General features: G+C 45.2%; 3 protein-coding genes and 1 non-coding gene across 13 annotated transcripts; 2 read left to right on the plus strand and 2 right to left on the minus strand.

The window, feature by feature from the left end:
- Positions 1–3,224: 3,224 nt before the first annotated feature.
- On the minus strand, positions 3,225–35,871 carry LOC103010705 (HLA class II histocompatibility antigen, DM beta chain). Of its 2 annotated transcripts, XM_007186924.2 has the most exons (8): positions 35,665–35,871; positions 11,694–11,785; positions 8,539–8,663; positions 7,414–7,695; positions 5,876–6,160; positions 4,331–4,447; positions 3,947–3,982; positions 3,225–3,590 (listed from the first exon to the last, which is right to left on the minus strand). In XM_007186924.2, exons 1-8 carry the CDS (start codon positions 35,824–35,826, stop codon positions 3,574–3,576), a joined length of 1,116 nt encoding a protein of 371 aa, XP_007186986.2. In that variant the 5' UTR covers positions 35,827–35,871; the 3' UTR covers positions 3,225–3,573. The 2 variants fall into 2 exon arrangements, with proteins under 2 accessions (XP_007186986.2, XP_007186987.1); XM_007186925.2 differs by lacking the exons at positions 3,947–3,982; positions 35,665–35,871 and having other exon boundaries at positions 11,694–11,713.
- On the plus strand, positions 4,105–4,177 carry TRNAG-CCC (transfer RNA glycine (anticodon CCC)). Its single transcript has one exon. It is a non-coding gene; the product is annotated as a tRNA-Gly (tRNA).
- LOC103009822 (HLA class II histocompatibility antigen, DM alpha chain) lies at positions 18,590–23,245 on the minus strand. Of its 2 annotated transcripts, none has more exons than XM_007186921.2 (5): positions 23,090–23,245; positions 21,269–21,553; positions 19,558–19,836; positions 19,207–19,332; positions 18,590–18,860 (listed from the first exon to the last, which is right to left on the minus strand). In XM_007186921.2, the coding sequence occupies exons 1-5, from the start codon at positions 23,175–23,177 to the stop codon at positions 18,856–18,858; spliced, it is 783 nt and encodes a 260-aa protein (XP_007186983.1). In that variant the 5' UTR covers positions 23,178–23,245; the 3' UTR covers positions 18,590–18,855. The 2 variants fall into 2 exon arrangements, with proteins under 2 accessions (XP_007186983.1, XP_007186982.1); XM_007186920.2 differs by having other exon boundaries at positions 19,204–19,332.
- Positions 35,872–36,058: 187 nt separating the features above from the next.
- BRD2 (bromodomain containing 2) lies at positions 36,059–47,971 on the plus strand. 8 transcript variants are annotated; one of them, XM_028167524.2, is made up of 14 exons: positions 36,060–36,465; positions 39,062–40,380; positions 41,762–41,923; positions 42,007–42,310; positions 42,914–43,051; positions 43,560–43,698; positions 43,787–44,001; positions 44,099–44,473; positions 44,993–45,121; positions 45,307–45,558; positions 45,694–45,959; positions 46,460–46,764; positions 46,999–47,121; positions 47,228–47,971. In XM_028167524.2, exons 4-14 carry the CDS (start codon positions 42,119–42,121, stop codon positions 47,362–47,364), a joined length of 2,271 nt encoding a protein of 756 aa, XP_028023325.1. In that variant the 5' UTR covers positions 36,060–36,465; positions 39,062–40,380; positions 41,762–41,923; positions 42,007–42,118; the 3' UTR covers positions 47,365–47,971. The 8 variants fall into 8 exon arrangements, with proteins under 8 accessions (XP_007186978.1, XP_028023325.1, XP_007186977.1 ...); XM_007186916.3 differs by lacking the exon at positions 41,762–41,923 and having other exon boundaries at positions 36,059–36,465; positions 43,850–44,001; XM_007186915.3 differs by lacking the exon at positions 41,762–41,923.
- Positions 47,972–69,671: the final 21,700 nt, after the last annotated feature.

A 69,671-nucleotide genomic window follows, 5' to 3' on the forward strand; every position in this document is an offset into this window, starting at 1 on the left:
AACACATTTGGCTACAGAATTGGCATCTGCCCCAAGGGTTGAAGTGCCTGCCCTCATGGACACAAACGTGTGTCCTATATGGGTGGAGAGTTGGCCTAGATGATGTATTAAGTCAATTCCAACTTCAAGTTCAGTTTTTAAAACAAGACATTGAAGGGAGAGAACCAATCGTTGTGCCACTTTGATTAGATATAACGCGGAAGCCCAACTCTCTATCTCTCTCTCTCTCACACACACACACACACACACACACACACACACATGCACACCTTTTTGGCACTTTGCTATGGGTAACATTTTACTCTCCTCAGTCAGGAGGTGGCGCATCGTTATCCCTCTTCTGCCTTCCTTCCAGGCACCACTCACTCGCCTGTGTAACACACACATCTTCCCTTTTCTCCCTCCTGTAATCTGGCTTCTTGGATTCCAGGAGATCTATGTGGCACTTTTTTCCTACTCCCCATCTGGAAGGGGACAGCCTTCCCTATATAAACCAAACACCTACATGATTAGGGCAGAGAAAAGTTTGCACGGGGTCTCCAGAGAGGGACTGGAAGCTCTCTAATTAGCTGACTCTCTCCCTCCTTCCCCTGGGGTCCTGCCACTTTGATTTTCACTGCTGAGACCACATCCAGACCCTTCGGATGTACAGCGTCTCCTTCACAAATGGCCAGGCATAGACAAGACCCAAAGCCCCACCCAGACTAGACTAGAATATCGGAAGGAATTGGCTTTGTCAAACAAACAAAAACAAGACCAGCGAATGGAAAAATGAAAATGAAACAGTATGGCAAGACTTCAAACAGCAAGTTCTTAAAGAAAGCAGGTAGTGGGGTAGAGGTGAAAGATTATTTACATGATATACAAGCTAATTAATTAAATGTTATATAAAAACTTTTTTTCAATGAAACATAAAACTGATAAAATTTGTAGAGATTAGTTTCTGAGCTTCTATATACGGATCACAGCGCATGGCACTCCACTGCTTCCTACATTATATGACCCAGCTCAGAGAATAGCTATTTTGAACTCATGAGCACTTTCCCCTACCATTGACTTCTTCATGAAACTCCTTCCAGAAGAGATGCCCTGATCACAAGGATCCATCTGGGGAAACTATGGATATGATGGAAATCAATTCACTGATTGGACAAACCCTGAGCACCTACTTTGTTTTTTTGTTGTTGTTGAAGTATAGTTGATTTACAATGTTGTATTAATTTCTGCTGTGCAGCAAAGTGATTCGGTTATACAAATATATACACATTGTTTTTCGTATTCTTTTCCATTATGGTTTATCACAGAATACTGAATATAATTCCCTGTGCTCTACAGTAGGACCTTATTCTTTATCCATTCTATATATAATAGCTTGCATCTGCTAATCCGAAACTCCCAGTCCATCCCTCCCCCTTGGCAACCACAAATCTGTTCTCTGTGTCCATGGGTCTGGTTCTGTTTCGTAGATAAGTTCATTTGTGTCATATTTTATTTTATTTTATTTTTAATAATTTTATTTTTGGCTGCATTGGGTTTTCGTTGCTGTGCGCAGGCTTCCTCTAGTTGCGGCGAGCGGGGGCTACTCTTCGTTGCGGTGCGTGGGCTTCTCATTGCGGTGGCTTCTCTTGTTGCGGAGCACAGGCTCTAGGCGCGCAGGCTTCAGTAGTTGCAGGACGCGGGCTCTAGAGCGCAGTCTCAGTAGTTGTGGCGCACGGGCTTAGTTGATCCGCGGCATGTGGGATCTTCCCGGACCAGGGCTTGACCCATGTCCCCTGCATTGGCAGGCAGATTCTTAACCACTGCACCACCAGGGAAGTCCCTGTGTCATATTTTAGATTCCATATATAAGCTATATCATATGGTATTTGTCTTTCTCTTCCTAACTTCCTTCACTTAGTATGATAATCTCTAGGTCCATCCATGTTGCTGCAAATGGCATTATTTTGCTCTTTTTTTATACCTGAGCACCAGCTTGGATATCAAGTCTGTATGAACAATGCTATCCCCACACTTCTCCAGGCCCCCATCAGCACAGAAACTGTGCAAGGAGGAAGGGTCTCAGCCCCCGTGACCACCCTCCCAACCACCCACACAAACAACCATGGAGACAACAATGCAGGAAGATTCCACACACCGTCTGTCTTCTGACCCCTTCCCCCAGCTCATCAGATTCTGCTCTTATGTGTTCCTACATAGACACCCACACACATGCATCCCTAACCCCTTGTTCTCCCTCCACAATTCTCTGTTAGGCTAAACTCCTCCAGTACTTACCTTCATTTCTGGTTCCTTTCGGTTGCCTAGCCTAGTATCTAACTCTCATTCCAAAGACAATGCCACTTGTGTCCAGCAGGTGTCGCCCTTCACTGGGAACGAAGAGCACCTCTCTTCCGCTGTGTGAAATCCAGCCCCCAACGGTGGATCCCCCTTGGGCTTGGGGTGGAAGGGAATGTAAGGGGGGCTCTGAAGAGTGGTGTGCTTGACAGCATGAGGGTCCTCAGAATACAGCAGCCTAGTTACTTCCAACTCAGGTAGACAGACATCCTATAGAGAATTTGCTGTTCAACCTTGGACAAGTTATTTAACCTCTCTGAACCTCACTTTCATCTGTGACTCAGAGGGAGACCATCCTTCCTTACCGGGTGATTGTGGTGAATGAATGAGATACAACATAAAGCACTTAGCCCAGTGCCTAGGTCGTGATAAGCACTCGAGTTACGGTCCCTTTCCCACGTAGGTTATGGAAGAAATAACTGCCCAGAACTCAGATCAGAAATTGAGTTCTGCCCCTTGAATACTGACTATCTGAGTGTCTGTGTCAGAGTTGTGATGAGGATCAGATGAAACAATGCATGTAAAGCACCTAGTAGAGTGCCTGGCCCAGAAAGTTGTGACTGATATGTCACGAGTGTGGGCTGGCTGTGTGCCAGGTAATGTTCTCAGCCATTTACAAGTATGAACTCATTTAATCCTCATTAAGATCCCTTATGAGGTCAGAAAACTGTTAACCCCCTCCTATCCCTGACTCTGTGACTCCATCCCACCACAGTTTATTACCTTCTTATGAATTATCCATCAGGAAACTGTCCCCAGTTCTGTCATGTCTAGATGGGAAAATAGGAGGAAACACTGACTCCTGGACTCCAGTAGGAGAGGGAATCAAGCCCAGCCCCTAACTGCCTACAGTCCTTCCTCAGGGCCTCAAGAAAAAGCATGGAAAAAACTGTATTACCACCAGAGTTTATTCCTCAGAGACGATCACCAGCGACTCATGCCTCTGTGGCACAGAGGGCCCCCAAGAGGGCCTTTGACCTTCCTCCCCAGATTATATTCACCCCAGATACGTAGCCTTGGGCTCTACCTATGGACAACACCTTGGTTACAGAATATTCCCAGAAGTGAGTTCCCCAAGTTGTAAGGTTTACATAGCGGGGACTGGGAAATTCAAAGAATCAAATAGAGAAACCATAGGATCCAAGAAAATGTGGAAGCTTGGAGGGGTTGGAGGAGCACAGCAGCATTCTTAAGAGTTTGAATCTCCTCACGTGGAGAGGAAGTTGTAGGATTCTGCCTCTAGGAAATGTGCTGACCTGAAGAAGAAATGAAAACAAGATAATAAAGCTCCAAACCAACTTGACCCCATCGTTTGTCCCTATAACCATCCATGCCAGAGCCTTTAATACAGGGATATGGAAAATTCTAGATCACCAAACACTAAGGAGCCACCTTCAGACACTCCGTTGGGTAGAAGAGAAGGGGGTAGGTGCTCCTCCCTCCTGCTCCTGATCCCAACAACGGCAGCTTCAATCACATCATCAGCCCGAGCCTGGTGGAAGCTCACCCCCGCTCCAAATGTCAACACCATTAGCTGAACCCAACGGTGACTCCCTCTAACTTTCACCCCCTCCAAAGGACCAGCAGGCAGACAGACCAACAGAGACGTTACCTTCTGGGTAATTGGACCCTGGGAGGAAAACATAGCCTAGGAGAAGAAAATATTTGAGTGGAGGACAGTCTTGGTGGATAAAAGTCTCTGGTATTATTCACAGCCAATGGGGTAGCCATGGGAGAACCAGTCACAAACAGAAAGTGAACAGAGGGACTTCCCTGGTGGTCCAGTGGTTAAGACTCTGTGCTCCCAATGCAGGGGGCCCAGGTTCGATCCCTGGCCAGGGAACTAGAGACTGCATGCTGCGACTAAGAGTCCACATGCCGCAACTAAAGATCCCCCATGCCGGAACTAAGACCCAACAAAGCCAAATAAAATTTTTTTTTTTAATTTTTTAAAGTGAGCAGAGGTTAGGATTGAGAGTTCAGGAGGGTCACTCACCGGAGGAGGCAGCTCTCCGCCAGCTGAGCAAACCAAGAGAGAAGACGATGAGGCCCAGGCCCAGAGTCACAGCACACGCGGAAACCTTCAGTGTCTGCACTGGAGATAGCCCAGGAGCTGCGGAAATAGAAACTTACTAGAACCAATTTCTCTTGCTCATTCCCAGAGCAACTTCATTTACTGCAACCTCCACCTCAGGTTCAAAGGTGCTTTATCCGGACCCCAAGGGTCTAGCTCACACCAATCCAGGCCCAAGGAAGTGGCCTTTCCTCAAAACCCCCATCCTGTGCGTCTCTACCCCTGTGGTTCCCTGGGGAGCCGCTCTCCCTGAGTTAGTACCCCCGCTTCCAGATCCTCTCTAAGATGGTGGGGCCTCTCAAGGCATCTTGTATTCTTCCTTCACCCCAACGGCACCCTCGCTGAGGAATACAGCGTTCCCCATCCCTCTCTCCATTTGCCTGTGGTGACAATACTTGCTCCCTTGACCACTCTATCTGAGCATTTTCCTGTGAAATTGTCTTTCCGCCTTTCCTAACTTTCCAAGGTTTCATTCCATGAGTTATCCAAGTACTTATGTGTCTCCTACCTGCCCACCTCCAGATTTGGGTCCTTCCAGAACCTGTCTCCACCCCCCTCCACAGCCCTCACTTCCTGGAGCTGGCTCTAGGCTGAATCCTGTCCCCCACCCGGATTCCTTTCCTTTAACTACTTCCAATCCCAGGGTTCAAACAATGGTGACTGGCTTTATGCAGTAGCCTCCAAGCGTGTACACCAAAGTGTCTGCCAGCCCAGGCTTCTTCCTCCCTGATAGAGCAGCCCCAATTCAGTATGGCCCCCAGACCGAGAGAGTACCCTTTCTTCCGTGACCTTCTTTATTTCTCCAACTCCCATTCCTGACCTGACAACAGAATAGCGGAAATCCGAGAATCCTAGAATATTGCATCACAATTTTGGCTTCTGAAAATATGGTTACCAAATCGACATCCTCTTTTCAGGACAGTCAGGCTCCCTCCCACCCTCAGACAAGCACGTAACACCAACCACAGCACCATAGCAACAGCAACAGTAACTCTTGTTATGCATGCAAGATCTTCCCCGACCAGGGATCGAACCTCGTGACTCCTGCACTGGAAGCTCGGAGTCTTAACCACTGGACCGCCAAGGAAGTCCAACAATAACTAACTCTTTCCGTGTCTATATCCCCTGGCCCCATCTCTGGTCGTGAACCCTCCGTAAGTTCCTCCAGACTCACTCTTTCTCAGCATCTCCCTCTCTCCCCTGTACCGTGGAGGACCTCTCTGCATCCCATTCCCTCTGCCAAAATATTGGTGTTCTTTTTACAACCACCCACTTGAAGTAGCTCTCTGCTTTTTTTTTTTTTTTTTTTGGCCACGCTGCACAGCATGTAGGATCTCAGTTTCCCGACCAGGGATGGATGGAACCCGTGCCCCCCGCAGGGGAAGCGCGGAGTCCTAACTGGACCTCCAGGGAATGACAGTAGCTCTCTGCTTTAACGCTAATTCCTCCCACCTGCCCCACACTTACTCCAGTCCTGAAGGATGGGTTCAAGAGCGCCAATGTGCTCTACCACACAGGTGTAGGTGTCCCCAAAAGAGGGGGTTGTGGCCAAATGGGAGACTGTCTGGTATGTCCAGTCTCCGTTGGGCTGGGCGATGTTATAGGCGCTGCCGTGAGGGAGGACCAGCTGCCCGTTCTTCCTCCATGTGATGGTCACATCAGCTGGATAGAAGCCCCACACGTAGCAGGCCAGCATCACAGTCTCCCTCGTGTTAAAAGGAGTGGTTTTAGCTACTTGCACAGATGGCAGTCCTGCAGAGGAGGAAAAAAGAGTCACAAAGGAGGGCAATATTCTGGCTTTTCCTCCAACATGGTTTCTTTCCTACTTGAATTCTTCCTGGATTTTGCCCACCGACCTTCCCGACCCCCACCTCATTCCCACACACATCCCTTTGAAAATGAGGAGTTAGAATGTACTCCTGCTTCACTCTTTCTTGTCTCCCATTTCATCACTGCTCCTTCCTTTCTTTTTCCTCCAAAATTATATTTGTTCACAATAAGTAGAAGCCAGGGCTGAACTGCAGGCTGTTTCAGAAGTCATTGTATTCATTTCAAGTGCAAAAGTGAATTGTCATCCAGAGTTATAGTGGGGGGTTTGCAAAAGTAGGAAAACACCCTTGTCCTTAAATCTCATTGAACAAATTGACTTGATAAAGAAAGCCTTTCTTTTTCCTTGGATAGTTTAAGGAAACAAGACTAACTCAGGACTAACTCTCCTAAATTTGGACGAGGGGATCCTAATGCATGAGATCATTCATGTTGCCATCTTTTAATAGTTTATTCTTCTAGGTGACCCTTCCGCTTGTTTGGGTGTTTTTCAAACAAAATCTTCAATAAAAATCCAAGATATTGTGTTAAAATGCAGATTCCTGAGCCTGCAACCCTGGATATTTTAATCCAACAGATCTGTAGCGGTTCTCAAGGGCTTGTGTTTTTAACAACCACCTTCCCCACGCAATTCTGAGAAATCACATCTTAAGACACAATACTCTGTACGATAGAGAACTTCAAGTTTTCTTTTAAAAATCTCAAGTCATTCTCAATGCAAGTGATTAAGGGTGGGAGAGTTTGCATCAGAATCCCCTGGGAGGTTTTCCAAATATCCCCATGCCTGGGCCTGTCTCAGACCTGGGACACCAGAACCTGGGCTACAGTGGCATGAGCATTTTGGGAAAAGCCATTCTGGTTATTCTGACAGTTCAACACCTGGTTGAACTTGGATCTGCCTCCTGAGATGCCCTAAATTGAAGGAAAACTAGCTTACTCTCCCCACAAAAGCTCCTCACTGGCTCAGACGTCACCTCCCCTTTTTCATTCCTGCTCTACCCCGTCAATCACCTTGTGTCCTTGGAAGGGTCAACCCTCCCTCTTTTTACATCCCAGGTCCTCTGATTTTCGGCTTCTTTCCTGCCCACAGCTCAAACCCCTTGCAGGTGAAGGACCCTTCTTGGCTTCCCCTCTCCTAACTGCTTCCTAACCGTCCCTCTGCTCCCTTCTCTCCTTACGTGTCCTGTGGGTCAGAGATCTCCAGAAGAGCTGGGTGTGTGTGGCACAGTCCTGCAGCCCATTGGATAAGCGTTGGATCAGGTTTTCCTTATGGTTGAGGTAATCTGAGAGGTATTTGGCCAAGCCGTTCAGTACCCCAAATTCACAAGGGACCATACTGGCCTGCAGGGGATCCCAGCAGGTCAGCAAATCCTTGTTGAAGGAGATACAATACGTGAACTCTTTTGGAGTCCCATCGTCATCCAGCAGACAGGTGCTTTCCACGTGGGCCACAAAGCCTCCTGCAGGAGCCAGAGAAGAGGGATAGGTCAGAGTCCTCTGCAGGAGCCCAAGCCTCAGTTACACCTGGTGAGTGGGGCACAGGTTTCCCGCCTGAGGCAGCATCTGCTGACCAAGCTCATGGACCAGAGTCTCTGAGAGTCCCGATTAAGGGCATAGATGGTCCTAGCAGAGAAGTTTCTAGATCCTGTTTCCTCTTTATGTGAGACTAAGCATGGGGACACAAGTAGCCCAAAATTATTTGCATGTTTAAACACGACAATTTACCCAGGATAAGACTTTCAGTAAGGCCAGTGATCGAGTGAGAAAAGGGGTCAAAGGAAAGAGTCAACCTTGTTCTGTGCTGGACACATTATTAAATATTTGTGCCACATGTATTTCTGAATCACTTGCTGTGTGCTAGGCACCATGCTAGGAGCTGGGGATGCAGCATTCAACAGGGCAGATATCATCTTTGCCTACCTTCCAACAGGAAATGTCTATTACACGAATAATTATACAGCTTAATTACATTAAAATTGCTACACAGAAAAACAACAGGTCCTACTGTGTAGCACAGGGAACTATAGTCAATAGCCCGGGATAAACCATAGTGGAAAAGAATATTAAAAAAGAACGTATACATGTGTATAACTGAGTCACTTTGCTGTACAGCAGAAATTAACACAACATTGTAAATCAACTAAACTTCAATAAAAAAATAAATTAAAAAAATTGCTACAAAGGCACAGTACAAAGTGCTATTGGTGTATGTAATAGGGAGACAGACTAGTTTGCGGTATCCGAATCCAATAACACAACTGAACACCCTACCCAAAGGGAGCAGAGGAAGGGAGGGTCCTTACCTGCTCCGGTGCAGCCCAGGCTGAGGCCCAGCAGCAGCGGCAGGAGGGCAGTCATCCTCTCCTCGGGGGAGACACGGGAAATCATGTCCCCTGGACCAGCTCTTCCAGGGGCCCTGGGTCCTTGCCTGCCCAAGAAGTCCCAGCCTGGGTAGATGATCTCCAAACACTGAGTGGGAATATGGTATTGCCGGGGCCCCTCGATGCTCTCTAAATGAGCGATTTGGAGCTACCAAGCCCCTAGACACTATACCTGTTCCTTACCTGATCATCTAACTCAGTGTCCCAAACTGAGAACTGTCAGATTGGCTAGGTAGGTGGGGACAAGTGTAGAGACAAATCGCTGAGCGCCTCAGCCCAGCATCATCAGTTACTAGGTAAATCTCATCCTGCCCTGGGCTTTTAACAACTGGTCTCTTAACTCTCCTAAGGAACAGTCTGTAGGTGGATTTCCCTAGCTCAGTGGAGAGAATAAACCCAATATTCCCAAGATGTATGAAGCCTGGACTGCCCACTGGTTTAACTATTTCTTCTCAAGGTCCTCCTCAAAGACTGGGGACTAGGTAACTTCTCTTGCTCCTTTAAGGGAAGTTACTTGGGAATTTATCCCTTGATTACATATTCCTTGGTCTGTCCTGTCACCCAGGAAACAGGCGGACAAGGGGCCCTTCTGGGGCATGTGGTAGAGGCAGGGCTGCTAAGGAAGGAGATGTAGGGAGAATGCAGTTAGCTGGCCTCAAAGCAAGACTGCAGAAGAGAAGGAGTTCCTAAGAGATCAGGGTCACAGCCCTGAAAAATCCCTCCCTGGGCTTCCTTTGCTTCATCTGTCCTAGCCAGATGAGCTTCATTTTCTCCTTTCTGCTTTCCTGAGCCAGAAACCCGAACCCCCTACCCTCTGAACCATCTCAGAGCAGACCGCAGGGCAATACCACTTAACCCCCTTGATAATTAGCTGGTGATGGGCCAATGCCCAAAGCTCACTTGTCTCCCCCAAACTCAAAACTCCCCTGTGTGTTTCCCCCACAGGTCCCATCTGTCCTGGGGCAGGTCCCCACATTATGAAGCCACTAGAAAAATGAGATAAAACATCCCTACTTTTCTTCCCCAGGAAAAGACAAATTTTAAATAGCAATTCATTCTCATTGTGAACTATACGATTGATAGATCTTTCCATTACAAATGTAAAACCCTAAATTGGTTTCTCTGTGCTCCCCACTAGGCTTCAGGGCTGCCTCTCCTCACCTTGCTTTCTTTTTTAAAAATATTTATTTATTTATTTAGCTGCGCCAGGTCTTAGTTGCGGCACATGGGATCTTCGTTGCCACATGCGGGATTTTTTTAGTTGCGGCATGCAGGATATATTTCCCTGACCAGGGATCGAACCCGGGCCCCCTGCACTGGGGACGTGGAGTCTTAACTGCTGCACCACCAGGGAGGTCCAAGCAAGTTTCACCTTGCTTTCTGAAAGCTCTTGAATTTGACTTGATAGTGAGCTAAATAAAAGAGGATTAGGAGGGAAGCCCTTGACACCACACTTACCTGTCCTCCTTCCAAGTCCCTGACCCCCAGAGAATCTGATATTTATGAAGAAAAAAGGAAGGGGGGGAAGCTTACCCCCAAGATGAAAACATACATGAATATCAGGAACAAAAGAGTTGTTTTGTGTAACTAGTTGAGCTTCACTGAAGCTCTGCCCACGTTTCCCCCCCAACCATACACTCAACCCCACCTGGGTTATACCACTACACTTGAACTTCTCTAATGAACCATTAAGGGTGTTGAATGGGCAGAAAATGGGGGAAGGGGAGTCCAAAATTTGTTAAGCTTCTACTTTGTGACAGATACTATGCTAAGTCAATCCTTTACATGCTATCTCATTTAATCTTAAAAGACCTGTTAGGGCTTCCCTGGTGGCGCAGTGGTTGAGAGTCTGCCTGCCAATGCAGGGGACACGGGTTCGAGCCCTGGTCTGGGAGGATCCCACATGCTGCGGAGCAGCTGGGCCCGTGAGCCACAACTACTGAGCCTGCGTGTCTGGAGCCCGTGCTCCGCAACAAGAGGGGCCGCGACAGTGAGAGGCCCGCGCACGGCGATGAAGAGTGGCCCCTGCTCGCCGCGGCAAGAGAAAGCCCTCGCACAGAAACGAAGACCCAACACAGCCAAAAATAAATAAATTAATTAATTTTTAAAAGACCTGTTAATGATCCTCATTTTACAGTTTGGAAAACAGGTCCAAAGATTCACACCCAAGGTCTCGAGGTACACACACAAACACACACACACACTTGAGTGTGCCCACACACTCACTACATCCTGGGACTGAGATGACCCAAGTAAAGGTAACTCATGGAGGCCTCCGCTGAGAAAAGGAAAAAGGGAAAAGCCACCCCATCCTTCTGAGTCTCATCCTCCCGATGCTCAGAGTTCCTCCTGCTCTTAGAACCAGTGTCTCTTCCACTTTTTCTTTCGACAGTCTCAAAACTGTGTGAATTCTCCTACACACATGCTCGCTTCCCCCTTACGTCTCTCCTCCTCCCTCCAGGTAGGCAGTGAACCTAACTCAGGAACCAGGTCTTGGGATCCTTTTCAAGGTCCCCAAATCTCGCCTGGCACAGGTATGCTTTCCACACAGGAGGGCCTGTGTGGCCCTCCGCCAGCTCCCTGAGGCTCAGCAAGCTCCCTCTCATGTCTGGCTCTCTGCTCAGGTAGCCAAAGGAGATGTGAAACCTTCCACAATGCAGCAACAGGAAATGTAGACGATTTCACTTCTCTATTAATGAGAAGACTGAGGGTGCTTTTTAGAATCAAGCTGGACAGAAAAACCCAGAGACCTGTGCTCAGCGAAGTGGTTTCTTCCTTCCCCTCTTCCTCCTAACCCTACTTTTTTGTTGTTGTTGTTACAGACATAGCTCTGTCCCCCACCTCTAGTCAACCCCAAAGAATGTTTCAACTGTCCTGTGCATCGTTGGTGATTGGATAACTATTTAGGTAACAGCCAGGACTGAAGTTGGGGAACCCCAGGCATCTTCCCATATGCTGTCCCTCTTTTACTGCCGCTACACAAGGGCCCAAAGAGTGAGTCCTCTCCTTGCCCGCTGCCTCTTCTGCTAAGCTGGCCACCATAGGCCAGAAGTGGACTGACCATGGTGTTTACCTACAAAGCATTACAGGGACTCCGAAGAGCTAAGAGATGTGGGCTCCATTCCCATGTCATTCGCTTACAGGTCGGTTGGGGAGTGAGAAGAAACATCTAGAAAGAGAAGAGTTTATGTTAATGCAAGTAAGCAATCAGGCCAGTGGACTTAAAAGAGAAAAGAGAAGACATTGTGTGTTTGGTGGACAGGAAGTCCTCTCCACTGAGGGGGCCTGGAAGTGGGCTGGATTCGTGTCGGAGAAGAGGAAGGCGGTTGGCATCCCGGTCTTGGCATATAACCACAAAAGCTGGGCAATGTTATAAGGTGCTGTTAGGGGTCTACCAGCTACCTGGACTGACAAAAACAAAAACGAACTACAGTGACATCATTGGCACCTTGAAAGAAGTCAGAAATGTGGTCTTATGCTTTTTCGAGAGTATGGCCATAATAAAAAAATCTCTTCTAGGTCCTTCCTAACGTCCCTCCCTCTACGTTTACAGGTTCCGCTTCTGGACAGACAGTGTGTTTTTTAATATATATATATAAATTTATTTATTTTATTTTATTTATTTTTGGCTGCATTGGGTCTTTGTTGCTGCGCATGGGCTTTCTCTAGTTGCGGCCAGTGGGGGCTACTCTTTGTTGCAGTGTGCGGGCTTCTCATTGCGGTGGTTTCTCTTCTTTGTGGAGCACGGGCTCTAGGCACGTGGGCTTCAGTAGTTGCAGCACGCGGGCTCCAGTAGTTGCAGCACGCGAGCTCAGTAGTTGTGGCTCATGGGCTCTAGAGCACAGGCTCAGAAGCTGTGGCTCACAGACTTAGTTGCTCCGTGGCATGTGGGATCTTCCCGGACCAGAGCTCGAACCCGTGTCCCCTGCATTGGCAGGCAGATTCTTAACCACTGCACCACCAGGGAAGTCCTGGACAGATGGTTTTAACTCAAGCCTCCATTTTATAAACTCAAAAATTGTTCAACTTGTCCATCACTTGTAATTGAAAACCAAGAGCATGAGACCACATTTGTGACTTCCTTCAATGTCTTTTCAAAACTACACACTTCTGCATCCCATCAGGATTACATGACTTCCCAGTCTGTCCAACTCCATGCCCACCCACCTCCCACCTCTCCTCTCCTTGCTCTCCTTCTTCTCTGTTAGGATGCACTGCTCTAGACCCTGACCTTTGAGCTACAGTTGCTGTAACTAGCTTAACCTCCTTCCATCCTGCAGCCAGATTACTTGAACTACTAGCGGATATTTTACCTGATTTGCCACCACAACTCTTGAATCATGTTATTACCTCCCCATTTTAACTGTGAGAAAATGGAGGCAGAGGGAGGTTAGTGACTGCCCAGCTTTACCCAGATACTAAGTAATAGCACCATGACTTGACTCTAAATTCTATACTATAATAATATCTTAATAATCAATTAGAAACTAATTGAAAATTGCCAACCATTTATAATAGGAATTTTAAACCAAATATATTTAGAAATTAACATACAAAAGTATAAAAACTTTCTAGGAAAAAAAGGAAAACTTTATTAAAGTACATAAATGAAGACCTTAAGAAGTGAAGAGATGGGCTTCCCTGGTGGCGCAGTGGTTGAGAATCTGCCTGCCAATGCAGGGGACACGGGTTCGAGCCCTGGTCTGGGAAGATCCCACATGCCGCGGAGCAGCTGGGCCCGTGAGCCACAACTACTGAGCCTGCGCGTCTGGAGCCTGTGCTCCGCAACAAGAGAGGCCACGACAGTGAGAGGCCTGCGCACCGCGATGAAGAGTGGCCCCCGCTCGCCGCAACTAGAGAAAGCCCTCGCACAGAAACGAAGACCCAACACAGCCATAAATAAATAAATAAATAATAAAACATTAAAAAAAAAAAAAAAAAGAAGTGAAGAGACATACCATATTCATGGATGAGGCATCCTAACATAATGAAGAAGTCAGTTTCCCCCCATAGCTCTAACCAAAATCATAGCAGAGTTTGGGGAGAACTTGACAAGCTGATTCTATAATGTACATGATAATAAAGTCCATAAGAATCTTAGACAATTTTGATAAAGAAGAGCAAAATGTGGTTTTCTGGGAGGTGAGGTGGCAAAGAAATGGAAACTAGCCCTACCAAATATTAAAACACAAAAAAAGCCATAATAATTTAAACATGATTAAGTGGACACAGGAACTGACAAACCAATTGAACTGAATAATCCAGAGACAAATCCATGCATATGGGGGAATCTGGCATAAAATTCCTGGGAATAAATCACATTTTTTTTTTTTTATAAGAATCACTGGTGGGCACTAAGGAGGCTTGGTTTCTTTTTTATTTTATTTTATTTTATTTATTTATTTTATTTTATTTATGGCTGTGTTGGGTCTTCGTTTCTGTGCGAGGGCTTTCTCTAGTTGTGGCAAGTGGGGGCCTTCATCGCAGTGCGCAGGCCTCTCACTATCGTGGCCTCTCTTGTTGCAGAGCACAGGCTCCAGATGCGCAGGCTCAGTAATTGTGGCTCACAGGCCTAGTTGCTCCGCGGCATGTGGGATCTTCCCAGACCAGGGTTCGAACCCGTGTCCCCTGCATTGGCAGGCAGATTCTCAACCACTGCGCCACCAGGGAAGCCCTAAATCAAATATTTGATACATGGCATTAAAATCAATTTAGTGTTTGGAGAAAAAGAAAGTTGTAAACATACTCATACCATATGGAAAAACTCCAGATCAATAAAGATCTAACTGTGAAAGGAGAACAATAACCCTAATAGAAGAAAGCACAGTGAAATATCATATATGGCCAGATATAAGGCAAAGCTTTTTCACCTTAAATTATTCATCAGAAAAGAGAGAATTACCTTCTATATAAACCCTTAAGTTTTTTCCTTTCCAAGTTATGGCCACTCTCTCAAAGCTGTTTGGAGAAGATACATTATCCTAAAATGATTTCAATTAATAAATACATGAGGAACCTCCATACTGTTTTCCACAGTGGCTGCACCAATTTACATTCCTACCAATATTGCATAAGTATTCACCAACAGTATGGAGGTTCCTCAAAAAATTAAAAATGGAACTATTATATGATCTAGCAATTCCACTTCTGGGTATTTACCCAAAGAAAACAAAAACACTAACTCAAAAAGATACATGCACTCCATTTTCACTGAAGCATTATTTACTATATTTCTATAGTATAATAATATCTCTATAAATATGGAAACAATCTAATTATCCATCAATGCATAAAGAAATCATGGTGTATACATACAATGGAATATTATTCAGCCATAAAAAAGAATGAAATCTTGCCATTTGCAAAAACATGGATGGACCTGGAGGGCATTATGGGAAGTGAAATAAGTCAGAGAAAGAAAAATACTGTATAATCTCTCTTATATGTGGAATCTAAAACAAACAAACAAACGGGGACTTCCCTGGTGGTGCAGCGGTTAAGAATCCGCCTGCCAGCGCAGGGGACACTGGTCTAAGTCCTGGTCCGGGAAGATCCCACATGCCGTGGAGCAGCTAAGCCTGTGCGCCACAACTACTGAGCCTGTGCTCTAGAGCCTGCGAGCCACAACTACTGAGCCCCTGTGCCACAACTACTGAGCCCATATGCAACAACTACTGAAGCCCGCGTGCCTAGATCCTGTGCTCCACAACAAGAGAAGCCACCACAGTGAGAAGCCCACGCACCTCAACAAAGAGTAGCCCCCACTCGCTGCAACTAGAGAAAGCCCGCGTGCAGCAATGAAGACCCAATGCCGCCAAAAATAAATAAATAAATTTATAAACAAACAAACAAGCAAACACAAACGAAAAACAACCAAGCTTATAGAAACAGAGAACAGAACAGTTTCATGGTTGCCAGAGACTGCCAGGGAGGGGTGGGCAGGTAGGAGAAATGAACAAACTGTTTTTGGTGGGTTTTTTAGTTTAAATAAATGGGTTTATTTTTTAAATAAATCAAAGAATTTAGAAGCTATTAGCATAATCACAAATAAATACACGAGAATTAGAATAAAAATTGTTTTATGAAATGTGAAAAGTGGAAACAGCAATATGCCTACATTAAAATATTATGTTATAAAATATGTGATTTTAAATTTGTGAGTTAGTAACTAAATAAAGATAGTTAGCAGACATTTGACTATTTGCCTAAAACTTCTGTATACCAGAACTTTAAATTTTGAAATTGGTCAGAAATCTTTTAAAATATTCTCATTGAGAAAATGGAGACTCACCTTATCACTTTATGTTCCAGCAAAAATTGTAACGTTACTGCCTTGGGGTTCGAAAGGATTTCTTAAGGTTAGGAAAACACAAACCATATGGGTTTTGACTGTCAAAATGAAATCATTCTATTTGGGGAAAGAACCGTATACAAATTTAACTGATGAGCAGCAAAGTGGAAGAAGGCACTTGCAGTATTTATACCGACATAGGATTGCTATATAAAATATTTCAGAAACCCCCGTACACTCACAAGAAAAAGCCATATTTAAGACAGATAAAAGATATGAATCAGCAATTCACAGAGAGATAAACCTATAAGACGATGTCCAGCCTCACTAGCAAAGGAGAGAAAGGCAAGTTAAGTCCATTCTCACATCTGCATCTTTATTCCTGTCCTGCCCCTATGGGGAGGGGGAAGGGTAAGCTGGGATGACATGAGAGAGTGGCATGGACTTATATATACTACCAAATGTAAAATAGATAGCTAGTGGGAAGCAGCTGCATAGCACAGGGAGATCAGCTTGGTGCTTTGTGACCACCTAGAGGGGTGGGATAGGGAGGGTGGGAGGGAGACGCAAGAGGGAGGAAATATAGGGATATATGTATATGTATAGCTGATTCACTTTGTTATAAAGCAGAAGCTAACACACCATTGTAAAGCAATTATACTCCAATAAAGATGTAAAAAAATAAAAATTTTAAAAATTAAAAAAAAATTTTTAAATTAAAAAAAAAAACAAAACGTGAGACCACTTGACACCCACTGTATCGCCAACATTTGAAAGTCAAATAATTTCAAGTGTTAGTGACAATAAAGGAAAGTGAGAACTACCTTGCTCTGTTGGTGGGAATGTAAACTGTTTATGATCCCTGAATCATTGAAATTACAAAGTAGTTGTATGAAAAAAAAAAAACTAACACATAAACCAAGGCAGCATAGCGCTGAGAGCAAGGTCTGGGTTGAGTGTGCCAAGTCTTGGAATTCCGAGTTCAGTCAAGGTCAGTCAGGGCTGGAATATTAGGAACAGATTCATGGAAGAGGAGGCACTATTTTTTTTTTTTTACTAAAGGGGGGACACCAGACGAGAGAGGGTCTGGAAGGCTTCTTGAGTATTATAAGTGACAGTATTATAGAATGCTTGATAGAGAGCATCTAACCTAAGCCCATCATTTTACAGATGAGGAGTTTGAGGCCCAGAGAGGGGGTGTGACTTGTCTAAGGTCACACAGAATAATAAAAGCAGTTTTGAGATTTCCCTGGTGGTCCAGTGGTTAGGACTCCACGCTTTCACTGCTGAACACCTGGGTTTAATCCCTTGTTGGGGAAATAAGATCCCACAAGCTATGCAGGGCAACCAATAAATAAATAAATAAATGAAAGCAGTTTTAAGGCTTGACTGGCAGGAAGCTTCTGGATAAGTTGGAAAATGGAGAGAGAGAAATCAGGAAGAACTAGAAAGCAATGAGACATGTAGAATGGTAAAGTGAAAAGAAAAGAAAAACATCTCAAAGGGAGAACATACAATACTTGAAGGTAGATTCAAAGTAGTTTCCAGAAAAGAAGTTAATGATGCTGCTAAATTCCCCAGTGAAAATCCTTGCTAAGTTACTGAGCACCTTTTCTACATGCCAAACGCTGTTCTAAGCATTCTACAAGATGTTAATTTATTTAAGCCTCACAACAACCGTATTAAGGTGGGCACCATTGTTATCATCATCCTTTTACAGAAAATGGTACCAAGACACAGAAAGGTTAAGTAACTTGTCCAAGGGCACACAGCTAAACTTTGACAGTCACGATTGAATTCCCAGCGGTTTGGCTCTGGACTCCACACTCTTAACCAGTACATATGCTGCTCTTAGAAATGAGATGGTTCAAGGAGATGCCAATTCCTGGGAAGAAGTGGATATTTTCCCTTACATTAGATTCTGATACAATGCAAAGAACAGACTCTTGCACCGATACCAAAATAATTTCACTCTTCACCTTAATGCCGCCCCCTCCTCCAAAGCAACTCCCAAACACCAAGAAAAGCAAGAAACAAAGCACATGCAAAGGAAATTACCACTAGTAGACATGTGCCCCCTGCCCCCACCATCCACCCAAGACAGCATCATCACAGTTCTCCTTGGACGGTCCACTCAGGCCAACGAACAGATCGTCTGAAAGGACACATGAATTCTGGGCCCTTCCAGGCTGTTCACGCTTTGTTTCAAGAACTTTGGATTATACTGTTTTCACAAAACCGGAATGACTGAGTTAGAATAGCATCTGAAGGCTTATTTTTCCATTATGAGCTCTTGTTTTCTCAGCTATGATGTAGGTTGAAGGCAGTTATATATTCCTCAAGGCAGCCTATACTAGGCATAAACATTTTCACAAATGGTAAATTGCAAAAAAATATCGAAAAAAACCCGCAAGCAGCTTCCTCCACCATTTTGTGAGCAGATTATCAGAAAGTGGCTCTGCCTTCATTGCTTACATATTTTGCACAAACTGATAGGAGTAAAAGCCATCGTGCTGTACTGAGACCAGGAAACAGGAATCAGCTGAGGAATTAGGGGTTTTCCCATTTCTCTCTCTAACGAGGGCAGACGTGTCAGGTTAAGGCTTGTTGAATTTGACATGACAACTTACTCAAGTTAAAATATCCAGAAATAAATATCATGAGGGAAAAAAGAAGCCACACTGATATTAAGAAATGAGATTTATTGCCTTCACATGGCAGTGATGTGGTCGTGATAGGAAAGCCACTCTGGGTTCCCCTGGATGCAAAAGCCCAGGGACAGCAGAGACCCCAGCTGAGAAACCTGTACACACACACACACACATCCCCTGGGGGGAGTCCCAGGGCCTCCTGCTCTGAGAAGGAGAGATCCTGGGTAGGATGTGAGAAACTTGAACACCTCTTGCTTGGATGGCTGCAGCTGTCGGCCTCAGACTGGTCAGGAAGAGTCAGTCTGAGGAGAGAGAAGGATGGAGGAAAGCCATCAGGGGGATCCTCCTCGTCCCCAAAGGCCCTTTCCAGCCTGCAACACACCCTATAGAAGTTGATCTCTCCTTCTCTCCAAATCATCTCCAAGCACCCTTCCTCCAGCCCCCCACATCGCTCCTCTCCCACGCAAAGCCATTCTCATGACCTAGAACTGGGTGTGTGTATTTGGGACCTCAACCAGGAGGATGTCCCACGGTGCCCGACACAGGCCTCCCCGCCAAGGGCCTGAGGACCACTGTATGCGCTCCCCAGGCCACAGGTCGGTCCCGGCACACCCACACATGCCCTCTACAGATGCCCTGACATACCACCTGAGCAAGGTTTTCGGAAGTAGATGATGAGGACTAAGCCAACAATGATGCCCAGCACACCCAGGCCAAAGGCTACACCGCACAGCACGTTCTCCAGAAGATCGGAGGGCAGCGCATTCTGGGGCACTAGAGAGAAAGGGAAGCCGGTCAGCCCAGAGACCTGGTTGGGGAGCCCCAGGGTAAAGACACGGGTGTCTGGGATGACAAGGGAGAAACTGAGGCATGGAAGATTGAGGTCAGCTCAGAGTGAGAACAGACTAAACAAGGGCCCAGTGGAGAAAGAAGTCCTCCTGTGGGTCTACCCCCTTCTGCCCCCCAAAGGAACTAGGCTTCCACGGAGAAGGGTCTCACCCCAAAAGGCGATTGCTGTGTAGCTGTCAATCTCATGAGTCACGATGCAGGAGAAAATATCAGAGGGTGCTGGTGTGAAGTTTAAGTAAGAAAAGGCCTGGAAGGTGAGTCCATCGACGGCTGAGACAAAAGTGGGCCTGGCTCCTTCCACAGGGGCCGAATGATGCTGCCAGCTCACAGTCAGTGTGGGTGGGAAGAGGTTACTGACGAAACAGACCAGCGTGTTGGGCTTGCCAAACTCCAGGGGCTTCAGAGTGAACACCTCAGCGATGGGGAGCCCTGTGGGGGTACTGAGGTGAGGGAAAGAAGCAACTAACTTAGATGGGACCCCCGTGTGTGGAGAGGATGTGGCATATGGAGGCGACACAAGGCGGGGGGAGCTGGGGCTCTGAGGGAGGTCTTAGTCTAGGCAAGAACCAGGCCTGGACCAGAGCCAGGCCACTCTGGAACCTCCACCCTGACTTCCTGCAGCACTTCCTGTCTGGACCTCACACCAGCATCTGATCACACGCTGTCTTCTCATTAAAATGCAGGCACATTTTAATTAGGACTTCGGGATGAACAGATACACACTACTATATATAAGATCAATAATCAACAAGGACCTACGGTATAGCACGGGGAAATCTACTTGATACTCTGTAATAACCTATATGGGAGAAGAACCTGAAAAAGAATGGACATATGTATAACTGAATCACTTTGTTGTGCCCCTGAAACTAACACAACATTGTAAATCAAATATATTCTAATATAAAATAAAAATTAAATTTAAGAAAATAAAGATAACCACCACCACCAAAAAAAAAAAAAAAGAACCAATCAGTAAAAAAAATTGAAAATACTAATTTTAAGGGTAGTTTCAAGGAACTATATGTTTGGATATATTTGAAAGACACCATGATCACATCCATACCTTTTTTAAATTTACCTCATCATCCAATTAATGTCAACTCAGTTTTGATATGGTCTTGTAGTTTAAATCTTGGCAAATGTACATTAAAAACACTTTATGATTGCAAACTATTATGTTTAGAATGGATGGACAATAAGGTCCTGCTGTGTGGCACGGGGAGCTATATCCAATTTCCTGGGATAAAGGAATGTATGTATGTGTATGGCTGGGTCACTTTGCTGTGCTGCAGCGATTGGCACAGCATTGTGGATCAACTATACTTCAATTAAAAAAAAACACATTATGATGCTCAAACAAATATGGTAGAATAATAAAATAAATAATCATTAACAGAGCTTGATTAACCTATGTAGTTAAGCCTAGTTTACCAAGGCAGTTAGTACCATTTCACTACGTCAGCTGGGGCTTTCATCTACTATGATCCATCAGCATTTCCTAATAAACTCAAATTTTTTTGAAAAAAAATAATAATAAAATAAAATGCAGGCACATCATCAGATGCTTCCATTCTCCCCTCCATCTTGCTGAGCATCGTAACACAAGCCCTAATACTCAGTAGGCATCAGTTGGTCTCTGTTGAATTCATCAAGTTCCGTAGTTTTGAATGCCTACTACATCCCAGGGACTTTTCTTCTGCCCCACAACAAAAACAGAGTACAGATCATGGGTGGTAGAAAAATCAAAATCCAAGGAGAGAACCAGAAAGCAGGAGAGATGGGGAGCTGGTGAGAAGGGGAGTAATTCAGTGTATCATGAGGTTAAGAGGGCAGCCCACCCCCCAGAAAACCCCCTGACCTCTAGACACAGGGATTTGCCCCTCAAGCTCTGGGCCAATTTCCTCGATGACCGCCCGGCAGAATGCTTTGTCAAAGAAAATGTTGTAAGTATCTCGAGACTTGTGAGCCCAGTCAGCAAATTCAGGCAGGCGAGGCACTCGGATATTCTGGGAAAAGTCGAAGGAGAAAAGCTGGTCCTCGTCGTAGGTTTCGGATAGCCCCACGTTGGGACTCCCTTTCTGGCAGTACATTGTGCGCAGGAACGTGTGGTTTTGCAGCTCATCCCTCCACCCTGGAGTAGGAGCTGCAAAAGAGACAGAGTGGCGTCCAAGGAGGTGGGGGCCTCCTCCTCTTTAGCTTAGAAAACAGCAAGGCCTGCTTCAGGTAGAGGGGGAAGAGGTGGGTTGCCTCCCGGTGGGAGCATAAAAGAAATTACAGGATCTCGCCAAACTTACCCAGCCCATAAAAAGGCCAACTGTCTAAAGTTGTAACAAGTAATTCAGAATCACAATGTTGGTTGTATCTTTGTGCCTAAAGGCACCCAGCCAAAGAGGTAAGTGGCAGCTGAAATCTAACCTGCATTCTGCTCACCAAGCCATGCATCCTGGCATAGGGTTACATCCTCCCAAAGGTCTCCACCTTTGCCTGATCCCCGGGAGGCCATCCTATTGACTTGTGAAAGGCCTGGATGGGTTCCCAGTCTTCACGTGGATATGTGGAGGAATGGTGGTGGCCTCCCTAAGCCATAGATGGCACTGCCCTATCCTATCCCCAGACACACATGGCAGACTGAAAAACCACTCTCCAGGCTTCTTTTCAGCCGCTTCGTTGGCACCAGGCCTCTCTGAAAATACCTTCCCCTCCCTCAACCCTGCAGACCTTGCAAAGACAGGACTGGGGAAATGGCACCATAGCTGCAGGAAATAATCTCTAATTCTTTGAAACTCCTGGCAGGAATCTCCCCAGCCAGGAGGAGATCTTCTACTCAAAACCCAATACCCAGAATGATAGAGTAAGAGGGGTCTTCCAGATTCTTCTTCCATTCTGCCCCATCCTTTTCAAAGAAGGAACTAAGGACCAATAAAGTTAAGAGATTTTTCAACAATCATAAGGTAAATTGATGACAGAGTGCAGAGTAGACTCCTAAGTAGGAACAGTGGAAATAACATTTGTTTTGCTCAAATCCCAGCTCTACCACTCTCCAATGGGGTGAACTTCCACAGGTTACTTAAACTCTGAGTCTCATTTCCTTCGTCTGGAAAGTGGATATAATAATCTCTGCTTCGGGCTTCCCTGGTGGCGCAGTGGTTGAGAGTCTGCCTGCTAATGCAGGGGACACGGGTTCGAGCCCTGGTCTGGGAAGATCCCACATGCCACGGAGCAGCTGGGCCCGTGAGCCACAATTGCTGAGCCTGCGCGTCTGGAGCCTGTGCCCCGTGACGGGAGGGGCCGCGATAGAGAAAGGCCCGCGCACCGCGATGAAGAGCGGTCCCCGCACCGCGATGAAGAGTGGCCCCCGCTTGCCGCAACTGGAGAAAGCCCTCGCACGAACCGAAGACCCAACACAGCCAAAAATAAATAAATAAATAAATAAGAAAATCCTTTTAAAAAAAAAAAAAAATCTCTGCTTCAACAGATTGTCTTCAGTGAAACCTACAAAGCACCTCTGGCATTGTTTGCCATCCATCCATAGTATAGCTCTCTTTCCCAATTCCGCTATCGTTTCCACTCTCTCATAATACTTTCACCACTTACAAAGCACTTTCACCACTTTCAAATGCCCCGGCTCCCTAGGTTCTACCCCAGTCAGGATGGAAGTAAAGGGGAGGTACTGCCATACCTTCAGGGGCAGTCCAGGACTGGGGCAGCAGCCCCAGAAGGGGTAGCAGCCGTAGCAGCGCAGCTCCCTGGCTCAGCTCATGATCCATATCTTCACACCTCCCAGGGGGCTAGGAGCTACCAGACGGCTGACCCAGGTCCCCAGATTCCTTCCCAGATCATGTTTCTCCAGCTCACTTCCCATAACTGCCCTTGTCATTCTGGTTAAGCCAATCACAGGAAGTGTAGGGTTTGACGTCATCGGTCACTGGGGAGAGACCAGGAGCGAGCACCCTTCTTAGGACTCGGCTCTTTTACCAGGCCACCCTGGGGGCTGTAGATGGGTTGGGGAGGCAGTGGAGGAATGTCTGCCTCCTGGTGGGGATCTCTCTTTAGTATCTGGCAGTCAGCCTCAGCCTGTAACCACACCAAGGGACTCTTCTGAGCACCACCACCCTGTGGACGAATAATAAACTGGGGAAGTTCATCTTCCCATGGTAACCCCCCAGGGCTCTTCAGACCCTGTCTTCTCCCTCCCAAGCCCCCTCCTCTTTCTCACAAAATTTATTCTCCTTCAGGCTTTAGCTCTCTTCCTTCTGCAGAAATAGACTGAAAATGTAACAAGCGTTAGGTCCAGGGCTAGAAATACCAAGATGAATAAGGCATATTCCTGCTTTCAAAGAGTTTAGAGTCTAAGTTGGGGGGAGTGGGGGTGGTCACTGAATAAATAATTACATACACTGTAATGTATTCAAATAAGACCATGCCAAGTGTGTTTTGGAAGTAGTAATTTCATGAGGATGGAGAAATAGGTGGGATGTAATCAGGAAGGCTGCTAAGAGTCTTGAAGGAAAAACAGACCAGCAGAATGTGAGAGAAAAGCCTTCCAGGGCAAGGGGTAGGCAAATGGGTGAAGGTCAAAGGCATTTAGAGCTCCTTTCTTTGGAGACCTCTGTATAGTTGGACATGAATGTTTGGAGGCTGCTCATGTTTCCCTGTTTGGTAACGGGCAGGGGGTGGGGGTGGGGTGTCAAGATGAGCTGGAAAGAAAATTTTTTTTGAGGAATTACTCACTTTTTTTTTTTTAAATTTTGATTGGGGTATAGTTGATTTAAGATGAGCTAGAAATTTAGGCAAGAGCCAGATCACATAGGCTCTGTTATGCCACAAGGAGGGTGTTTTTGTTTTTTGTTTTGGGGTTTTTTTTTGCCAAGCCAGGCGGCATGCGACCAGGGATGGAACCCGTGCCCCCTGCAGTGAAAGTGCAGAGTCTTAACCACTGGACCGCCAGGGAAGTCCCAAGGAGGGTGTTTTTTATTTTACAGATGATAGAGACTTTAAACCGAAGGGTAACACAATCATTTTTAACATTTTAGAAAAATCGTTCTGATGCTTCCAATAATGCACTGGAGCTTGAAAAGAACTGAGGCCAAACTGCTGGTCAAGAGTCCACACGTAGACTTTGTGATGTGTATGACATCAAAATTAAAAGTTGCACACACACATACACACACACTGCCCTCTGGTAGCAGCATAGCAATACTTTAGGTGAGACATGGTAAGAGCCTGAATTAAGTCTTGAACTGAGGAGATGGAGGGAATCAAATATTGATGTAATTAGGAAGTCGAATCTAAAGTGCTTGGTTGATGATTAGATGTGGAGGGGTCAAGGAGAGGTAACACCAGGGTCTCCAGTCTAGGTGACTGATCAATGATGGACTGAGTTGAAATAGAAAAGAAAGTCATAGAAGCAGAGAATTAAGTTCGGTTTTGTGTTGAATTTGAGGTGCCAGGGTAACCAGGAGGCATGAGGTAGATGGGTATGGATCTCAGGTGTGGGCTGAAGAACCTTAATTTGGGAGTCATCTGCACAAATGCTGAAGCAGAGGCAGTGGACAAGATCACCCACGTACACTGTGCAGAGGGAGGGGGAAGTGACACAAGGACACAGGTCGGATTGGGTTCAAACCCCAACCTCATACCAGTTATTCAGTATCATCCAGGATCCAGTCAGGAAGGTATGATCATTCTAGGTATCTCAGACTGAGGGGATTTAATATAGAGATTGGTTACAAAGGTATTTTTAAAAGGCAAGACACGCAAGAGGGAAAAAGAGAGAGGCTGGAGGTGCAAATAGGAAAGAGGAAAACCTGGCAATCAGAAGCAGCTCTTGCCCCTGAGCTGGAATTCATGTCTACACCTGCTGTTGTCCTGGAGGAGACACCATCACAGTCACTTCCGGATCTACCAGAAAGGCGCCATCTCCATCAAAGCTGGATCACTGAGAAGGTATTTCCTCTGCCCAGGAAGCTGGAGTCCAGAATCACCCATTCTTGCTGCTGGTACCAGGAGCTGCCACTCTCTTAGAAACTAAAGCAGGAAGCTTCTTGGTTTCTCCTGCCATCTGATCTCCCACCCATACCTCCTACTGAGAGAATCTAACAGGAAGCCAACCGTCCAGGAAGGCTGGGAAATACACGGCCGAGCAGTCCAGAACACAGTATAGGAGGCTGGGCTTGGCACTGATGCTAGATAATAAGCAGGTCACTGAAATGCACTAATTTGTAAGAATCTGGTGGCACTAGGAGCATCCAGTGAGCTAAGAGAAGAATAAAGAAGAAGCAGATGTAGAGAAACAGAGGTGTTCCATGAAGAAGGGCAAGGTCAGCATTATCAAATGCTACTCAGAAGTCAAGGGAGGACGGGAAAGTGTCCTTAGATTTGGTAATTATGAGATGGGTGACAAATGTGTTGAGAGCAGTTTCAGCGTTGGAGTGGGAGTGGACTCCAGATTGTGGTGGGCTGAGAAGTAAGTGGGAGGTGAGGAAGAAACTGTCAGTGTATATGCTGCAAGTTTGATAGAGAAGAAAAAGAAAGACAGAAGGGGTGGGGGAAGAAGCAGTGAGAAAGATCTAATGTGGCAATTAAGTAATCTTAGAAATCAATCTATGTGAATATGGTCCTTTCAAAATCCATACTCCCTTTTGAGAAACAAATAACAGCAGCCATAACAGCCCCAAACCAAAACACCCCCATGACCTCCTGCATATTCTGAAAAGGGTACGTATGTGTGTGTGAGTGTGTGTATGTGTGGTAGGGGTGGGCAGAGTGCCAGGGTTGGGCTGGGCTTGGAAATCATTGTGTTACACTCCAAAAAAAAAAAAGTAGAACATTTTCCTAATGTCTCATCCTTTGTGGATTAATCCGTCAGTAGCTCCTGCGGTGGGGAAGATTCAGCCCCTTAGGAAAGTATTGATAGAAAGGAGGTCTATTGACATCACCAGAACTGCTGGTGGAGATAGATGACACACAGCCACCTGGAGTTCTAAACCAGTGGTGAGCAAATATTTTCTGTAAAAGACCCGATAGCAAATCTTTGTTCCTTGGAGTTTTGTTCTTAACCTTTTTACTAAGGAACACTGAAACTTAAATTTCATATAATTTTCATGAGTCACAAAATAGAATTCTTTTGCTTTTTTTTTTTTTTTCAACCATTTACAAATGTAAAAACCGTTCTGAGTTCTTGGGCCATATAAAAATATATGGGCTGACTTTTGCTCAGAAACCACTGTTTGCTGAACATTGTTCTATGTGTGGTCAGAAATGGGATGGGGGACCCAAAATAAACCCACCCTCCAAAGAGCCCCATTCCTTTTTGGGGGTGGCAATTGGTTAATGAATGTATCATGTCCCAGATACAACACTGTTTGGAAGGATGTCTGGGGGAGGAGGCGGCACAGGAGGAAGAGGACTGGTGGGAGGGCTAGGAACAGTTAGAGCAGACCCTGCAACTACTCTGGGTGGAAGGAATGAGGCAAAGGGGGTCCAAGTTCTCCACCGAGAGTACAGTGTAGACAAGTCCAGCATGCAGAGAAATATAACTACCCATCATCAAGATGAAGGCAAGGTTGTGGTTAACTCCTTTCTGTCCCAGAACAAATGGGAACCAGTTCAAACATTTATAACTAACCTTCCCTCTATGTAATCCTCTTCCTGTCAGGACCCTGCAACAACCTCCATTAATACATATCTCAAAAATAGTGTCTCATCAGTTTGGGGAAGTGGGAATTGTGGTCAAGAGAAGGGCAAGGCACCAGTTCTGCACGCCAGTAACTCAGTGTCTTTGGTCATGAGACATGAATGCCTCTGAAAATAAAGGCATCACACCTGTAAACCCAGTAGGTCACAGCTTTCTAACACTCAGCTCTCCATCCCTTCCTAGTCCTACCCCATTTTCTTTCTCTTGACAGAGCCAAGTTTCCTGAAAAAGCCATGGGCAACCATCTCTCTACTTTCATACTTTCCATTTAATCCTTAACACTCCACAATGAAGTGGTTCAACATCTTTGTGTTGCTAAATCAAATGGACTCTTTGCAGTCTTGGCAACATTTGACACTGTTGGCCATGCCCTCCTTCCTAAAACGGTCTATTTTTTTTGGCATCCCTGACAGCACTCTCTCCTTGTTTTTCCTCCCACTTCTCTGGCGTCTTGTCACCCTCATGGACTCCTTTTTTTCAGCTACCCCTTAAGTGTTGGTATCCTTGGAGTTCTGTCCTCATCCTCTTTTCTTCTTATACTATACCCCTGCTCTCAATGGCATCTCCTCCCACTTGTCTTCCGTTACCATCTATTTGCCGACGTTTTCCAAATTTCCCCCTTCGGCTCAGATCTGGCTCTGATTCCACACCATCCATACACCCAACTGCCTTTAGGTTATCTCCACTTGGATGCTGTACAACAGCAGTTCTCAAACTGTACTCTCCACAAAATAGGGTCCCTCAAGAAATTGTTTAAAATGTAAATTCGATAGTAGCAATTTTTCATTTTTAAATTTATTTCAACACAGATGTAATAAAACACCAAACATGTTTACACAGTAATTTTTATTATGTAATAATTTATTATATTTAATAAGGTTATTTTTGGTTGTAAGCAACAGAAACCAACTCTAGCTAACTTAACTTTTAAAGGGGCGATTTATTGGACGGATACAGAGCTAGCTCAGAAAATCAAAAGATGGGTGCAATCAGCTAGGCTCAGGAAGAGGAGCCACAGGGTCCTTAGCAGCAAGGGTTGAGTTGCCATTAATACGCCGCACCTTCAAAGTCCTCCAGCCTCTATCTTTCAAATTTCACGTTGCTGAGAGGGACAATCTGACGGGCTCAGCTTGTATCAGGTGTGGACCTCCGGATCAATTAGTGGTGGCCAGGCACAACATCACCTCTGTGTCTTAGAGCTATTCCCAGAGAAGCGAGAATTACCACGAACCAACCACCTCAGTATAATTATCTTAAACATACGGCATCCCAGACAATTGCGTTAGATCATCTGAGGCATAAACGTGAGGTTAAGTCTGTGCATTAACACTCAGAAAGCATCTCCCAATTAACTGCCCGAGTGATATATGTCATCTACTTGACCTCTGGTCTGTCACAAGTCTTGCCACAAATTCAAAATATACTTATGACCTCAGTGTTGATTAATTATATAATTATAATATTTACATTCCACTAACTGATTTCCTTTGGATCTATGACTAAGTTTAATTTTTTTTTTACTATGGAAAATTTCAAACATACACAAAAGAATCCAGTAAGCCTCCACGTACTCTTGTTTAAGTTTCAACAATATTCAACATTCTAAGTCTTCCATTCTTGTTTCATCTATTCTCCTGTTCCACACACTTTTTTTTTCCTGGAGTATTTAAACAAATTCTATCATTATATTTCACCAGGAAACATTTCTACGGGTATCTATAATGACTTTTTCCTTAACGTAACTACCACCCTATCACCACAAGCAACAAAATTAAAAATGATTGCTTAACTTCCTTTAAGCCAATCTGTGTTCATTTTTCCCCAACTATCTCAAAAATGTCTAAGGGAAAGTTTTAAATGAAAAGCACTCCTGTGGTTTTCAAACTGTGCTTTCATATTTTAAAATTTAGTGAGTTTTCTATTTTACATGATGTCTCATAAACCTCTGTTGAATGTTCAATAATGAATTTTCAGGCAAATTAAATTCAGGAATTACTACACTGAATGTACCTCTATCTCAAAATTTACAAAGCTAAACTCACCACCTTCCCTTCCCAGCATGTTTAAGCTCCCGTATTGAAGACCTCAGTGTGTAAGTTGACTGTCCACCAAATCAGATGAGTCACAAATACGGCAGTCAACCATGACAACTTCATCTTCCTCAAACCTTCTCAAACAACTGTTCACCAAGTCCTATCAATTCTACCTCTTCCATACCTCTTTAGTCTGTCCTCCAGTCCCACTAGTTCAGGCCCTCATTGGTTTGCTCGTCTTTTTCCTGGATCACTGCAATTTTCTTAGAACTGATCTTTCTCCAATCTTATTCTTATTTTCCAGTGCTGCCACAGGGATCTTTTTATTAGGCACATTTGATCACATCATACTTTTGCAAGAAAGCCTTCAATGGCTCTCTACAATCTGCTTTCCTTGGCATGATCCTTAATGATCTGGATCCACTTAACCTATCTCTATACATCCTTTGAGACGAAATCTCACCTCCCTCAGGGAGCCTTGGAACCCAGAGTGGAGATGAGTGACTTCTTCAGTATGCTTCCACAGCACCGGCCTGTCCTTACCATCATTTGTATTGTATTATGCTCTTCTGTTTATGTCTGCTTTGGTCACCTCACTTCCACTGCAAGGTATCAAGGATCTCTTCCTGTTTTTTTTCCATTTTCAGCATCTACCAAGAAGGCCCACCAGCAAATGACTACTCATTGGATGAATAAATGGGCTGTTGGTTACTGAAGTTGTTGAAGCTGGGCCTAGAAGAGCCTTCAAGCATCAGATGAATGATAGGTCATTCCTTCTAACATGGATATTTCAACAGTAAATCTGGGGTTTCCTGGTGGTGCAGTGGTTAGTAATCCGCCTGCCAATGCAGGGGACACGGGTTTGGGCCCCGGTCCAGGAAGATCCCACATGCCTGCCACAGAACAACTAAGCCCATGTGCCACAACTACTGAGCCTGTGCTCTAGAGCCCACGAGCCACAACTACTGAACCCTCGTGCCACAACTACTGAAGCCCGCGCGCCTACAGCCCGTGCTCTGCAATAAGAGAAACCACCGCAATGAGAAGCCCGCGCACCTCTACAAAGAGTAGCCCCCGCTTGCCCCAACTAGAGAAAGCCCGCGCGCAGCAACGAAGACCCAACACAGCCAAAAAAAAAAACAAAACAGTAAATCTTACCAGGCATGTCTGTGGGCCACTCTACAGACATCTTCACTCCCACTGCTTTCCCTGTGCACCCCACTCCTCTTCCCATTTTCTTCCTCCTCCCTGCCACAGCCTAATTCAGAGAGTAAACCTGGCCGTCCAGCTCCCACCTTTACCCTCATTCCCAGCTCAGTGATCTCTTCACATCCATATTCATTTTTCCGTTTTAGCTCTATTATTTGAATACAGCAATCCTGTCAACTACAAGGTTGGAATTTATTATTGCCATTATATAAACAAGAAATCTGTGGCTCAATGAGGTTCATTCATTTATTTATTTAGCAAATATTTATTGATTACCCTCTATGTACCTGGTAGTATGCTGGGCACCAGACACCTACATGACCAAACTTATAATCTAATGAAAACAGAGGCATTAAACAAGTAATCATATGAACCTACAAAAACAAATTGTAAAAGGTACTGTGAAGGAAAAGAACTGAGATCCATAAGAGACACTAAGTGAAACGGGGAACCTAGTGATATTAAGACGGGATCCGAAGGGTGAGTAGATTTAGCCAGGCAGAGGGGGAAGAAGAGGAAGGCCCTGAGGCAGGCAAGGGGCTGGCTCCTTCAGGGAGGTGAAGACCTGTGTGGCTGGCATATTATTAGTGAATAAGAGAGCACAGACAGCAGATGAGGCCAGAGGCAGGAAGAAGCAAGACCACGTGGGACCTCGTGGACCACAGCAAGGTTTGCATTCTCCTCTAAGTGTGATTAATTCTAATGCTATGACTTTATTCCTTTTCATTCCATGGGTGAATGTGTGCTGTGATTCCTACCTGACCTACCTCCAGTCTCTCCAAAGCCAATCCATGGTGCACAATGGTGCCAAGTAACTTCCTATAAAAGTAGCTCTTCCTTCCCCTCTCAAAACTTAATCAGCTCTCCCCTTTCTACGAGATTCAGTCTGAATTACTTGGCCCGGGTTTTTCAGGCTCCCCATACTCTGAATTCTATCCCCAGACTACAAAACTGCTCTCCAATATCAGTAATGACCCCCAATCACCAACCTAGTGAGATTTCCCCTTTCTTCATTCTCTCACACCCTCTGCAGGATCTTGTCTCCTCATTCAATCATAACAGGGGTTTTTGGGAATTCCCTGGAGGTCCAGTGGTTAGGGCTCCGCGCGTTCACCGCCGGGACCCGGGTTCAATCCCTGGACAGGGAACTAAGATCCCGCAAGCCGCATGGCGTGGCGAAAAAAAAAGAAGAAAAAGAACAGGGGTTCTTAACCTGCAGTCCACATGCCATAAAATTCAGGGGTCCATGAACTTGGATGGAACAAAAAGAGTCACCTTTATTTTTAAGAACATCTAATTAACTGAAACTTAATAATGTAGAAAACAAGTCTTTGTAGTACTAGCGGTACCTGTAATGTCATCATCAATAGAAACCACCATCAACGAATATTTTCGTATCATAGATATCTCAAAATACCTCTAGAATTACGAGTTTAGACCTGCAATAAATCATTTTATTTACTGTATTAGTATTCTATTAATAAGGGAACACATTATTACTAGATCATCACACATTTCTTCAAATATTTTGATAACTGTGTATTTTATTTATGCATTTACAAATATTATTGTCAGACAAGGTCCAAAGGCTCCACCAAACTGCCGAAGAAGTCCATGGCACAAACAAGCTTAAAAACTCCTGATTAGTCATTCACTCAATAAACATGAAATCCTCACTGCAGCCCTCTCTTGTTCTGGCTTCCTCATATTATGTTGTTCTGCTTTTCCTGTTTGATGCTCTTACACTGGTTTCTCTTCCTATTCTTGCTCCCTGTGTGAGGATGTAACCCAGAGCGTGATGTTTAACCCACAAGTAAATTGTTCCATACTTCCTCCCTTATAAATCTCACCTACTTACCTGCATGACTGATTCAAACTACACCTCAAAGGTGACTCCCAAATCTACCTCTACTAACCTTTTTTTCTCGAACTTCAATCTTTGATTTTAAAATACCTGCTGTGCCTAACAACCAGAATAACATACCACCCAGAGACAGACTGCCTGGGTTCAGATCCCAGCTCTGGACACTTATTAAACATGTAACTGTGAGTAAATTATTTAACATCTCTTGCTTCAGTCGCTTCATTTGAAAAATGGGAGTGATAACAATAGTATCTACTTTATAGGGTTATAAACATTAGAAGAGTTCCTACATGTAAAGCATTTATAATAGGGCCTGAGACATTTCAAAAACTCAAAGAATTTTAGCTATCACCAGTCTCACCTCCTTCCAACACGTGGCATTTTTATTTGGTGTTTATTAACAGGTATAGAGATAGCCCCTGGGGATATGAAGATAGAATTCCTATCTAATGACATAACTCCAATCAAGCCATTGCTCAAAAAATTTCAGTGGCTCTCCACTAGGTCCAAACTTAACAGCACTGGAAATCATCACATTGTCTCAAATAAATGTAACTTCCAATCTCCTCCAGCTCTACTTCTTGTAGCTTATATTTTATTCGGGCCAGACTGGACTGCAATGCTCTGTGAAAATGACCTGCTCTGTTCTGTCTTTCCTCCCACCATCCCAGTGTCTCAAATGTTTATCTGACAACAATAACTTTGTCTATGATTATTTCCCCAATACTATGCATGGAGCCCCCCCTCCAAACACATACATTACAACCTTACCTAAGTCACATACTTATGTAAACATCAACTTCCTTCAACATTTGCTCACTTTGTGAGCACCTCATATTGGCCAGGTCCTGAGCCAGGAGCTGGGTGCATTTAAAATAAAAACAAAACAAAACAAAACTACATGGCCCTGTTCTCACGATCAAAGTCTAGTAAGGGAGAGAAACATGTGGCATCACATATATGCCATTCACTGTGAAAGGTGCAATCATAAGATAAAGGGGGCTTCCCTGGTGGCGCAGTGGTTGAGAATCTGCCTGCTAATGCAGGAGACACGGGTTCGAGCCCTGGTCTGGGAAGATCCCACATGCCACGGAGCAGCTGGGCCCGTGAGCCACAGCTGCTGAGCCTGCGCGTCTGGAGCCTGTGCCCCGCAACGGGAGGGGCCGCGATAGTGAAAGGCCCGCGCACCGCGATGAAGAGCGGTCCCCGCACCGCGATGAAGAGTGGCCCCCACTTGCCGCAACTAGAGAAAGCCCTCGCACGAACCGAAGACCCAGCACAGCCAAAAATAAATAAATTAATTAATTAATTAAAAAAAAAAAAAAAGTAAATTCTATTAAAAAAAAATAAATAAATAAGATAAAGGGACACCAAGGGATGAGCAGTCAATTTGGAAGGCAAGGGTAGGCTTTTCAGATGATGGTATTTGGGCTTAGATGGACTGGGGAAAAGCGTATTTCATGTAGTGAGAGCAGCATGTGTAAAATACAGTGTAAAACAAAATGGTCTATCTGGGGAACAGTTCAATACGGCTGGAATATAGGGCCCAAGAGGAAGTGGCTAGACATGACACTGGAGAGGTAGACAGACCTTTCTGGCAAGCACAGGAATTTGGACTTTATCACACAGGCAATGAGAAATTAATACGGGGCTTAAACAGTAGCATATGGCTAGAGTTGTATTTTGGAAAGCTCATTCCTGGCAGTATTGTGGCAGAGGCAGAGAGAAAAATCTAGAGCAGCACTGTTCGAGAGAACTTTCTTCAATGATGGAAATGTTCTATAATTTGTGCTATCCAATATGATGGCCACTAGCCACACATGGTTAATGAGAACTTAAAATGAGGCTAGGGCATCTGAGGAACTAAATTTAAAACAGTATTTAATGTTAATTTAAACAGCCACTTGTGGCTACCATAGTGAACAGTGCAGCTTTAGAAATAAGAAAATCAGTTAGGAAGCTGTTGATACAGCTCAGGTGATAGGACTAGGACAGAGTGTGAGTCAATGGCTGTATTAGAGGCACAATGATAAGCCTAGGAGATATAATGTTGTGAGAAAAAGAAATCAAGAATGGCTCCCAGATTCCAGACTTTTTGATTGAATAGCTGCCATCAACCCGGAAAATACAGACGGAGCAGGTGTAGGGCACATACAGGTGGTATCAATTTTGAAAATATTCAAGTGTCTGAGGATTATCCAAGTGGTAAAATTCAGTACTGAGTTTCGCTCAGGAAAGTCCTCTGAACTAAAAATACAGATCTGAGAGGCTCTGAGCCACTGAGATTACTTAGAGACGATGAACAGAACTAGAAGCAAACTGAGGCAAAATCCTGGCAAACATCAACAGGGCCGAAGAAGAGAAGTCCACAAAGGAGACCAGAGGAACAGTTGGACAAGCAGGAAAAGAAACAAGTGAGAAGTAGTCACAGAGATCAAGGGTGTAGAGAATTTCAGGAAGGAAGCGTGATCAAATGTCAAATACTTCAGAGAGGTCAAATAAGGTGAGAACTGAAAAGTGCTTCCTGACTTTGCCAATTAGGAGGTTCCTGGTGACATTTGCCAGGACAGTTTCAGTAGTGGAAGAAATGAGCTAGAGTGGGGAATGAGGCAGAGAGAGGAAAATTAAGATGACAATTTCAGGTCTTGACTGTGTAGGGGAGCTTAGAGTTAGATAAGCGAGTCCACAAGTGAATACAATATTGATAAGGTTACTGTCTTTCTTTTCTTCTTTTTAGGCTGGGAAACCCGTATTAAGGGATTAGTTAAAAATGCTAATTGGTAGAAAATGGAGGAGAGCTTCAGAGTAACAGATAAGATTGACCAGGTCAAAAGGAAAATACATTTCTTTAATCCGAAGAGAGGACTTCGAGTACAATGGTGGTAAAGGAACACAGACACGGCCCAGTTTACAGGTGGGAGATGGAAAGCCAAGAACTCTCGCGTAAGCTGGCCTTTCTGTTCCGTTCTGCGGGTCGGGAGTAGGGGGGAGTTATGAACTAGAGTGAAAATTTGAACCACTCTGAGGGTCAAGGGAGGGATTACTGCCCATGAACAAGTAAAAGGTCGCCTTTAGGTGGCAACCATCCCTAGATTAGATTTTTATGGGTTTTATTCAAGATGAGCAGAGGATAAAGCCTTAGAAAAAGCCTAAGTGTTTTAACTTAAATGGTCGAGACAAGCCCAGTAAAGAAGTAAAAGTAATCAAAATGCTGGCAAGTTTTGCATCAGGCAAAGGAGTCCAGGCTCCGGCAGGTCTCAATAAAGTAAGGAACTCCAAGTAGACTCAGAAGAAATGAGAGGTTAGAAAGCGGCCTAGGACAAAGAGACCGAACAAAACGCCCACACCAACCGCTCGCACCTCCTATCCCCGCCGCAAGCACGACGAGGGCAGTGACAACACTCCCGTCGTGGAACCACACTACAGCCGGGGAGAGACCCCACCCTGCAAACCCTCACAACTCCAGGTCCAGGCCTCATTCTCCTCCACTGACAACAGCACGGCGGCGCGCGTTCCCATTGAACTCCGGCTCGGGCGTCCCAAGCCGCACCCTCCACCTGCGGAAAAGGAACCGAGGCAGGGCTCCCCCGGCTGCCCAGCGAGGCCGCCCGCATTCGGGGAAGGCCTGCTGAGGCGGGAGGGCGGCGCGCCGCGCCCGCTTCCGCCCCACCCACTGCGCGCGCTCCGAGGCCCGCCGCGGGAGTTACGGAACCCGCCCTCACGCCTGCGCACTGCTCTCCCCGCGGCCTCCCGCTCTCCTTCCCCTCCCCCAATCTGGTCGCACCCTTGCGCCTGCGCTGTGCACGTTCCCGGGCTGCGGCAGCCATGCTGAACCCGTACGGAGAGGCGAGTGGGGGGGATAGGGTCGACGATAGCGGGATGGGAAGCCGGGGAGATGCAGAAGCAGCGGCATTAGAGTGCTCTGGGTCTATGGAGAAATGCCTGGGCCATGCAGCCCACTTGGCCGCTTGAGCGACCCCTAGGAACCTATGGAAAACTGGCCCCCGTGGCGGGGGGGGGAGGGGCGGCTGGCACGTGACCCGGGTCAGCCAATCTGGATGTTGCTGACGTGGCCGCGCGGCCCCGATGGTCTCCCCACCCCCTAGCTCAGTCGGGAAGGGAGGGGCTGGGGGCTACGCCCCCTCCCCCAACGCAACCTCAGTTTCCGGGGGGGTGACACCCCGGATCACATCCTCCCCCCGCACCAAGACAAGGGGAACATTGGAGCCCCCCTGGAAGGTTCCAGGATCCAGGTGAGAAAGGGCCTTTGGCGGGCGGGGGCGTTGTCAGTCATTTAAGTGCCTAACCAATGGTGGGGAGTCCGGGAGGGAGATTCTTGGGGTGCAGAGAAGAATCCTGAGGGTGGGAGGATTTGTCCTTCAAATAGTTTACAGCCAATGGGAGCGTGTAGGGGGGCGAGCAGGAGAGGGCCCCCCGGGTGGGGGAGGGGAATGGCCAACCTCTGTCTCAATACCAATTGGAGGGCAAAGGGGCGTGGGGGCGGTGTTTCCCCCCCCCAATTCCATTCGTCCCCTGGGGGTACAGGAGCTTGGAGCCAGGTGAGAAGGGATCCTTTTGGCGTTCGGAGGGTGGGGTGACCTAGTGGGCTGAGGAGTGGGAGTGGTGACTGTAGTTCTTACTCGTAGATGGGAATGCTGAGAGTTGGCAACCCGGGTTGTAAACTGAAATTGTTCCCAGGCGCCCACTCCCTTTCTCCGCAGAGACTAAGGAGCATTTCTGTGCTTCCTTTGTGTCAGCGGTAGGAAGCGGGCAGTCACCACATGGTACGGTGGAGGTTACGCTTCGAGTCGCTTATCGAATTTGTGTGCATTCACGTGGACATGGCCTGCGGAGCCTTCTGAACAAACCTTCTTTGCCGCGGCGGGGGCTCTTAGCTGAGCATGTGTCTACCCCAGACTGGGGAGGGCTTGCAGGCTGGAAGCTTGGGGTCCTCTTGGGAGCAGAAACCGGCCCAACCGGCGTCTTGGGAGGGGTTGGTAATCGTGGCCTGAGACAGGAGTGAGTGAGTCTCAGGACCTGGAACGATTTCACTGCTCCCAAGGTTTCGGGTTTCTCCTGGGTGGTGTCTTTTGCCTCCTTCATCCCCTCCCCCATTCCTGAACAGTTCTCTCCTTGTGTATTGCGGGGGAGGGAACGGAAAGAAGGGAAGAGTTACTTTTCCAAATTACTGAGTAGCAGTAGCCTCCCCTGTGACTCATGTGGGGGAAGGGAGAATTGGGAGGGAGCGGAGAGCAGTGATTTTCCGGAATGCAGGGAAATAAGCCAGAGTACTGTCTGGCTGCCCTTTCCCTTTCTAATAAGGCCCTGTATTCTTTCGACCTCCTAAATTTTCTTCCCTGGCCGGCCCCCTGATGGGCTTGTGTGCAGACTTGCAAGGCCCCGGGTGGAGAAAGGCAGATTGGGGAGGCTGGGCCATTAGAGGGAGGGGAATGGGGGAGGGGAGAAGGCCTCTGCAAAGTTGCTGTGTCATTGCTCTCTTTGCTGCAGCTACCCGGGCGGGCCCGCTTGTACTTTTGGGGCCGAGGTCTGATCGGAGGTGGGTGGGGGGTAGGAGAGAGACTGCTTTCCCTGTGCGCAGTTCCCCCCGCCCCGCAGGGTTTGCCGGACTCGGGTGGTCGAGAATTGATGGCCATTTTAGACGCAGTAAGCGAGGTTAGGGTTCCAGGGCCGCTGCGGAGGGAGGGTGACCCAGTTGGAGTTCAAGGACCTAGGCCCTCACGAAGCCCTGGGTTTTGGGGGGTCTCTTATATTCCTTAACTTACATTAATTTCCTTATTCAGATATGCATAGTCTGTTTTCTTCCTTGGTAGCCAGAAGAGGGGACGTGGAGGGGAAGGCCCCCACTAAAGCCCAGGTGGGGGAAATTCTTTCACTTTCCGGTAAGGGGTCGGGGGAGCCCCAGAGATGGCTTTAGAGATCTTGACCTTGTGCTTTGGTTCTATTCACACGTAGTCTGTAACCCTATTCAGATTATTGTACTAGATTGTGGGAAAGATGTTAGTTGAGTGGGTTGGGGGGAGGGGGCGAGATTGAGTTCCCAAAATGGCTCCTGCCCCTCCTTGGAGGCGGACGGCCCGGGGGGAGGGGGGAGGGGAGAGAAGGAGGGGGAGGGCTAGTCTGAGCGGCAGCCGCCGCCTCCTCCGCTCGCCCTCCTCCCTGGCGCTGACCGATGGACCAGCCGCTCCGTGGGGAGGACTCCGAACCCTGGTGGGGGGGATGGGGGGGCTCTCCCGCCCCCGCGACGCTAGGACCCTTAGAGGGTGTGGGCCTGCCTTCGGGGTGGGGGGAGGACGGCGAGCGTGGGGAAAGCTCTGAGCTCGCCAGGAGGGGGAGGGCGTTCACCCTGATTCGCCCCTCGCGGGACTTGTTTTTTCCGCTCTGAGCCACACACCGGAATGAAGTTTGGGGAGGAGGTGGGTTTCATTTTAAAGGGTATATGGGTGCGTTTGGAGATTTTGCTCCCAGTTAAGGGTTGCCGAGGTTTTGTCGAGCAGGCAGATATTTGTATTGGTGACTGAAGGTATGAGTGGGAGGGATTGGAGAGGTGCTTGGGGTGCAAGTGTTTGGAACGTATTCTGTTTGGTTGCCTTGTTGATGAAAAGCCTTTAAGAGTTCACAGATGGTAGATTCTGGGGAGAGTTTTGCCTTTGTCTTTCGATTGTTTGGCTTGGGGAAGGAAAGGGAGGATATTAATATTCTATCAATTCTGTATTTTTGATTGCGGAGTATGGGAACGTTCGGTTCCTTCCTCGCTGCGCTTGGGAGCCCTTAGCTGTTTGCCAGTGGCAGGCCGCGGTTTCTAAGATGGCGTCTCCTTCCTCATTTCAGATTCTTCACTGCGGCGGCCTCCTCATTGCCGAGAACCACCCGCGGGCGTCCTGTGGCCACACCCCGGCGGACCGAGGCTGACTACGCCCACGCGGCCGCCTCCAGTCCTGCCAGTCTAGCCAATGGAGGAGCTACAAACGGCACGACCTGCCCGAGCTTGGCAGTCACCAGTCGCACTGGGCTTGGACGCCTGGGAAGACTTTGTTGGAAGGGGAGGCGGAGAGAGGGTGCTGCACCCCTGCCAACCTCCCTCTTACCCTGGAGTTGCCGAACCACAGCGCAGCCAATTGGCTCGGAGATGTGGCGGGTCGCCGCTTCCCTGTGGGTCTATGCGGCATTCTGCCTGGTGACTAACGCGTTGGAAATGAGGCTTATGACGTCATCGCATCCGCCGACCAATAGAAAACGCTCCCGCGGAGAGGTGTTCCTCCCCCTTCGACTGCGCTTCTTCACGCGCGTGAGCGCGCGCGCGCGCGCGGAGGGGGTGGGGGAAGTCGGGAGCGCGGTGGCGCGCATGAGCGGCGAAGCTCCGCCCCCTTGCCTATATATAAAGGGCTGGCGCGGGGCTCGGCGGCGCCATTTCGCGCTGGAGTGGAGCAGCCTCTAGAACGAGCTGGAGGATTCTGCCTACCTATACAGAGCCTTCGAGTCGTCCGGGGCCGCCATTACAATCCACGTCCATCCGCTTGGAAATGGCCTTCGTCTCGGCCTATGACCGGTCCCGGCGGACAGTACAGACCCCATAGAAGCCCCCGAAGCTCCCCTTTTTCGAGCCCCGCCCAGTCCTCGGAGTCTGTCCACCCCCTCTACTCCGCCCTCAAGAGGATTTCAAAGATGGAGGCGGCGGCTCCCTAAACCACTTTCCGTGTTCATCCGCCTCCATCCGAGATCGAAACGGGACTTCGTCCGCGCCGGACGGTCCTGGCAGGAAGAGGGGATCCTTGCAGACCAACGGCGGGCAATATTGTCGACGGTGTCTGGGATCGGGGGCTGTCCTGGGGGTTGAAGAGTCTGTCCCCCTTCGCTCGCCCGCCTCGGCTGGGGCCGCCGCCATTTTCTTGCTGTCCGCCTCCTGCGGAGCGCGCCAAGCTGCTGGGAGTTCTCCAATAAACAGCGAAGGAGACTGCTTTCGTGCCGGCCCGGCGGGGGGGGGTTGTCGCCTGGAGGGCCGAGGGCAACGGCCCCCGCCCCCCCACCATTTCCCGGGTTATGCTGGACTGGAAGGTAAGGGGAACCGAGGCCACCCGGACTTTACGCGGCTGAGGGCAGCGCCGGTTCCCCGTGGTCAAGATGCTGCAAAACGTGACTCCCCACAGCAAGTACGTCCCCGCGAACCGCGTGTGGGAAGGGGGCGGTTGGGAGTTGCGGCGCGCGGGTGTGGGGCGTCGGATTCGGAGGGAGTGCGGAACCTAGTGGGGCGCGTTGTTTCGTGGCGCAACTGTTGGCTCGCCGGGCTCGCGCAGGGGGTTGAGCGGCGGTTTGGGACTGAGGTAGTGGCCCAGATCCTGAGTATGGAGGGAGCACAGGTTGTCAGTTTATACGTTGCTTTTTCTTCTGTGGTCAGATCTTAGCGGAGTCGAGCAGAGGGAGGTGGTGGCAGAATGTAATGGGCTAGGACGTTGATTGGGGAGCAGGTCCTGCGGGTAGGGGGTTTGGTGTCTAGCGACGGTTTGTCAGGACTTTTGGGGGGGAGTTCGTGGTTATATCTTGTGCTTTACAGGGTTGCCATGGTGATAGAGCTTCGGGGACTGGAAACGGAGATTTCCTGAGTAGGGTAGAAGGATCACTCTCTTAATGCCTGGGGTAGGTCATTAAGTTCCTGCTAGTCTTTCATTGACTGGCGCGGCTTTGTGTTGAGAGTTGTATGTCTTGTTGCAGAGGATTGGGTTTTTTGATTTTTTTTTTTTGTTTTTGTTTTTGTTTTTGTGATACAATTGGGAGTTTCATTCAGGGTAGGAGGGTGGAGCTAAGGATCCTCTAGTCCAGCTCTGCGGATGTAAACAATGAGATTTCGGTATAACGTCTTTAGTCTTGGGTCTTGGGAAACACCTGGTCTCGAGGAGCACCAGAGAGAATGTAAACTTGGTGCATTATTGGCCTTTGATCTTAAGAGTTGATGCTACAGTGGGCACAGTTAACAGGCATCGCAGTTTTTGTTAGGGGTTGCAGGGGAGGTCTGTATCAGTTTTCTGAGAGAACTCGCTGACCTTGACTGTTCGGACAGCTTTATTTTTTGAGTTCTTCAGAGGGAGGAGATGAAATTGTGAATAATTAGTTTTTGGAGGCTGGTAGTTTGGGGTATTCCAGGCTGTGAAGTGTGACAAATACTCCCGTGTTTGATTTTTTTTTTTTTTTTTTTTTTTGAGTTGATAGGGTTTTCCGTTAGATGTCTGGTCTGTTTGGAGTTAACTATCCAGAGCTTGTGGAGGATGCTGATTCCTTCTGCACAGGTGGATTCTTAAGTGTCTGTTTAATTAGCGTTTTATGAAATTCTTCTATTTTGTTTCCTTTTCACCCGCTTCCCTCAGGCTCAACCACCATGGCAACCACCAAGCCCCTAGTGAGGAGGAAGCTTGGGGCTTGAGTTTCTCGGCTCCACCCATTTTGCTTAAGTCCCATCCCAATAAGGCTGTTATTCTCAAATGGCTGTGCCCTGTGAGAAACTACCTTGGGCTTTTTCACTTTAAATTTTAAAAACAGATGAAAGAGTCCATCAGACTTGAGAATTCAAAATGTAGGACTAAGAACAGAAGAGGTGGTAGGAAGTGCAAGAACAAAAGCTCCATGGATTGTTTGGATACTGGTTTCATTTTCATAATCTTGACCACCTTTCACTAGATTCCAAGCCTGGATTTACTGAGGGTACGTAGCGTAAATTAGTGTAAATTGTACTCTCCCAAGTTCCACAAGATTACCACATCTGGTTTTGTTCCTTGTCTTCACAGGCTCCCTGGGGAGGGGAATGCAGGGTTACTGGGGCTGGGCCCAGAGGCAGCAGCGCCTGGGAAAAGGATTCGAAAGCCCTCCCTGTTGTATGAGGGATTCGAGAGCCCCACAATGGCTTCAGTGCCGGCTTTGCAACTAACCCCTGCCAACCCACCACCCCCGGAGGTGTCCAATCCCAAAAAGCCAGGACGGGTTACCAACCAGTTGCAATACCTGCATAAGGTGGTGATGAAGGCTCTGTGGAAACATCAGTTTGCATGGCCCTTCCGGCAGCCTGTGGATGCTGTCAAACTGGGTCTGCCGGTGAGTAGAGAGATTGGAGTGGGGAGGTATGGAAATGAACAAGAATGTGTGTGCGTGGAGTGGGCTGTCTAGTATAGCTGCTGCGGCCCCTAGGAGTTCCCATTTCTACCCTTTATGGCAGATAGCCACCAGATTTCTGGCTTCTTGGTCCTTTGTGTTTGATCCAACCGCTTGCTATCTTAGCATCTTTCATTGTGCCCTCCATGTGTCCTTCCTTAACTTTTGTGCCCTGGCTCCATTTTACAGATTCCCACCCCAGGTTGGGAGAGGACCACGGTGGCCAAAATTCTTAGCTTCTTCCTCTCCCTCATGCAGCCCATGGATAGCCAGCCCCAGAGGTAATGTCACAGGATGGGAAGCTTTTCCAGAGTGGGTGGGAGGTGGGTGGTTAGAGAAAGGCAGTAGGGGCCTCCCTATGGGTGATAAGAATCCTGTTCCACTTTTTTTCCTATCCCATAGATTTAATTGGGGCCGCAGTTTAGGAGACCATGTATTCTTGACGAATAGGGGGTGTGTATGTGCGTGTGTGTTGGGGTTGATAGTTTACTTAGGAGAACAAGCGTTTATCTTTCTGTAGCTCTGACCTACCGTTTCTTTCTTTAGGATTATCACAAAATTATAAAGCAGCCTATGGATATGGGAACTATCAAGAGAAGACTTGAAAACAACTATTACTGGGCTGCCTCAGAGTGTATGCAGGATTTCAATACCATGTTCACCAACTGTTATATCTACAACAAGGTGAGTGTTTTTGTGGTATTAGTAGTTGGGGAGAGAGTGCATTTTTTATCACTACTTTATCAATGAAAGGTTTAAGTCTTTTACTGTAGGTGTTCTCAGTAGTCAGGATCCTAGAAAGTCTGAGTTCCAAAAGGTACCACTGAAAGCAGTGATGTGGTTTCAGAGATCCAGAGTTAAGAAATGTTTAAATAGAACACTTTTTGTTCTTGTGGATAGTGGCCCTGTTTTTTCAGAGAAATCTCCAGAGATCTGAGTAGAGCAGGAACTTTTTTTTTTTTATCAGCTCTCATTCTTTTACTTTTGAACTTTATTTCTTTGTTGCATCTTGAGGGGCAGAGTTGGAAGAGAAAAGGGAATTCAGTGGCCCAATATAGGTGATTTTCAGTATTTGATGGTGAAGTTGTGTAAGGGGGGTGGTGGTGATGCCTGGGGCTAGGAATTTCTCAGAGAAAAATGGTTTTGCTTGTCTTTTGCTGGCATTTGAACTTTTTCTTTGTGTTTCCTGTAGCCTACTGATGATATTGTCCTGATGGCACAAACGCTGGAAAAGATCTTTCTACAGAAGGTGGCGTCAATGCCACAAGAGGAACAAGAGCTTGTGGTGACTATCCCTAAGAACAGCCACAAGAAAGGGGCCAAATTGGCAGGTAGGAACAGTAGGAGTTTTGCCAATGAAGATGGAAAGATGGGAAAGATAATCAGACTAAACTTTTTTTCTCCCCCCCCCACCCCCAGCACTCCAGGGCAGTATCACCAGTGCCCATCAGGTGCCTGCTGTCTCTTCTGTGTCTCACACAGCCCTGTATACTCCACCACCTGAGATACCTACCACTGTCCTCAACATTCCCCACCCATCGGTCATCTCTTCGCCCCTTCTCAAGTCCTTGCACTCCGCTGGACCCCCGCTCCTTGCTGTCTCTGCAGCTCCCCCAGCCCAGCCCCTTGCCAAGGTATACATCTGTGGATATCTTTGAGACAGTGAGGAGGGACAGGTCTTGAATGGAGTGGACCCAGGGTAAAAGGCTCCTGTCTTGTTTTTCTCTGCAGAAAAAAGGGGTAAAGCGGAAAGCAGATACTACCACCCCTACACCTACAGCTATCCTGGCTCCTGGTTCCCCAGCTAGCCCTCCCGGGGGTCTTGAGCCTAAGGCAGCACGGCTTCCCCCTATGCGTAGAGAGAGTGGCCGCCCTATCAAGCCCCCACGCAAAGACTTGCCTGACTCTCAGCAACAGCACCAAAGCTCCAAGAAAGGAAAGCTGTCGGAACAGTTAAAACATTGCAATGGCATTTTGAAGGAATTACTGTCTAAGAAGCATGCTGCCTATGCCTGGCCTTTCTATAAACCAGTGGACGCTTCTGCTCTTGGCCTGCATGACTACCATGACATCATTAAGCACCCCATGGACCTCAGCACTGTCAAGGTACCCACTGCATGGGGCAGATGGGATACTCAGGCAGTGATTGGAGCCTAGGAATCAATAAAACAGTCACTTTTTCCGGGCACACGGCAGTCTTGGCATTTTATTTTTACAAAATAGTAATGGGGCAGAAGGTCAAGTACTTGTTAGGAATCCATATTTTCTGGAGTTTGAGACAATTTGGTGGGTTTTGTGTTCATAGCATCGCTACTCATCTACAATTAGGTCCTACCTATTGGGAAAGTTGGGTTAGGATAGGAAAGTTAAGGGATGGCTGGTTAGTCAGAGACCACCCACCCTTTCTTTTCACTTAGAAATGATTTTTTTTCCTAGACAGATATTTCTTCAACCCACCCAAATTCCTTTGACTTTAGACTTGAGCCCCAGGGCATAGATCCTTAAGGCTACCCCCTTCCCCCCACCCCCATGCTCTCGAGAGGGCTAGCCTTGCGGTGTCTGGAGCTGGCAGGGAAAGGTGAGTCTTCCTGCCTGTGCAGCTTCTGATGCTGCCTCCTTCTGCAGCGGAAGATGGAGAATCGTGATTACCGGGATGCACAGGAGTTTGCTGCTGACGTGCGGCTTATGTTCTCCAACTGCTATAAGTACAATCCCCCAGACCATGATGTTGTGGCCATGGCACGAAAGTTACAGGTGAGTGTCAAGGTCGGAGTTTGAAGAATAAATGGGTCTGGGGAGAGAAATTTTGCTGTCTGTGGTGCACAACCTCAACATGGGGCTCTCCCAGTCTCTACAGTTGTAAATTGGAGCTACCATATGGCTGGGTATGATCAGGGCACATCCATTAGCATGGTTTTGAGTCTGCTGTCTCTTTCTAGGATGTATTTGAGTTCCGTTATGCCAAGATGCCAGATGAACCACTGGAACCAGGGCCTTTACCAGTCTCTACTGCCTTGCCCCCTGGCTTGGCCAAATCATCTTCAGAGTCCTCCAGCGAGGAAAGTAGCAGTGAGAGCTCTTCTGAGGAGGAGGAGGAGGAAGATGAGGAGGATGAAGAGGAGGAAGAAGAGAGTGAAAGCTCTGACTCTGAGGAAGAAAGGGCTCATCGCTTGGCTGAACTACAGGAACAGGTATTATTTTAATTTGTCACTGTTCAGTTTACTGGGTGTGAGGTTCATGCACTGTCTTTGCCCTAAATTTTTTTTCTTTTAGTCTTTATTGCTTATTTATTTTTTCCATTTCACATGATTCTTTCTCCTCTTTAGCTTCGAGCAGTACATGAACAGCTGGCTGCCCTGTCCCAAGGTCCAATATCAAAGCCCAAGCGAAAGAGAGAAAAAAAAGAGAAAAAGAAGAAACGGAAGGCAGAGAAGCATCGAGGCCGAGCCGGGGTTGAGGAAGATGACAAAGGGCCTCGGGCACCTCGCCCATCTCAGCCCAAGAAGTCCAAGAAAGCGAGTGGCAGTGGGGCTGGTAGCGCTGCTACACTAGGCCCTCCTGGCTTTGGAACTTCTGGAGGAAGTAGCACCAAGTGAGTACTATCTAACATGGAAGCAGAGACAGCTCAGTTATGTCTCTAATCTTTCCGGGGAGGATGATTTCTCCCACTCCTTGCAAAGGTTTCTCTAAATCAGGGTCCAGCAAATTTTTTCTGCAACTGGCCAGGTGATGAAGTAGACTTTGAAGATTGTAGTCTCTCAAAGCTGCTTAACTCTGACAGTGTAGTCTGCCTACCCCTTCTGTAAACCAGTGAATCTGTGTTTTTTCGTGTTTTCTTCTGTGGTTGGGGGTGGGTTAATGCTTTAGGGAGCAAAAAAAGTGGACCTCTGTCAGTGTACTTATATTTAGTTCTCACAGTCTGAGATTTATTATAAAAGAGTTTGGCATGTAAAGAAGCTCTGCTCCCCTGATACAGTGTCTAGCAGCCCACTCATTTGCCTTAATGGAAAATAGTTGTTCAGGCATGAAATCCAGGTCACTGGGTTAAATAGTGAGAATGTCCTACAATTGACAATTTTCTTTTGCCCGTAGACTCCCCAAAAAGGCCACAAAGACAGCCCCACCTGCCCTGCCTGCAGGCTATGATTCAGAGGAGGAGGAAGAAAGCAGGCCCATGAGTTATGACGAGAAGCGGCAGTTGAGCCTGGACATCAACAAGTTGCCCGGGGAGAAACTGGGTCGAGTTGTACACATAATTCAAGCCAGGGAGCCCTCTTTACGTGACTCAAACCCAGAAGAAATTGAGATTGATTTTGAAACGCTCAAGCCATCCACGCTTAGAGAGCTTGAACGCTATGTCCTTTCCTGCCTACGAAAGAAACCTCGGAAGCCCTATAGTGAGTATGAAATGAGGCCCACCAGTTAACTCAGCAAATCCTCGTGAGGTTCTGAGGACAGTTAGAGAAGGATAGTAGGCATACGCTTGATGGACTTGAGATCATCAGCTCCTGGGATGATAAGGGTTGGATTAGTTGCTTCCCAATGTTCAAGAAAGGAATTTGGCAACAATAGGGGACAGAAAAACTAGGGTGCTTCTGGCTATCTTAATCCTGGTATATTTCTTTTTCTAGCTATTAAGAAACCTGTGGGAAAGACAAAGGAGGAACTGGCTTTGGAGAAGAAGCGGGAACTAGAAAAGCGGTTACAAGATGTTAGTGGGCAGCTCAATTCTACCAAAAAGCCACCCAAGAAAGGTGAGTGTTCAGTAAGCCACTGTGAATTCACTACATCCTGCCCTCTTGACTCTTGAAAAATGGAGATCAGACTTAAATATCTTTAAACTTCAACTTTGTTCTGCAGCGAGTGAGAAAACGGAGACGTCATCAGCACAGCAGGTAGCAGTGTCCCGCCTCAGTGCTTCCAGCTCCAGCTCAGATTCCAGCTCCTCTTCTTCATCATCCTCTTCTTCAGACACCAGTGATTCAGACTCAGGCTAAGGGGCCAGGCCAGATGGGGCAGGAGGCTCCGCAGGACCGGACCCCTAGACCACCCTGCCCCACCCCTACTCTCCCTTTGCTGTGACACTTCCTCATCTCACCCCCTCCCCCCCACTGTAGGAGAGCTGGCTCTGCAGGGGGGAGGAATGCAGGGACAATTACTGAAGGAGGGACATAAATGGACAAAATACAACTGCGTTCCCAGCCCCATGGAGAGTGACCTTTTAGGCATAGAGCCCCTATTCAAAATGATTGTGGTGGGGCAGGGGTAAAGGGTGGGAATGGGCAAAGGCCCTGATACAGGGTTACCTGAGGCGGTAGCTGCCCTGTTCACTTGTAAGGGCCCTGTTTTGAGGTTGTTTGTTCTAATTTATTTTAAACTAGGTAAGGCCGAGGCAGGGTGGGGCCGTGGTCCCCTCAGCCTCCATGGGGAGGGAGGAAGGCGTTCTTTTTTTACGTTGACTTTTTTTTTTTTTCTACTCTGTTTTCCCTTTTCCTTCTCCATTTGGGGCCCCTGGGGGTTTCAGTCATCTCCCCATTTGGTCCCCTGGATTGTCTTTTCTTTGTCTGTTGATTCTAACTTGTAAATAAAGAAAATATTATTCAAGTTTTGAGTTTATTACTTTAATGACATTTCTTTTTCTAGTGCTTCAAAAGGAATGTGATACAATTGAGATTTTGAGGAAAGTACTCCTGAGGTGAGGAAAAAAGGACCATCCTGTTTTAAATAAACCAGTAGGCTGTTGCTGTAGTGATAAAAGTGCATCTGCCCTTTGTAAAGTGAATCCCCCAAAATAACCTTAAGGTTTGCAATTTGCTCTGGTTTTAGATGAAGAAAACAGAATTCTCTGGCTCATTCATATGTTAACCAAGAGTTTCAAACTCAAGATTTGGAATAGGCTCAGGTTTTCCTCTGGTGCTGGACATGTGGATTGTTTCCTGCACACTTAGGCAAGATGTGAAAGGGATGGGAGGTAGCCAACAGTAGGTACTTCTTGCATTGGACATCTGCCTTAAAAAGGCAGTTGTGCCTACTTTTATAATTTGCTGCTTTGGCCTCAAATTGCACATTTACATAGCTTTGCAAAGTTGGTTAAATATAATGCCAGTTCAGAGAATTCCAGCAATCCTTACCAAAATGAAATCACAAGAACTCATTTCCACAAGTCCAACCCCTTCTCATGCTGTATAGATAGAAGGGCTCTGTAGTTGAGGAGGATGAGATGTCTGGTTTCTGGAATTTTGGGGGCTTTACACCCTGCAAAAGGGGACGGTTTAAAATAATGGGCCATAGTAGAAAATCTGAATTTTTAAATGGAAGGCCAGGAATGTAAACCTAATGGTTTATTCTACTGTAATGTTGCTGGAAACAGGTGGAAAGTGGAATATGGTAGAGATGGTAGTGATGATTTTGGAGGTAGCAATAAATTGGGCTCTAGCAGTGACTCTCAACATTTGTTGCATACTTGGACTCCAGAGCTGCTAAAAGCTCATAACTTGGGTTTCTGTCTGAATCCTTTTTTGGCCATACCCCGCGGCTTGTGTGATCTTAGTTTCCCAACCAGGGCTTGAACCCAGGCCTGCAGTGGAAGTGCAGAGTCCTAACCACTGGACTACCAGGGAATTCCCTGAATTCTTAAACTGAGGCCTGGGCAACGATTTTTCAAAAGCTCAAAGAGATGGTAATACCCAAGCAGGGCTGGGAATCAGTTGTTACCATTTTGCAAGGCTCTTAGTTTTTTAAAGGGGAGGAGCCCCCTGATTGGGCTTTTCAGCCCACTTAATTGTGGAGCTCAGTGAGTGAACTCTTCAACTCCCTTTGAGCTCTGGTCATCTAGAGAAAAGTGATGGACAGGATTTTGAAAGTTCAGAAGTACCTAAGAGTTGTGGGTGTGGGATAGGATTTATTTAAGTCCAAAAGGATAAATGTTGATTTCAAATAGATGCGTGTCAATCTAACTATATCTCATTTAAACGGGCATTTAAGGTGTGAGATTAGTTTGGGGAGGAGACCAGGCATACAATCTTGGAAGACTGTCTGTGGCTGCATACCCTTCTGTTCACGTCATTTAAGTATTTTTAAATTGTGGTTTGGGAAAATAAAGACTTCAGCTCTCAAAAGGTGAGTTTCTGACATTGTACCTGTGGAGGCAATTTAATGTTCCCTATAGACTGAATCCAGAACAGTCTAAATGCTATAAAAGTAGGCGGCCTGGCTTATTCCCTTGACTGCAGAGCAGGCTGAGACTGGGCAAGAGTGGCTCTGGACCTGGTTTACACCTCCCTCTTTACCACCTTACTAGACAGCTTACAAACGTTCATGGATTTCCTGATGGTAAGTCTGTTGGTGAGTCCTTTCCCTGGTTCCTGACCCTTGAGGTTGCCATTTAGCCCTTTGATTTACTTTTTCCCTTAGTCGAAATTACTGGTCCAAACCTTAGCTCTATCCCATCCTCTCCTTGAGGCACTGTAATAGTTCCAGGAGTCTGATCCCCATTTTGGTTGGAATTACTGTCCTCCAAAGTAACAAGCACAGTCCCCAGCACAACCAGAAGGAACAATTATGGAGTCCTACCGTGGGCAGTATTACCTCCCATGCTCTTTCCAGCTCTTGTAAGCATGGGTTCCACTGCCTCTTTTTTTCTTTTTTTTTTTTTTTTTTTGCTACTTCTTGCCGTTTGCTCCTCTTTAATGTTTCCATAGTAATCATTTATTCAGAGTTTCTTTGATTGTCTTATTTTTCAATAAACACCATTACATCAATAGATCTAGATGTTGTCAAACTGCTCAATCAGGAGGTGTGGCGGTGAAGATAAAGACAAGGCCCTTGCCTTGTTTTTGAATCTTGCTTTATCAGTGCAGTTAACTCATGGTGCAGTTATTGGGCTGATTTGCTCTAAGATGAAGGCATGACAGTCTTCCAGATGATTCTAATTGCACCCAAATGTGTGCACCCCAGTCCAAGCCCTGCCAGCCTTGCTCTTGGATTCTCTCAGCACTATCCTGACTGAAAAGCCCTGCTTCCCTGAGGGGCTCCCAGGACAAGAACCAAAGCTGGTTGGAGTTACTCTCTGAGGCTTGCCAAGAATAACACGGGGGAGGACTCGCTGATCAATGAGAAAAGGACTCCCAGAGAGCCAGGAAAGGGACTGGGAATGGTAGACGGAACTGATCTGATGATTCCATGATCTCCATCTTCTTTTCCCTTTCCTGGATCGTCACCCTAGTTCAAGCTCTGCAGAATCCCACTAGCAGGTCTTGCTGTCCCCATAGTTTACATTCTGGGAGCAGGGAAAGGGGTGACAGACAACAGATCACGGTTTTTAATAAAAATTATAAGTTCTAGCAGTGCAATATGCAAAGATCTGTGAAGAATTTAGGAGGGTTCTGATCTGAGAGATTTCTGGGAACTGTTCAGACATATCTGGGAAGGATGAGTAGTGTTTGTCAGGGAGGGCGGGAGTAAGCACTGCCAGCAGAAGAAAGTGATGATAGTTTCCTGGTGGTCTAGTGGTTAGGATTCCAGGCTTCCACTGCCATGGCCTGGTTCAATCACTGGTCAGGGAACTGAGATCCTGCAAGCCATGCAGCATGACTCAAAAAAAATAAACAGTGATGGTAACTGCCTGAGAGCAGGTGGTGCTGAGGCAGCAGAAAAGGATGCGTGCTTCCAGATAAGGCCAGAAAGCCCGGCAAAGCTAGATCAAGGAGGTCACTTAGGCCACAGTAAGAATTTGAATTTTTATCCTGAAGACTTTTAGTAACAGCTCTCATCTATCGAGCACTTACTGTGTACCAAGCAGTGTAGTAAAAACAAACTGTAAACTCATTTGGTCCTCATAATGGTCCTTTGAGGTAAGTCTTTTTTTCTTTTAATTAATTTTTTATTTTTATTTTTGGCTGCATTGGGTCTTCGTTGCTGCGCACAGGCTTTCTCTAGTTGCAGTGAGCGGAGGCTACTCTTCATTGCAGTAGGCCGGCTTCTCATTGCAGTGGCTTCTCTTTGTTGCGGAGCACCAGCTCTAGGTGGGCAGGCTTAGTTGCTTCACCGCATGTGGGATCTCCCCGGACCAGGGATCAAACCCGTGTCCCCTGCATTGGCAAGCGGATTCTTAACCACTGCGCCACCAGGGAAGTCCCTGGGGTAAATCTTATCTCCATGTAACAGATGAAGACCTGAGGCAGAGAGGTGAAGGAACTTGCCCAAAATCGCAACACAGCCAGTGAGTGCTGGAACTGGCGTTTGAACCCAGCAATCTGGCTCCAGGAACTGCTACACTAGAATTCCAATACTGTGGGCTGGTGGGAAGCTAGGAGACATACCTACCTGGAAGAAATTGCAGTGGGAAGAGTCACATTGGGTTAGCGGGGCATTGAGAATGGATGCAGAGTGACAATTTAGAAAGCATCGGTGGTGGTGGGTCCCAGCAAGTGAGCATAGTGGTTTGGAATGGAGAGGTAGCAAAGCGCATGAAAAGACGTGGGTAGATTTGAAAACTATGTAGGAAATAAAATGGATGGGACTATTCTCTGAAAGTTCTTATTTTATCTTCACATACCAAAGGAAGAGCAGAGGTGTGTGTGTGTGTGTGTGTATCCCTCAGAGCTTTACAGTACTGGAAGTTTGATGGTTCCTTGACTAAAAGAATGCCACCTGGCTGACTGTCAGGTTTGAATGCAACCGCCGCGAGGCTCGCCTAAGGGGCAGGAGTGCTAAGGCCCGTGTTAATCGCCACGGAGGGTCTTTGGCGCCACCTGGTGAGCATGTTACCAATGACAGCCTCCTGAATCTCTGTTCCAGATATTTTTGTGCCCACCCTCCCATCTTTTGTTTTTCGTTTTTTTGTCCGCGCTGTTGGGCTTGTGGGATCTTAGTTCCCCTACCAGAGATCGAACCCGAGCCCTCGTCAGTGAAAGCGCAGAGTCCTAACCTCTGGACCACAAGGGAATTCCCCCCATCCTCCGACATTTAGGTCTTTCTTGCCTTCTTACCTCCTATACTTCAGCTCTTGAAACATGAGCCCTTCACTTTTCTGACCCAGAGACCCTTATCTCCCTTTACCTCTGAAACATCCCTGGTTCTTTGATACCCCAGTTCTTAGCGCTCATCCTCTGTAGACAGCCCCTCTTGGTCGGCTTCTCTGGAGTCCCTGCCTCAGCCTTCCATGAGATGTTGTCCATCATGTTACCGTCCTTGCCCTCTTCTCCTTATTTGCACAGTATTTCTAAGCAATTTCATCCTTTCCTCTGGAGGCAACTCCCACTCATAAAATCTATCTCTTGTCTAGACCTTGCTCCAGAGTTCCAAATCTGTTTTTTAGCGACCTCATAGCAATGTCCCATAGGCTCCTGGCACTCAATGCATACCCAGAAAAGATCCTGTCTTTTCTCCCACACATTTTCCTCTGTGAGTTATCCATTTATGTAACAAGCATTCGTACAGAACTCATTAATGTGCCAGACACTTAGAATGCCTTTAAAATTAAGTCCTCATAGGGAATTCCCTGGCGGTCCAGTGGTTAGGACTCCATGCTTTCACCGCCTTGGGCCCGGGTTCGATCCCTGGTCGCAGAACTAAGATCCCACAAGCTGTGCTGCGCAGCCAAAATAAAAAAAAGTAAGTCCTCATAATAATCCTATGAAGTAGATACCCATCACTGCTTCACAGATGAGAAAACTGAAGCTCAGAACCATTCTGTTCTACAGCGGATAAGTAGCAGAACCAGTATTACTAAGGTATCATTACTTTCCCTGGTGACCTGCCTGCTGGTCTCGCCCTTGCTCTCCGCTTCTCTGTTTAGCCACTGAACCCTCCTGAGCCTTCTTCTTCTCTCCTTTCAGTGCCCGCCCCCCACCCCTGGCTGGACTGTCACAACTCTCTTCTTCCTAGTCTTTTTTTTTTTTTTGCCGCAGCGCGTGGCATGTGGGATCTTAGTTCCCCCAGCAGGGATCAACCCACGCCGAGTCCTAACCACTGGACCACTGGGGAATTCCCCTCTTCCTAGTCTTCTAGCCACAGTCCTATTTCCATGGAATCCAACCCCCACACTGTTGCTGCCAGGGAGATCCTTTAGAAAAGAAATCTGGTCATGTTGCTTATTACCTTTAAGGATTAAACTCCTTTGCAAGGCCTCTCTCTAGCCCTTGTCATCTCTATAAAGTTATATCCCTCATCCACCCTTCCCTGAACCCTGTGCTCAACTCAGAGCTGAAGAGAGGCCTTCCCAGATTCTCCCATACTGTTTATTGCCACTGGACCTTGGCACGTGCTGTTCTGTCTGCCTGAAATATGCTCTTTCCCCCATCAGCAAATCCTACACAATCTCCTACATAGTGTTAACTCCACTATGAAGACTTCTTTTTTTCCTTAATTAATTAATTAATTAATTTATTTATTTATTTTTGCCTGCGTTGGGTCCTCGTTGTTCCCCTTGGGCTTTCTCTAGTTGTGGCGAGCAGGGGCTACTCTTCTTTGCGGTGTGCGGGCTTCTCATTGCAATGGCGGAGCACGGGCTCTAGGCGTATGGGCTCTAGGTGCACGGGCTTCAGTAGTTGTGGCTCGCGGGCTCTAGAGCTCAGGCTCAGTAGTTGTAGCGCACGGGCTTAATTGCTCCACAGCATGTGGGAATCTTCCTGAACAAGGACTCAAACCAGTGTCCCCTGCATTGGCAGGCAGATTCTTAACCACTGCACCACCAGGGAAGTCCTATCATGGGCACTTTTCATAGTGATCTCTTTAGTCCACAGAACATCCCTATCACATATGTATTGTTCTTATTTTAGAGATGAGGAAATAATAACAATGTGTATAAGATCGTAGAGCTGGTGAGAAGGGGTAGTGCTGATTTCAAAGTTTATATTCTTTGTTCTATGCCCAGAGTTTCTGGTTATATTATAGATATGAGCAAAAAAGGAATTCAGAAGTGAAATTTTTGTTAACTCCACCAACCGGAACTGAAGAATAAGGCTGGAGATACACACACACACACACACACACACACACACACGTCTGTCTGTTTATTGATCTATCAACATCTTTTTTTTTAAAATAGATCTTTATTGGCGTATAATTGCCTCACAATACTGTGTTAGTTTCTGTTGCACTACAAAGCAAATCAGCCATATGCATACATATGTCCCCATATCCCCTCCCTCTTGAGCCTCCCTCCTATCCTCTCTATCCCACCTCTCTAGGTCATCGCAAAGCACCAAGCCGATCTCCCTGTGCTATGCTGCTGCTTCCCACCAGCCGACTATTTTACATTCGGCAGTGTGTATATGTCAATGCTACTCTGACTTCACCCCAGCTCCGCCCTCCCACCCCATGTCCTCAAGTCCATTTTCTATGTCTACCTCTTTATTCCTGCCCTGTAACTAGGTTCATCAGTACCTGTTTTTTTTTGTTTGTTTTTTTTTTAGATTCCATATATATATGGAATACGGTATTTGTTTTTCTTTCTGACTTACTTCACTCTGTATGACAGACTCTAGGTCCATCCACCTCACTACAAATAACTCAATTCCATTTCTTTTTATGGCTGAGTAATATTCCACTGTAGATATGTGCCACATCTTCTTTATCCATTCATCTGTCAGTGGGCATTTAGGTTGGTTCCATGTCTGTCTGTTGTAAATAGTGCTGCAATGAACATTGTGGTGCATGTCTATTTTTGAATTATGGTTTTCTCAGGGTATATTCCCAGTAGTGGGATTGCTGGATCATATGGTTGTTCTATTTTTAGTTTTTTAAGGAAACTCCATACCGTTTTCCATAGTGGTTATATCAATTTACATTCCTACCAACAGTGCAAGAGGGTTCCCTTTTCACCACACCCTTTCCAGCATTTATTGTTCCTAGATTTTTTGATAATGATAGAATGATAATGGCCATTCTGACCGGCATGAGGTGATACCTCATTGTAGTTTTGATTTGCATTTCTCTAATAATTAGTGATATTGAGCATCTTTTCATGTGCCTCTTGGCCATCTGTATGTCTTCCTTGGTGAAATGTCTATTTAGGTCTTCCACCCATTTTTCAACTGGATTGCTTGTTTTTTTGATATTGAGCTCCATAAGCTGTTTGTATATTTTGGAGATTAATCCTTCCTTGTTTCATTTGCAAATATTTTCTCCCATTCTGAAGGTTGTCTTTTTGTCTTGTTTATGGTTTCCTTTGCTGTGCAAAAGCTTTTTTAAGTTTCATTAGGTCCCATTTGTTTATTTTTGTTTTTATTTCCCTTTCTCTGGGAGGTGGGTCAAAAAGGATCTTGCTGTGATTTATGTCATAGAGTGTTCTGCCTATGTTTTCCTCTAAGAATTTTATAGTGTCTGGTCTTACATTTAAGTCTTTAATCCATCTGGAGTTAATTTTTGTGTATGGTGTTAGGTAGTGTTCTAATTTCATTCTTTTATATGTAGTTGTCTAGTTTTCCCAGCACCACTTATTGAAGAGGCTGTCTTTTCTCCGTTGTATGTTCTTGCCTCCTTTGTCATAAATTAGGTGCCCATATGTGTGTGGGTTTATCTCTGGGTATCCTATCCTGTACCAGTGTTCTATATTTCTGTTTTTGTGCCAGTACCATACTGTCTTGATTACTGTAGCTTTGTGGCATAGTTTGAAGTCAGGGAGCCTGATTCCTCCAGCTCCATTTTTCTTTCTCAAGATTGCTTTAGCTATTCGGGATATTTTGTGTTTCCATACGAGTTGTAAAATTTTTTGTTCTAATTCTGTGAAAAATGCCATTGGTAGTTTGATAGGGATTGAATCTGTAGATTGCTTTGGGTAGTATAGTCATTTTCACAATATTGATTCTTCCAATCCAAGAACATGGTATATTTCTCCATCTGTTTATGTCATCTTTGATTTATTTCATCAGTGTTTTATAGTTTTCTGAGTACAAGTCTTTTGCCTCCTTAGGCAGGTTTATCCCTAGGTATTTTATTCTTTTTGTTGCAGTGGTAAATGGGAGTGTTTCCTTAATGTCTCTTTCTGAGTTTTCATTGTTGGTGTATAGGAATGCCAGAGATTTCTGTGAATTTTGTTTCCTGCAACCTTACCAAATTCATTGATTAGTTCTAGTAGTTTTCTGGTGGCATCTTTAGGATTTTCTATGTATAGTATCATGTCATCAGCAAACAGTGACAGTTTTACTTCTTTTCTGATTTGGATTCCTTTTATTTCTTTTTCTTCTCTGATTGCTGTGGCTAGGGCTTCCAAAACTATGTTGAATTAGAGTGGCAAGAGTGGACATCCTTGTCTTGTTCCTGATCTTAGCGGAAATACTTTCAGTTTTTCACCATTGAATATGATGCCTGCTGTGGGTTTGTCAAATATGGTCTTTATTATGTTGAGGAAGTTTCTCTCTAGGCCCATTTTCTGGAGAGTTTTTATCATAAATGGGTGTTGAATTTTGTCAAAAGGTTTTTCTGCCTCTATTGAGATTATCGTATGTTTTTTATTCCTTAATTTGTTAATGTGGTGTATCAATTTGATTGATTTGCGCATATTGAAGAATCCTTGCATCTCTGGGATAAATCCCACTTGATCATGGTGTATGATCCTTTTAATGTGCTGTTGGATTCTGTTTGCTAGTATTTTGTTGAGGATTTTTGCATCTATATTCATCAGTGATATCGGTCTATAATTTTCCTTTTTTGTGTGATTTTTTTTTCTGGTTTTGGTATCAGGGTGACGGTGGCTTCGTAGAATGAATTTGGGAGTGTTTCTCCCTCTGCAATTTTTTGCAAGAGTTTGAGAAGGATCAGTGTTAGCTCTTCTCTAAATGTTTGATAGAATTCGCCTGTGAAGCCATCTGGTCCTGGACTTTCGTTTGTTGGAAGGTTTTTAATTACGGTTTCAATTTCATTACTTGTGACAGGTCTGTTTATATTTTCTAATTCTTCCTAGTTCAGTCTTGGAAAATTGTACCTTTCCAAGAATTTGTTCATTTCTTCGTGGTTGTCCATTTTATTGGCATCTAGTTGTTTGTAGTAGTCTCTTATAATCCTTTGTATTTCTGCAGTGTCAGCTGTGATTTCTCCTTTTTCATTTCTAATTTCATTGATTTGCGTCCTCTCCCTTTTTTTCTTGATGAGTCTGGCTAAGGGTTTATCAATTCTGTTTATCTTCTCAAAGAACCAGCTTTTAGTTTTATTGATCTTTGCTATTGTTTTCTTCATTTCTATTTCATTTATTTCTGCTCTGATTTTTATGATTTATTTCCTTCTACTGACTTTAGGTTTTCTTTGTTCTTCTTTCTCTAGTTTTTTTAAGTGCAGGGTTAGATTGTTTATTTGAGATTTTTCTTGTTTCTTTTTTTTTTAATATTTATTTATTTATTTATTTATTTATTTATTTATTTTTGGCTGCGTTGGGTCTTTGTTGCTGCGTGCGGGCTTTCTCTAGTTGCAGTGAGCGGGGGCTACTCTTCGTTGCAGTGCACGGGCTTCTCATTGCAGAGGCTTCTCTTGTCGCGGAGCACGGGCTCTAGGCGTGCGGGCTTCAGTAGTTGTGACACGCAGGCTCAGTAGTTGTGGCTTGCGGGCTCTAGAGCGCAGGCTCAGTAGTTGTGGTGCACGGGCTTAGTTGCTCCGCGGCATGTGGGATCTTCCCGGACCAGGGCTTGAACCCATGTCCCCTGCATTGACAGGTGGATTCTTAACCACTGCGCCACCAGGGAAGCCCATTTTTCTTGTTTCTTGAGGTGAGATTGTACTGCTATAAATTTCCCTCTTAGAACTGCTTTTCCTGTCTCCCATAGGTTTTGGGTCATTGTGTTTTCGTTGTCATTTGTTTCCATGTATTTTTTAATTTCTTCTTTGATTTCTACAGTTACCTCTTCGTTATTTAGTAGCTCACTGTTTAGCCTCCATGTATTTGTGTTTTTTACTGTTTTTTTTTTCCAGTCTCATAGTGTTGTGGCCAGTAAAAATGCTTGATACAATTTCAATTTTCTTAAATTTACCAAGGCTTGATTTGTGACCCAAGATGTGATCTGTCCTGGAGAATGTTCCATTTGCACTTGAGAAGAAAGTGTATTTTGCCACTTTTGGGTGAAATGTTCTATAAATATCAGTTAGATCTATCTGGTCTATTGAGTCATTTAGAGCTTGTGTTTCCTTATTTATTTTCTGTTTGGATGATCTGGCCATTGGTGTAAGTGAAGTGTTAAAGTCCCCTACTATTATTGTGTTACTGTCGATTTCTCCTTTCATGGTTGTTAGCATTTGCCTTGTGTATTAAGGTGTTCCTATGTTGGGTGCATAAACATTTATAATTGTTATATCTTCTTCTTGGATTGATCCTTTGATCATTATGTAGTGTCTCTCCTTATCTCTTGTAACAGTCTTTATTTTAAAGTCTATTTTATCTGCTATAAGTATTGCTACTCCAGCTTTCTTTTGATTTCCATTTGCATGGAATATCTTTTTCCATCCCTTCACTTTCAGTCTGTATGTGTTCCTAGGTCTGAAGTGGGTCTCTTGTAGACAGCATATATATGGGTCTTGTTTTTGTATCCATTCAGCCAGTCTGTGTCTTTTGGTTGGGGCATTTAATCCATTTACATTCAAGGTTATTATCGATATGTATGTTCCTATTACCATTTTCTTAATTGTTTTGGGTTTGTTTTTGTGGGTCTTTTTCTTCTCTTGTGTTTCCCACTTAGAGAAGTTTCTTTAGCATTTGTTGTAAAGCTGGTTTGGTGGTGCTGAATTCTCTTAGCTTTTACTTGTCTGAAAAGCTTTTGACTTCTCCACCAAATCTGAATGAGATCCTTGCTGGGTAGAGTAATCTTGGTTGTAGGTTTTTCTTTCATCACTTTAAGTATATCCTGCCACTCTCTTCTGGCCTGTAGAGTTTCCACTGAAAAATCATCTGATAACCTTATGAGGATTCCTTTGTATGTTAGTTTTTGGTTTTCCCTTGCTGCTTTTAATATTTTTTCTTTGAATTTAATTTTTGTTAGTTTGATTAATGTGTGTCTTGGAGTGTTTTTCCTAAGGTTCATCCTGAATGGGAGTCTCTGTGCTTCCTGGACTTGGGTGACTATTTCCTTTCCCATGTTAGGGAAATTTTCAACTATAATCTCTTCAAATATTTTCTCAGACCCTTTCTTTTTCTCTTCTTTTTCTGGGACCCCTATAATTCGAATGTTGGTGCATTTAGTGTTGTCCCAGAGGTCTCTGAGATTGTCTTCAATTCTTCTCACTCTTTTTTCTTTATTCTGCTCCTCAGCAGTTTTTTCCACCATTTTGTCTTCCAGCTCACTTATTCATTCTTCTGCCTCAGTTATTCTGTTATTGATTCCTTCTAGTGTATTTTTCATCTCAGTTATTGTGTTGTTCATCTCTGTTTCTTTGTTCTTTAGTTCTTCTAGATCTTTGTCAAACATTTCTTGTATTTTCTCAATCCCTGCCTCCATTCTCTTTCCGAGATTCTGGATCATTTTTACTATCATTTCTCTGAATTCTTTTTCAGGTAGATTGACTATTTCTTCTTCATTTATTTGATCTTGTAGGTTTTTACCTTGCTCCTTCATCTGTCATATATTTTTTTGCTGTCTCTTTTTTTTTTTTTTTTTTTATGAGTGGGATTGTGTTCCTGTCTTACTGAGACTTCCAACACTGGAGTTTGTAGGCTGTTGAGTAGAGCTGGGTCTTGGTACTGAGATGAGGAACTCCGTGAGACCTCACTCTGATGAATATTCCCTGGGGTCTGAGGTTCTCTGTTAGTCCAGTGTTTGGACTTGGAGCTCCCACCACAGGAGCTTCCACCCAACCCCAGGCTCGTGAACCAAGATCCCGCAAGCCACCTGGGGCAGCAAAAAAAAAAGGGTGGGGGGGTAAGGCCTTGGCTGTGGAGGGCAGGGCCAAGCAAGGGCGAGGTTTGGGTGGTGGGTGGGGCCAATGCTCAAGACCTACAGGGCTGGAAAAAGCCCTGGGGGCTGTGGGGGGTGGGGCTTAGGCTCAAGGAACAGAAGGGGCCCAGGCGTGGCCCCCACCCCTCGTCTCAGAGGGCAGGGGATATCACTTGGGAGCCCAGCAGGCTTTGTGGGCTCGAGTGGGTGGGGCAAACACCCTCCTTTCCTCTCCTGCTCCTCCCATCTGGGATGGCCCCTCCCACCTGCCTCTCCTGATCTCCCCAGCCTTAGGTGCACCAATCCTGTCTGGCCTCCACTTCTCCTCCCCCCCTCAGTCCCCCTACGTCCTACCTATTCACTTTGGGGTTCCTCCCATCTCCTTGGGTGTCAGAGTCCCCCACCAGCAGCCGGCAGGTGCCCTAGTTGTGGGGAGATGCTAACTCTGCATCTTCCCACACCTCCATCTTTTTTTTTTTTTTTTTTTTTATAAATTGCAAGCCTGGAAAGGCAATGAAAGGATTTTCTTTTTTATTTATTTATTTATTTATTTATTTATTTTTGGCTGTGTTGGGTCTTCGGTTCGTGCGAGGGCTTTCTCCAGTTGCCGCAAGCGGGGGCCACTCTTCATCGCGGTGCGGGGACCGCTCTTCATCGTGGTGCGTGGGCCTTTCTCTATCGCGGCCCCTCCTGTTGCGGGGCACAGGCTCCAGACGCGCAGGCTCAGCAATTGTGGCTCACGGGCCCAGCTGCTCCGTGGCATGTGGGATCTTCCCAGACCAGGGCTCGAACCCGTGTCCCCTGCATTAGCAGGCAGATTCTCAACCACTGCGCCACCAGGGAAGCCCCACACCTCCATCTTGACTCTGCCTCCTCAACATCTTTTTAAGTGTAGCTTTGCCCAAGATTTCACCATTCTGTAGAAAAATAATTTTTTTTCACCAAGCCCAACTAAATTGAGCTTAGCTGAAGAAATATTAGGAAGTGTGAAGACACAAAAGGAGAAATGAAACAACCTTGTTCCATCAGTACAGGTGAGGGAATCCCCAATGATGACTTTTGCTGCGTGAAGAGGAACCAAGATGAGTGGTAATTATTCACTTTGAGTGGTATTCACTCAGTAATATCACTGAGTAATATCTGAATGGTGACTATTCATACCTACCATCCTTCAGGCTTAGCTTTGAGACTGGGACCTTTGTGAAGGAAAAAGGCTGCCAGGGTATAGGTGGTGGATGTGAAGGAGATGGGGCTCTGACCAACTGGACAGGGTCCACAAGAGGAAAGTTGGGGAGGGGGATATCTCGCCTTGTATTGACTGTGTAAGAAGGAGTGAAAAAGGATGAAAAAATTATAGACCAGGGCTTCCCTGGTGGCGCAGTGGTTAAGAATCCTCCTGCCAATGCAGGGGACACAGGTTCAATCTCTGGTCCGGGAAGGTCCCACATGCCACAGAGCAACTAAGCCCGTGCACCACAACTACTGAGCCTGAGCTCTAGAGCCTGTGTGCTGCAACTACTGAGCCCACGCACCACAACTACTGAAGCCCACGCACTCTAGGGCCCACATGCTGCAACTACTGAAGCCCACATGCCTAGAGCCCGTGCTCCACAACAAGAGAAGTCACCTCAATTAGAGAAGCACGAGCACCACAAGGAAGAGTAGTGCCTGCTCACTGAAACTAGAGAAAGTCCGCGAGCAGCAACAGAGACACAGCCAAAAAATAAATTAAAAATAATAATAATAATAAAAATTACATGAACTTTGTAAGATTTTGGAAATTTTGTATCTTCTTTTTTAAAATATTTTGATTAGTCTTCTCTCTTTTCTGATTGGGATTGACAATAAAAATCTCAAACATGGATAAAAGTACAAAATTACAAACCATCTTAATTTTTTTTTTCACACACACACACTGTATTTTATTTTTACAAGAGATAAATAGACTGACACCAAGCATTGTACATGGATGACCACAACAAAAGCAACAATGATTGCAATTACCAAACATGAAACACACTCATACTATGTCATAATATTGACATTCAGTCCAGTAATCCTCCACTGTAACAGCTCCTTTACTTTGCAGTGAAAATTGATTTCTATATTCTTTGCCTCTGAGTCCTTGTGGGATTTTTTTTTTAATTCAAACAGAAAGTCACAAAAATTATACTCATCCTCATCAGTTCACTCAGTCCCATGTAATTAATTTTTTTTTAATCTTGATCTTTTGTTAGCACTTTTATGAGTTCATCAGTTTTTCATTAGAGTTCTGAAAATGCTTATTCATTCAGTTCAGCAGTATAGTCAGTTACCAGAAACCTGTACTTGTCAGAGTCTTTTCCATGAATTTCTTGAAGATGAAACCCTTTTATAGGAACATATTTGCAAAAGCATCAGAGTACACCCAGAACTGTCTGTAAATGACAAAAGACTTAAAAATGACCACGGTTAAAGATTTGATGAAAGTTCATAATAATGCAGTTGACAAGAAAATTAGTTATTTCTGAGATATACATTTTAAAGTAATAACTAGGATTATGACTTATAACATTATACCAGAACATACAAGATTTTTAGAAATTTCATGTAATGTCTGAAACACTTATATTAACATATTTCCATACAAATAACCCAATGAAAGTTTAGTATTAGTTGTTTTGTTTGTTTTTTTATACTGCAGGTTCTTATTAGGCATCAATTTTATACACATCAGTGTATACATGTCAATCCCAATCGCCCAATTCAGCACACCACCATCCCCGCCCCACTGCAGTTTTCCCCCCTTGGTGTCCATATGTCTGTTCTCTACGTCTGTGTCTCAACTTCTGCCCTGCAAACCAGCTCATCTGTACCATTTTTCTAGGTTCCACATACATGCATTAATATACGATACTTGTTTTTCTCTTTCTGACTTACTTCACTCTTTATGACAGTCTCTAGATCCATCCACGTCTCAACAAATGACTCAATTTCGTTCCTTTTTATGGCTGAGTAATATTCCATTGTATATATGTACCACATCTTCTTTATCCATTCATCTGTTAATGGACATTTAGGTTGCTTCCATGACCTGGCTATTGTAAATAGTGCTGCAATGAACATTGGGGTGCATGTGTCTTTTTGAATTACGGTTTTCTCTGGGTATATGCCCAGTAGTGGGATTGCTGGGTCATATAGTAGTTCTATTTTTAGTTTTTTAAGGAACCTCCATATTGTTCTGCATAGTGGCTGTATCAATTTACATTCCAACCAACAGTGCAAGAGGGTTCCCTTATCTCCACACCCTCTCCAGCATTTGTTGTTTGTAGATTTTCTGATGATGCCCGTTCTAACTGGTGTGAGGTGATACCTCATTGTAGTTTTGATTTGCATTTCTCTAATAATTAGTGATGTTGAGCATCTTTTCATGTGCTTCGTGGCCGTCTGTATGTCTTCTTTGGAGAAATGTCTATTTAGGTCTTCTGCCCATTTTTGGATTGGGGTGTTTGTTTCTTTAATATTGAGCTGAATGAGCTGTTTATGTATTTTGGAGATTAATCCTTTGTCCGTTGATTCGTTTGCAAATATTTTCTCCCATTCTGAGGGTTGTCTTTTCGTCTTGTTTATGGTTTCCTTTGCTGTGCAAAAGCTTTGAAGTTTCATTAGGTCCCATTTGTTTATTTTTGTTTTTATTTCCATTACTCTAGGAGGTGGATCAAAAAAGATCTTGCGGGGCTTCCCTGGTGGCGCAGTGGTTGGGAGTCTGCCTGCCAATGCAGGGGACACGGGTTCGAGCCCTGGTCTGGGAAGATCCCACATGCCGTGGAACGGCTGGGCCCGTGAGCCACAGTTGTTGAGCCTGCGTGTCTGGAGCCTGTGCTCCACAACAAGAGAGGCCGCGATAGTGAGAAGCCCATGCACCGCGATGAAGAGTGGCCCACGCTTGCCACAACTAGAGAAAGCCCTCGCACAGAAACGAAGACCCAACACAGCCATAAAAAAAAAAAAAAAAAAAAGATCTTGCTGTGATTTATGTCAAAGCATGTTCTTCCTATGTTTTCCTCTAAGAGTTTTATAGTGTCCAGTCTTACATTTAGGTCTCTAATCCATTTTGAGTTTATTTTTGTGTATGGTGTTAGGGAGTATTCTAATTTCATTCTTTTACATGTAGCTGTCCAGTTTTCCCAGCACCACTTACTGAAGAGACTGTCTTTTCTCCATTGTATATCCTTGCCTCCTTTGTCATAGATTAGTTGACCATAGGTGCGTGGGTTTATCTCTGGGCTTTCTATCTTGTTCCATTGATCTATGTTTCTGTTTTTGTGCCAGTACCATATTGTCTTGATTACTGTAGCTTTGTAGTATAGTCTGAAGTCAGGGAGTCTGATTCCTCCAGCTCCGTTTTTTTCCCTCAAGACTGCTTTGGCTATTCGGGGTCTTTTGTGTCTCCATACAAATTTTTTTTTTTTTTCATACAAATTTTAAGATGATTTGTTCTAGCGCCGTAAAAAAATGCCATTGGTAATTTGATAGGGATTGCATTGAATCTGTAGGTTGCTTTGGGTAGTATAGTCATTTTCACAATGTTGATTCTTCCAATCCAAGAACATGGTATATCTCTCCATCTGTTGGTATCATCTTTAATTTCTTTCATCAGTGTCTTATAGTTTTCTGCATACAGGTCTTTTGTCTCCCTAGGTAGGTTTATTCCTAGGTATTTTATTCTTTTTGTTGCAATGGTAAATGGGAGTGTTTCCATAATTTCTCTTTCAGATTTTCATCTTTAGTGTATAGGAATGCAAGAGATTTCTGCGCATTAATTTTGTATCCTGCAACTTTACCGTATTCATTAATTAGCTCTAGCAGTTTTCTGGTGGCAGTTTTAGGATTCTCTATGTATAGTATCATGTCATCTGCAAACAGTGACAGTTTTACTTCTTCTTTTCCAATTTGTATCCCTTTTATTTCTTTTTCTTCTCTGATTGCCGTGGCTGGGACTTCCAGAACTATGTTGAATAATAGTGGTGAGAGTGGACATCCTTGTCTCGTTCCTGATCTTAGAGGAAATGCTTTCAGCTTTTCACCGTTGAGAATGATGTTTGCTGTGGGTTTGTCATATATGGCCTTTATTTTGTTGAGTTAGGTTCCCTCTATGCCCACTTTCTGGAGAGTTTTTATCATAAATGTGTGTTGAATTTTGTCAAAAGCTTTTTCTGCATCTATTGAGATGATCATATGGTTTTTCTTCTTCAATTTGTTAATATGGTGTATCACATTGATTGATTTGCATATATTGAAGAATCCTTGCACCCCTGAGATAAATCCCACTTGATCGTGGTGTATGATCCTTTTAATGTGTTGTTGGATTCTATTTGCTAGTATTTTGTTGAGGATTTTTGCATCTATATTCATCAGTGATATTGGTCTGTAATTTTCTTTTTTTGTAGTGTCTTTGTCTGGTTTTGGTATCAGGGTGATGGTGGCCTCATAGAATGAGTTTGGGTGTTTTCCTTCCTCTGCAATTTTTTGGAAGAGTTTGAGAAGGATAGGTGTTAGCTCTTCTCTAAATGTTTGATAGAATTCACCTGTGAAGCCGTCTGGTCCTTGACTTTTGTTTGTTGGAAGATTTTTAATCACAGTCTCAATGTCATTACTTGTGATTGGTCTGTTCATATTTTCTGTTTCTTCCTGGTTCAGTCTTGGAAGGTTATACCTTTCTAAGAATTTGTCCATTTCTTCCAGGTTGTCCATTTTATTGGCATAAAGTTGCTTGTAGTAGTCTCTTAGGATGCTTTGTATTTCTGCGGTGTCTGTTGTAACTTCTCCTTTTTCATTTCTGATTTTATTGATTTGAGTCCTCTCCCTCTTTTTCTTGATGAGTCTGGCTAACGGCTTATCAATTTTGTTTATCTTCTCAAAGAACCAGCTTTTAGTTTTATTGATTTTTGACATTGTTTTCTTTGTTTCTATTTCATTTATTTCCACTCTGATCTTTATGATTTCTTTCCTTCTGCTAGTTTTGGGTTTTGTTTGTTCTTCTTTCTCTAGTTTCTTTAGGTGTAAGGTTAGACTGTTTACTTGAGATTTTTCTTGTTTCTTTAGGTAGGCTTGTATAGCTATAAACTTCCCTCTTAGAACTGCTTTTGCTGCATCCCATAGGTTTTGGGTCGTCGTGTTTTCATCGTCATTTGTCTCTAGGTATTTTTTGATTTCCTCTTTGATTTCTTCAGTGATCTCTTGGTTATTTAGTAACGTTAGCCTCCATGTGTTTGTGTTTTTTACGTTTTTTTCCCTGTAATTCATTTCTAATCTCATAGCGTTGTGGTCAGAAAAGATGCTTGATATGATTTCGATTTTCTTAAATTTACTGAGGCTTGATTTGTGACCCAAGATGTGATCTATCCTGGAGAATGTTCCGTGCGCACTTGAGAAGAACGTGTAATCTGCTGTTTTTGGATGGAATGTCCTATAAATATCAATTAAATCTGTCTGGTCTATTGTGTCATTTAAAGCTTCTGTTTCCTTATTTATTTTCATTTTGGATGATATGCCCACTGGTGTAAGTGAGGTGTTAAAGTCCCCCACTATTATTGTGTTACTGTCAATTTCCTCTTTTATAGCTGTTAGCAGTTGCCTTATGTATTGAGGTGCTCCTATGTTGGGTGCATATATATTTATAATTGTTATATCTTCTTCTTGGATTGATCCCTTGATCATTATGTAGTGTCCTTCCTTGTCTCTTGTAACATTCTTTATTTTAAAGTCTATTTTATCTGATATGAGCATAGCTACTCCAGCTTTCTTTTGATTTCCACTTGCATGGAATATCTTTTTCCATCCCCTCACTTTCAGTCTGTATGTGTCCCTAGGTCTAAAGTGGGTCTCTTGTAGACAGCATATATATGGGTCTTGTTTTTATATCCATTCAGCAAGCCTGTGTCTTTTGGTTGGAGCATTTAATCCATTCAAGTTTAAGGTAATTATCTATATGTATGCTCCTATTACCATTTTCTTAATTGTTTTGGGTTTGTTTTTATAGGTCCTTTTCTTCTCTTGTGTTTCCCACTTAGAGAAGTTCCTTTAGCATTTGTTGTAGAGCTGGTTTGGTGGTGCTGAATTCTCTTAGCTTTTGCTTGTCTGTAAAGCTTTTGATTTCTCCATCAAATCTAAATGAGATCCTTGCCGGGTAGAGTAATCTTGGTTGTAGGTTCTTCCCTTTCATCACTTTAAGTATATCATGCCACTCCCTTCTGGCTTGTAGAGTTTCTGCTGAGAAATCAGCTGTTAACCTTATGGGAGTTCCCTTGTATGTTATTTGTCGTTTTTCCCTTGCTGCTTTCAATAATTTTTCTTTGTCTTTAATTTTTGCCACCTTGATTACTATGTGTCTTGGCGTGTTTCTCCTTGGGTTTATCCTGTATGGCACCCTCTGCGCTTCCTGGACTTGGGTGGCTATTTCCTTTCCCATGTTAGGGAAGTTTTCGACTATAATCTCTTCAAATATTTTCTCTGGTCCTTTCTCTCTCTCTTCTCCTTCTGGGACCCCTATAATGCAAATGTTGTTGCGTTTAATGCTGTCCCAGAGGTCTCTTAGGCTGTCTTCATTTCTTTTCATTCTTTTTTCTTTATTCTGTTCCATGGCAGTGAATTCCACCATTCTGTCTTCCAGGTCACTTATCCATTCTTCTGCCTCAGTTATTCTGCTATTGATTCCTTCTAGTGTAGTTTTCATTTCAGTTATTGTATTGGTCATCTCTGTTTGTTTGTTCTTTAATTCTTCTAGGTCTTTGTTAATCATTTCTTGCATCTTCTTAATCTTTGCCTCCATTCTTATGCCAAGGTCCTGGATCATCTTCACTATCATTATTCTGAATTCTTTTTCTGGAAGGTTGCCTATCTCCACTTCATTTAGTTGTTTTTCTGGGGTTTTTTCTTGTTCCTTCATCTGGTACATAGCCCTCTGCCTTTTCATCTTGTCTATCTTTCTGTAACTGTGGTTTTTGGTCCACAGGCTGCAGGATTGTAGTTTTTCTTGCTTCTGCTGTCTGCCCTCTGGTGGTTGAGGCTATCTAAGAGGTTTGATGGGAGGCTCTGGTGGTGGGTAGAGCTGACTGTTGCTGTGGCGGTCAGAGCTCTGTAAAACTTTAATCCACTTGACTGTTGATGGGTGGGGCTGGGTTCCCTCCCTGTTGGTTGTTTTGCCTGAGGCAACCCAACACTGGAGCCTACCTGGGCTCTTTGGTGGGGCTAATGGCAGACTCTGGGGGGGCTCAGGCCAAGGAATTCTTCCCAGAACCTCTGCTGCCAGTGTCCTTGTCCCCACGGTGAAACAGAGCCAGCCCCCGCCTCTGCAAGAGACCCTCCAACACTAGCAGGTAGGTCTGGTTCAGTCTCCCCCAAGGTCACTGCTCCTTCCCCCAGGTCCCGATGCACACACTATTCCGTGTGCACCCTCCAAGAGTGGGGTCTCTGTTTCCCCCAGTCCTGTCGAAGTCCTGCAATCAATTCCCACTAGGCTTCAAAGTCTGATTCTCTATGAATTCCTCCTTCCGTTGCCGGACCCCCAGGTTGGGAAGCCTGACGTGGGGCTCAGAACCTTCACTCCAGTGGGTGGACTTCTGTGGTATAAGTGTTCGCCAGTCTGTGAGTCACCCACCCAGCAGTTATGGGAGTTGATTTTACTCTGATTGCACCCCTCCTACCGTCTCGCTGTGGCTTCTCCTCTGTCCTTGGACATGGAGTATCCTCCTTGGTGAAGTCCAGTGTCTTCCTGTCGATGATTGTCCAGCAGACAGTTGTGATTCTGGTGCTCTCGCAAGAGGGAGTGAGAGCACGTCCTTCTACTCCGCCATCTTGGTTAATCTCTCATCCATCTTAATATTTTTACTGTTGAACTTATTCTTGATGTTCCTGAGATGACTATAGGCAGTGTGATAGTAACTTTTGACTACCGAACATTTTCTCAAAGGATAAGATATTGAGGAAGCAACTGTAGGGCTTCCAGGACAAAATGAGGCTGTGCTTTGAACCTGGGGATTAAAAAGTTGCTGGAAGAAATGGCCAAATTTTATGTGTGTACTTAATAACCATGTAATGTAACAACAACAAAAAAGGCATTACATCATGCTTACTTTATTTTAATTTAAAAAAAGAACAAAAGATTAAAATTATTTATATTTAAAGTACAAAATATCTATTACAGAGGAGTAATTATTCAATCAGTAGCAGGTATCAACTCATGGGTTCAGGAATCCAATGATCTCTCATTTAATTTCCTGCTATTTTCAAAAACAGCACACAAACACACACACACACACACTCTTTATTATGAAATATTATGAAAATTTCAAATGTAAAGAAAAGCTGGAAAAAGCACAAAGAATACTTGACTACCCGTAACATAGATTCAACAACTATCAAGATTTTGCCATATTTGTTGCAACTGCAAGTGTGTGTGTGTGTATCTG

The sequence above is a fragment of the Balaenoptera acutorostrata genome, chromosome 10 (genome assembly GCF_949987535.1).
Source record: "Balaenoptera acutorostrata chromosome 10, mBalAcu1.1, whole genome shotgun sequence".
In the NCBI taxonomy this organism is placed as follows: domain Eukaryota; kingdom Metazoa; phylum Chordata; class Mammalia; order Artiodactyla; family Balaenopteridae; genus Balaenoptera; species Balaenoptera acutorostrata.

Excerpts from the sequence above, each read along its gene's own strand:
- BRD2 (XM_007186915.3), top strand. The coding sequence starts at position 40,352 with ATGCTGCAAAACGTGACTCCCCACAGCAA. Across the intron at positions 45,559-45,693 it reads TGGCTGAACTACAGGAACAG|CTTCGAGCAGTACATGAACA; the intron begins GTATTATTTTAA and ends TCTCCTCTTTAG. Across the intron at positions 46,765-46,998 it reads GAAACCTCGGAAGCCCTATA|CTATTAAGAAACCTGTGGGA; the intron begins GTGAGTATGAAA and ends TTCTTTTTCTAG.
- LOC103010705 (XM_007186924.2), bottom strand. The coding sequence starts at position 35,826 with ATGCGGGCGGCCTCGCTGGGCAGCCGGGGGAGCCCTGCCTCGGTTCCT. Across the intron at positions 11,786-35,664 it reads CTGGACCTGGAGTTGTGAGG|ATGTTTCTTCTCACTCCCCA; the intron begins GTTTGCAGGGTG and ends TTCTCTTTCTAG. Across the intron at positions 3,983-4,330 it reads GCGGAGAGCTGCCTCCTCCG|GCTATGTTTTCCTCCCAGGG; the intron begins GTGAGTGACCCT and ends TTCTTCTCCTAG.
- LOC103009822 (XM_007186920.2), bottom strand. The coding sequence starts at position 23,177 with ATGGATCATGAGCTGAGCCAGGGAGCTGCGCTGCTACGGCTGCTACCC. Across the intron at positions 21,554-23,089 it reads GTCCTGGACTGCCCCTGAAG|CTCCTACTCCAGGGTGGAGG; the intron begins GTATGGCAGTAC and ends TCTCTTTTGCAG. Across the intron at positions 19,837-21,268 it reads GCAAATCCCTGTGTCTAGAG|GGCTCCCCATCGCTGAGGTG; the intron begins GTCAGGGGGTTT and ends GTACCCCCACAG.